Source organism: Bolinopsis microptera, chromosome 3 (assembly GCF_026151205.1).
Source record: "Bolinopsis microptera isolate Bmic1 chromosome 3, MBARI_Bmic_1.0, whole genome shotgun sequence".
Lineage (NCBI taxonomy): Eukaryota > Metazoa > Ctenophora > Tentaculata > Lobata > Bolinopsidae > Bolinopsis > Bolinopsis microptera.
In genome coordinates, this window is record NC_087074.1 from 619,124 (window position 1) to 682,107 (window position 62,984).

The 62,984-nt window shown below is 41.6% G+C and overlaps 5 protein-coding genes and 1 non-coding gene across 6 annotated transcripts; 1 reads left to right on the top strand and 5 right to left on the bottom strand.

Moving 5' to 3' along the window:
* Positions 1-2,760: 2,760 nt before the first annotated feature.
* On the bottom strand, positions 2,761-4,242 carry LOC134813493 (uncharacterized). The gene is made up of 3 exons (XM_063821298.1): positions 4,024-4,242; positions 3,454-3,631; positions 2,761-2,923 (listed from the first exon to the last, which is right to left on the bottom strand). Exons 1-3 carry the CDS (start codon positions 4,157-4,159, stop codon positions 2,824-2,826), a joined length of 414 nt encoding a protein of 137 aa, XP_063677368.1. The 5' UTR covers positions 4,160-4,242; the 3' UTR covers positions 2,761-2,823.
* A 9,731-nt stretch (positions 4,243-13,973) lies between these two features.
* LOC134813053 (DNA ligase 1-like) lies at positions 13,974-27,790 on the bottom strand. Its single transcript, XM_063820730.1, has 8 exons — positions 27,730-27,790; positions 17,366-18,463; positions 16,990-17,109; positions 16,399-16,516; positions 16,152-16,283; positions 15,638-16,014; positions 15,082-15,330; positions 13,974-14,899 (listed from the first exon to the last, which is right to left on the bottom strand). Exons 2-8 carry the CDS (start codon positions 17,858-17,860, stop codon positions 14,057-14,059), a joined length of 2,334 nt encoding a protein of 777 aa, XP_063676800.1. The 5' UTR covers positions 17,861-18,463; positions 27,730-27,790; the 3' UTR covers positions 13,974-14,056.
* Positions 16,784-16,863, bottom strand: Trnal-uag (transfer RNA leucine (anticodon UAG)). The gene has a single exon. It is a non-coding gene; the product is annotated as a tRNA-Leu (tRNA).
* On the bottom strand, positions 20,010-21,251 carry LOC134812411 (uncharacterized). Its single transcript, XM_063819814.1, has one exon. The coding sequence runs from the start codon at positions 21,246-21,248 to the stop codon at positions 20,010-20,012; it is 1,239 nt and encodes a 412-aa protein (XP_063675884.1). The 5' UTR covers positions 21,249-21,251.
* Positions 27,791-28,010: 220 nt separating the features above from the next.
* Positions 28,011-59,644, bottom strand: LOC134813015 (probable serine/threonine-protein kinase mps1). The gene is made up of 10 exons (XM_063820680.1): positions 59,280-59,644; positions 58,615-58,684; positions 58,407-58,489; positions 58,122-58,241; positions 57,860-57,979; positions 57,493-57,684; positions 41,311-41,499; positions 40,325-40,465; positions 28,755-28,886; positions 28,011-28,599 (listed from the first exon to the last, which is right to left on the bottom strand). Exons 1-10 carry the CDS (start codon positions 59,625-59,627, stop codon positions 28,456-28,458), a joined length of 1,539 nt encoding a protein of 512 aa, XP_063676750.1. The 5' UTR covers positions 59,628-59,644; the 3' UTR covers positions 28,011-28,455.
* On the top strand, positions 33,547-34,836 carry LOC134813522 (uncharacterized). Its single transcript, XM_063821339.1, has one exon. It carries the CDS (start codon positions 33,547-33,549, stop codon positions 34,834-34,836), a length of 1,290 nt encoding a protein of 429 aa, XP_063677409.1.
* Positions 59,645-62,984: the final 3,340 nt, after the last annotated feature.

Consider the following 62,984-nt stretch of genomic DNA (forward strand, 5'->3'; position numbering starts at 1 on the left):
TCCACCCCCTCCCCTCAGCAGTTACACCACTGAGTTCCACCCCCTCCCCTCAGCAGGTGAGCCACTGAGTTCCACCCCCTCCCCTCAGCAGGTGAGCCACTGAGTTCCACCCCCTCCCCTCAGCAGTTGCTCCACTGAGTTCCACCCCCTCCCCTCAGCAGGTGAGCCACTGAGTTCCACCCCCTCCCCTCCGCAGTTGCTCCACTGAGTTCCACCCCCTCCCCTCAGCAGTTGCTCCACTGAGTTCCACCCCCTCCCCTCAGCAGTTACTCCACTGAGTTCCACCCCCTCCCCTCAGCAGTTACACCACTGAGTTCCACCCCCTCCCCTCAGCAGTTACACCACTGAGTTCCACCCCCTCCCCTCAGCAGTTACACCACTGAGTTCCACCCCCTCCCCTCAGCAGTTGCTCCACTGAGTTCCACCCCCTCCCCTCAGCAGTTACACCACTGAGTTCCACCCCCTCCCCTCAGCAGGTGAGCCACTGAGTTCCACCCCCTCCCCTCAGCAGGTGAGCCACTGAGTTCCACCCCCTCCCCTCAGCAGTTACGCCACTGAGTTCCACCCCCTCCCCTCAGCAGTTGCTCCACTGAGTTCCACCCCCTCCCCTCAGCAGTTACTCCACTGAGTTCCACCCCCTCCCCTCAGCAGTTACACCACTGAGTTCCACCCCCTCCCCTCAGCAGTTGCTCCACTGAGTTCCACCCCCTCCCCTCAGCAGTTGCTCCACTGAGTTCCACCCCCTCCCCTCAGCAGTTACTCCACTGAGTTCCACCCCCTCCCCTCAGCAGTTACACCACTGAGTTCCACCCCCTCCCCTCAGCAGGTGAGCCACTGAGTTCCACCCCCTCCCCTCAGCAGTTACGCCACTGAGTTCCACCCCCTCCCCTCAGCAGTTACGCCACTGAGTTCCACCCCCTCCCCTCAGCAGTTACACCACTGAGTTCCACCCCCTCCCCTCAGCAGTTACACCACTGAGTTCCACCCCCTCCCCTCAGCAGTTACACCACTGAGTTCCACCCCCTCCCCTCAGCAGTTACGCCACTGAGTTCCACCCCCTCCCCTCAGCAGTTACGCCACTGAGTTCCACCCCCTCCCCTCAGCAGGTGAGCCACTGAGTTCCACCCCCTCCCCTCAGCAGTTGCTCCACTGAGTTCCACCCCCTCCCCTCAGCAGTTACACCACTGAGTTCCACCCCCTCCCCTCAGCAGGTGAGCCACTGAGTTCCACCCCCTCCCCTCAGCAGGTGAGCCACTGAGTTCCACCCCCTCCCCTCAGCAGGTGAGCCACTGAGTTCCACCCCCTCCCCTCAGCAGTTACACCACTGAGTTCCACCCCCTCCCCTCAGCAGTTACGCCACTGAGTTCCACCCCCTCCCCTCAGCAGGTGAGCCACTGAGTTCCACCCCCTCCCCTCAGCAGTTACACCACTGAGTTCCACCCCCTCCCCTCAGCAGTTACGCCACTGAGTTCCACCCCCTCCCCTCAGCAGTTACACCACTGAGTTCCACCCCCTCCCCTCAGCAGGTGAGCCACTGAGTTCCACCCCCTCCCCTCAGCAGGTGAGCCACTGAGTTCCACCCCCTCCCCTCAGCAGTTACTCCACTGAGTTCCACCCCCTCCCCTCAGCAGTTACGCCACTGAGTTCCACCCCCTCCCCTCAGCAGTTACTCCACTGAGTTCCACCCCCTCCCCTCAGCAGTTACGCCACTGAGTTCCACCCCCTCCCCTCAGCAGTTACGCCACTGAGTTCCACCCCCTCCCCTCAGCAGGTGAGCCACTGAGTTCCACCCCCTCCCCTCAGCAGTTACGCCACTGAGTTCCAACCCCTCCCCTCAGCAGTTGCTCCACTGAGTTCCACCCCCTCCCCTCAGCAGGTGAGCCACTGAGTTCCACCCCCTCCCCTCAGCAGTTACACCACTGAGTTCCACCCCCTCCCCTCAGCAGTTACGCCACTGAGTTCCACCCCCTCCCCTCAGCAGGTGAGCCACTGAGTTCCACCCCCTCCCCTCAGCAGTTACGCCACTGAGTTCCACCCCCTCCCCTCAGCAGTTACGCCACTGAGTTCCACCCCCTCCCCTCAGCAGGTGCGCCACTGAGTTCCACCCCCTCCCCTCAGCAGGTGAGCCACTGAGTTCCACCCCCTCCCCTCAGCAGTTACGCCACTGAGTTCCACCCCCTCCCCTCAGCAGTTACACCACTGAGTTCCACCCCCTCCCCTCAGCAGTTACACCACTGAGTTCCACCCCCTCCCCTCAGCAGGTGAGCCACTGAGTTCCACCCCCTCCCCTCAGCAGGTGAGCCACTGAGTTCCACCCCCTCCCCTCAGCAGTTGCTCCACTGAGTTCCACCCCCTCCCCTCAGCAGTTACGCCACTGAGTTCCACCCCCTCCCCTCAGCAGTTACACCACTGAGTTCCACCCCCTCCCCTCAGCAGTTGCTCCACTGAGTTCCACCCCCTCCCCTCAGCAGTTACACCACTGAGTTCCACCCCCTCCCCTCAGCAGGTGAGCCACTGAGTTCCACCCCCTCCCCTCAGCAGTTGCTTTAACGTGGCGGGGAGGAGATTGACGAAGGTATCTGAAATTACCGTTCTTCAAACCAAGAGACCGCATAAACAGTCATCAAATTTAATTAAGGGGTAATAGCCTTTCCATGTTCGTTATGCGAGGGCTGTTTAGTCATTCAAACAAGGATTTGCACGAGACATTATTTCGACACTGATAATGAGCAAATAATACACGTTTTATTGCTTCTTCAAAGTTGTAATTAACTGATATTTGCTAAGTTATGACAATGTTCAATCTGATACATCATGAGGTTGCTAACAAGCGTAACCAATGGCTTGCCAGTCAATTCTCCACTTGTCAGCCTTGTAAAAACTGTGGATGTTGCCGTATTCTGCTCGCATATGAACGTAGTTCCTGTAAAGTTATGGTTCAAGATAGGGAAGATAATATGATGAAAACCTAAACTCCCTAGTTAATTCAACACATTAACACGGCATGTATAGTGTATAGTGTATAGTGTATAGTATATAGTGTATAGTGTATAGTGTATAGTTTATAGTGTATAGTGTATAGTGTATAGTGTATAGTGTATAGTGTATTATAGTGTATAGTGTATAGTGTATAGTGTATAGTGTATAGTGTATAGTATATATAGTGTATAGTGTATAGTATATAGTGTATAGTGTATAGTATATATAGTGTATAGTGTATAGTATATAGTGTATAGTGTATAGTATATAGTGTATAGTTTATCGTGTATAGTGAATAGTGTATAGTGTATAGTATATAGTGTATAGTGTATAGTGTATAGTATATAGTGTATAGTGTATAGTGTATAATAGTGTATAGTGTATAGTGTATAGTGTATAGTGTATAGTGTATAGTTTATCGTGTATAGTGTATTATATACGTAATTACAAATAAATGTAGTAAATTGTACTTACACGAAACTGGATGATGTGAGGGAGTATATTTCTGATCCACCAGTAGTCACCCAAAGGTGACTTTCTCCAGCCAATACAGATGTTACTATTGGAGTCAAACCAGGTTTGAAGTCGCAGTTTGTCATGTCTACTTTAACATAGATTCCATCAGTACTGTAATATTTCCAGGGTGTCGAGCCTGCATTAGATCGAGAATGTTAATTTTACTCTCACATCTAATTCCTACTCAACTAAGGCTAGTTGAAAATTATTACAGTAAAAACTAAAAAACAATGGTCCTATAATTTTTCCTGAAAGAAAGGTGAATCAGGTAAATTAGCCATCATATAATAATAGGGGCTAGTTGGCCTAGTGGTTACAACCACTACAATATATATAAAATATATATACAAGTTATAATAATGGGGGGGGGGGGGGGGGGGGGGTGGTGACATGAAAAAGTTATAATACAATATATATATAATATACAAGTTATAATAATTGGGGGGGGGGGGGGGGGGGGTGATATGACAAAGTTATAATAATGGGGGGGGGGGGGGGGTGATATAGAAAGTTATAATAATATGATACCTTTTCCTGTTGTCCCAGTGCAAAGTCTGAGACAAGGCTCATCTCCACCTTCTTCATAAGGGGCCGCCACTTTGATGTCGATACATTCGAGAAGGCCAAAACTAAGAACAAAAAAGAAGATACTGGCAAAGATCATAGTGTTATCGGAAAAAGGGACCTGCTGATAATGCCCGATTATTCAAGTGTTCCCCATTTATACTATTAAAGCGGCTTTCTTCTCACTTTGAAGATATGAAGGACAAGGTGTTATTAAACCAGAGAATAATACAACAAAGCTCAGAATCCATCTGTTGAGTTCTTCCAGAGCTAGAGGTGTGATAAATTCGAAATAACTGACAAAAACAACACTCTTCTCTCTTTGCTGATATAATAGAAAAATATAGCGAACTATAAAGTCTTAAGAAAATCGATGTTTCAGAAAGATATTAAAGTTTAACAATACTTGTCAAAATATGATAAACAATCGAAAATTCGGCGGAGGAAGAAGAAAGTTCTTTCTTTTGTACGATTAATTCGACCTGAAAATTGTAATTAGTAACACTATTCTCTTTCTTTGCTAGAAAAACAAGTAAACCGTATGATAACGATTCAGTGCATTGTTGTTATTGATAGATACTTCAGCAGAGGGAGAAGCTGGCGCAGAAAGTAGTGAGGCAGGTGAAATTCTTAGCTGTCTGATAGTTACAGAGTCTGCGGCAATAACTTGTTTGTGAGAATCATAGAACTGTATTTCGGCTCATAATAAAGATAATGTCATAATATTGCCACCAATTTTGGCTAACTGAGTTCATTTTAATTTTGCTACGAGTTACTGTAAACCTGCTTACTGGGTAAAAGTGGCCACAAATCATAAAACCACAGATTTACCACGGCTATTTCCTTTCCTCCAAATAGGGCTGAATATACATAGATTGTCACTATGTAACATAGTGACAGTGTAAACACTTAAAACCCTGATTTACTGTGTTACTGTACAACCATGCAGTGGAATGAGTTCCGTCTGAACAGCAGTAATCACATAGTCAAGTACAGACAATTCCAAGGCCATCTGCTGAAGATATTTGACTGTATTATATTATAACTAATAACCATAATATCATAAGTTGGTGACTTAAAAATAGTTCTTACAAATTTGTTGTTAATGATACGCTTTTTAGAATCTCAAAAATAATAAAACTGAACTTCATTGGTAGTTGATTTAACAAATGTAACCAATGGCTTGCCAGTCAATCCTCCGCTTGTCACGTTTATAATAACTTTTGATCCCACTCTGTCCTCAAATTAATGTAGTTCCTGTAAGGTAAGGGCACATTAAAAATACCTTTTACTGCAGCCAAATTATTATTATTTAATATAGGGATAAAGACAGTACACAAACATAGAATCTTATAACATAGCCATGTTTCATATTTGAGACTTGTAACTTTGCATGTTACATACTGTAACTAATGAACTACTGAATGAGAATTCTGCCGTCAACATTTAAATATTCAAATATTTAAAATCACGCTCATTCAATATTGAATTGCTCATACAGATTTAACCACATTACTCTAGTAGCAGAGAGGAGTTGAGTGTGCACTTCAATGTCCACAATTTTTGACCATACAGGGTCTTTCATTAGGTCATTCCAAACCAAAATCATCTAGGTAGCAATTTTGTGTCGCTAGTCCCAGTCCTACAGGGCGAAATTTCTAAATTGCCCTCAGGCGCCAATTTGGGATTTTTGTATCTCTGCTTCTAAAAGACTTAGAGACTTGAATATTGGCTTAAAATAACGGCAATACCCTTATTTATATACAAGTTATGAAGCAATATAAGGTCTCAAGTGCCTAGTTTTAAAGATATTTACGAAAAACTGTTTTTTGGCTCATCGCAGCCGGAATTATCGGATTATTTTTATATCTCGAGCTAGAAAGGTCGTAGAAACTTCTCCGATATTGAAAAATATTTGCAATGAGCACATTTATATAAGACTTATGAATCATTGTATGCTCTAAAATGCTTATTTGTAGAGATATTAGCAAAAATCGGTAATTTTGGCTACACCAATACAAATTTGGTAATTCGTTTTGTCTTTTTTTTGCAAATTTTCACGTTGCAATTTTCAAGATGCGGTTTGTGGCTATCGATAGGGCTTTATATGCTATTGTATGGTTTTGATACAATCCTTCAGCACCTAGGACATAGGCAATAGGGGTCACAAACCCTGAAATGTCAGGAACTGGGCAGTGGCCGAGATAAATATTTGATAATTACTTGGACTCTTGACTCACATTCATCTTTTCAACGGTTAGTTAGACATCTTAAACCAGTATTGAACGTTGAGTAAAACTTCTAATCCATTAGTACTTTGTAGCTCAGGTCATGTGCCCCAGAAAAACACGCCTGAGTGACAGTGGGCCTTATCGATCATGAGCCGCAAATCACAAGGGCATTCGTACTCTTGGCTTAAATTGGCTCTTCGTTAGTATCATCAATTAGGTTTCTAACTTCTATTATATCATCTGCCTGTCCAGTGTCCAATGTCCATCCGTCTCTTTGAGATTCATTATTAATTCAAGTTCAGTCATTTCGTTTCTGTTCAACTGTAGGCGCAATGAGGGACTTCAGTCCAGCAATAAAGTCAATATCTCTAGATTTAGCAATATTTGGTTTCGCTACTTTTAAGGTAATTGTGTTCAGCAAGCAAGGTTGTAAGTTTTCAGCCCTACGCCCCTACTGTAATGCACATGGTATAATGCTGATTTTTTGCTTAACATAGCTCATTTTAAAGTTCCTTTTTCAGCAGTCTTCCCTATCATAATTCATACTGGCATAAAAACAGATTCACCTCCTTTATCTCTAGATATAATCTTGAACCTGGGCTCTACAGGTTATTGAATATCCACCAACCTCTTGCCCCAATTGTCAGCCTAAGGACCGCTGCCACCTGCAACTTTGGGTCCCAGAACTTCGGGCCCAACGATACCTGTCCCTCAGTGACTTTGTGCCCCACATAATTCTAATTTATGACTCAATGTAAATTGTAAATGCTGAGATGGACATTAGATAACCTGTATCTATCGCTAAATTATTTACTATTATTATTGTATTGCTGTGTAAATTTTATTCTAATTCTAATTTTAATTCTGTAGAGCCCAGGTTTAAGATTATATTTAGAGATAAAGGAGGTGAATCTGTTTTTATGACAGTATGATATGGTACACTGCTGAAAAAGGAACTTAAAAATGAGCTATGTTAAGCAAAAAATCAGCATTATACCATGTGCATTACCAGTGCTCCAGTATAACTAGTGCCCCGGGGGTGGGGGGGGGGGCAATATTTTGAGGCAGTAGGGGCGTAGGGCTGAAAACTTACAACCTTGCTTGCTGAACACAATTACCTTAAAAGTAGCGAAACCAAATATTGCTAAATCTAGAGATATTGACTTTATTGCTGGACTGAAGTCCCTCATTGCGCCTACAGTTGAACAGAAACGAAATGACTGAACTTGAATTAATAATGAATCTCAAAGAGACGGATGGACACTGGACAGGCAGATGATATAATAGAAGTTAGAAACCTAATTGATGATACTAACGAAGAGCCAATTTAAGCCAAGAGTACGAATGCCCTTGTGATTTGCGGCTCATGATCGATAAGGCCCACTGTCACTCAGGCGTGTTTTTCTGGGGCACATGACCTGAGCTACAAAGTACTAATGGATTAGAAGTTTTACTCAACGTTCAATACTGGTTTAAGATGTCTAACTAACCGTTGAAAAGATGAATGTGAGTCAAGAGTCCAAGTAATTATCAAATATTTATCTCGGCCACTGCCCAGTTCCTGACATTTCAGGGTTTGTGACCCCTATTGCCTATGTCCTAGGTGCTGAAGGATTGTATCAAAACCATACAATAGCATATAAAGCCCTATCGATAGCCACAAACCGCATCTTGAAAATTGCAACGTGAAAATTTGCAAAAAAAAGACAAAACGAATTACCAAATTTGTATTGGTGTAGCCAAAATTACCGATTTTTGCTAATATCTCTACAAATAAGCATTTTAGAGCATACAATGATTCATAAGTCTTATATAAATGTGCTCATTGCGAATATTTTTCAATATCGGAGAAGTTTCTACGACCTTTCTAGCTCGAGATATAAAAATAATCCGATAATTCCGGCTGCGATGAGCCAAAAAACAGTTTTTCGTAAATATCTTTAAAACTAGGCACTTGAGACCTTATATTGCTTCATAACTTGTATATAAATAAGGGTATTGCCGTTATTTTAAGCCAATATTCAAGTCTCTAAGTCTTTTAGAAGCAGAGATACAAAAATCCCAAATTGGCGCCTGAGGGCAATTTAGAAATTTCGCCCTGTAGGACTGGGACTAGCGATACAAAATTGCTACCTAGATGATTTTGGTTTGGAATGACCTAATGAAAGACCCTGTGTGGTCAAAAATTGTGGACATTGAAGTGCACACTCAACTCCTCTCTGCTACTAGAGTACATAGTTTGGGGGAAGGGAAACATCTGCGGTAAATCGGGATGGCCGCAGTTTTACTGTTCTGCTCTTGAGAACATGCTAGACATTTTGTATTATATTGCAATCGATCATGAACTGTTGCATCTGCTCTAAAAAATGATATTTGAAATGAACAAAAATGTTGTTAAAATTAAGCAGATGTTAATATAAGATACAGCAATCAAAATGTACAGGGCGGGCCAAAAGTCAGTGTGCAAACGTTGGCCTTAATAGCTCAGTCACTGAGCGCCCAACTGAAATAATTCTTTCTGGTATGACTTAATACTTTTAACACTTCTTCTTCGTAGGGGGCTGTGGTCATTATCACTAATGGAAAGATCGTGACCACTGTAAGATAGAGCATTGGAGCCCTGTGCTTACCCTGGTAAAATATTAATTAGTGGAGAAAAAGTTAAACTTTGTTTTCTCCACATTTAGTAAATCATTTTGTTGCTTGTATGAAGCCAATGATCCTTGGTAGTGAGAACTTGTCCACTATGTCTGTCACACTAAGATAGAATGAGTCAAAGTATCCTCCTCATTGGTAAGACCATTTCGGGCACTGACCAATAAAGTGGTCTCCTCTTCCATAAGACAGTGTGGACAAGTTTTGGGGACTGTTGTCGGCTTGAACTTATTAATGTGGTAGTTTAGTTCACAATGTCCAGTAAGGAATTGTGTTGCTGTTCTTGTGCTCTCTTTGCCAAGTTTCGGGATTGATCTGGCAAACTTATGTCTCCATAATCGTTTGAAGTGAGTGTTGGCCAACGTTCTCCATCTTTCCCTCATTTTCGATGATTTCCATAATACTTTTGGTATTGGTAGTAGCACTTAGGCAGAGTCTAAGTTATCAGAGCCTTTTTTGGCAAGAGAGTCTGCCTTTTCGTTACCACCATAGACTTTATGAGCTGGTATCCATCGTAGTAAGTTGCTAGTTGGTTCAGCTCACTTATTGCTGTGCTGATGCTTTTTGATTTGACTTTGATATTGCTCATTGCCATTATTGTTGCCTGGCTATAACAGTTTATGATGATTTTTCTAGTGTTGGTTCCAGATTCCCGTAGTATTTTTGCTGCTGTGCCTACGGCAAAGGTATCGGCCTGGAAGACGGTTTAGTTGGTTCCTAGGTGGTAGGACTCCTCACATGGCCTGGAGGGGTGCAGTGGCGTAACGTTGCCTGTTGGCGCCCCCCCACCCCCCCCCCCCCCCCCCCCCCGCCGAAGAAGCGCCCCCCTGTTGGCGCCCCCTCCCCTTTTGGTTCCCCTCCCTAAAATTGAACAAATTAGATGATTTTAGAGGATACGCCCGTAAATCTCTAAAAAAGTGTGTATCTAGAGCAAAACGTGCAGTTTTGCTAGTACTTTAGTTAAGTTTTCGAAATTGTCCCACATTCAAACGACGATTTGGCGCCCCCCCTAAGACGGCGCCCTCGCTGTGCGGGATCAGCGGGCCCTTCGTTACGCCACTGGAGGGGTGTCGTTATCCACAACGTACACTCCAGCTCCAACTTGTTCATTCATTTTGGAGCCATCTGTGTAGCATTTTTTTTTATTTGAAAATTCAATTAATTATTATATATATACAGGGTGGGCCAAAAGTCAGTACCCATACGTTGGCCTTTATAGCTCAGTCACTGAGTGCCCAATTTAAATACTTCTTTCTGGTATGACTTAGTACCACCACTGGTTCGAGGAATTTGTCAACTCGAAAAATATTCGCGTTCATTTTTTTCAAATGGAGGTTCATTTTCACATTTATTTGATAGTTTGGATAGTCGGATCAAGCTAAATATTATTGAATTGTGTTTGGCCATTCGAATTACGTTTGTCCTGAAAGAATTAGAACTGTAGCTTCTCAGATGACCGAGATATGAAGCATAACGAGTTTATTCATTACGTGTGATCAGGTGATTGGTTTACCTAATCACGTGATAAGGTGCCCCCGTTAACTACCCCTTTAAACATTATGGGAATTGTTAAGGGTGCCCAATTAAGGTGTCGTGTCACGGTGTCACATAATCACCCAGTCAATATTGTTAACGAGATACAGAAAATGCTTGATAACTTCGTCATTTCTAATCCGTTTTGCCTCATGTTTTCAGATCATATGCAACATTTGATAATCTACCGTCTCTGAAAAAATTAGGCGTTCAGCATGTTCAGAAAAAACAATATAGGTGTTTTAATATTGAATGGGCGTGGTCTAAAATATTCGAATTTTCAAATTTTGACGACGGAATCCTCGAACCAGTAAGTACAGTATGCCATCTGCAAAGCAACAGCTCTCAAATATAAAACACGACGGAGCTATTAAGGCCAACGTATGGGTACTGACTTTTGGCCCACCCTGTATAAATCAAGCGTTACATTTCAGCCATGCAAAATTACAATGACATATTTTGATAAACTAATTGATAAATGGTACTGCAATATAAGTTGCTTAATGTTTGGCCGGATGACAACTAACTAAAAGAGAAAAATAAACTTGATTACATAATAATTAATTCGGCTGAACCAACACATAGCAAGAGCCACATTAACGTTGGGGCCGTCATGGGGGCATTGTATGGTGTTGGTATCGTTATCGATTTCCTCATACGTTCAACACTACTATGTAACAAATAGTTTTATGCATGACTACCGATGAGTAATTATACCTTGGAGTAAAGACTGCCGGTGTCCTGGGTGTGATGGATCTGAGTTTGATGGCAGGTTGTGGAGGTGGCAATCGTTTCTTGTACTGCCGGGGCTCCTGCGGTCTGCAGTCTGGTACGAGGTTAGTTTCCATGTTAGAGATCTATTGATGATTCAAATTTATTAACTCCTGTTTAGCTACCCCTCCTTACATTAAGTAGTGCATTCTTTGTTTTGCTTTACAGTTCATTACTGATAGTTGGATAATATCCGGTTAGAAGAGACAAGGACTAATGAAACAGGAAGTTAGGAATGTAGGCAAATTTTTATTAAAATACTTTCAACACCAATATATAAAAAATAATTTGAGCCTGAAGATGTGCCTACATTTGACATTCCTAATTTCCTGTTTCATTTGTCCTTGACCCTTGTCTCTTCCAACTGGATATTATCCAACTATCAGTATTTCAATACTGATAGTTGATGATGACAGGGGTGATGATGAAGATGAGGAAGTTGATGATGAGGTTGATAATGTAGAGGAAGAGGTTGCAGAAGAGTGAGCTGAAAAGAAGACTAGATTCTATTCTAATTTATTGATTATCATATTTATTGAAATAAACATATAATATCCATTACTCCAGGAGTGATGACAGGATATAAGAAAAAATCAGTATTTCAATCATGAGACTAATAAACAGCTAAGCGTACTACTTCATCATTTGACAGTCCATTACCCTTTGTACATTAAAATTTAAGATTTTTCATTCTGAACTATAAATTTTTGGCTTCTTAACTGTTTCAGACCCGAATTGCCGGAATTATATCGATGCCACTAAAACATCCTGCTGTTGATATTTATCTGGGTCTCTCTTTGTTCCAAAAAAAAGGAAAATGCTTTTCCAAAAAAGTTGGATATTTGAAGCAATATCTTATTACCTCTCTCTCTCTCTTGGTAAACTGTACAACTTGGTAAACTGTACAACTTTAATAGTAGATTGTTCTAACCAGAGCACTCTCACTTGCACTAGCGCGGCGCGCGATCACCACCGAAGGCATCACGCAGTACGGTCCTGTCGACGAGGATATCCTAGTTTGGAGCAAATATTTTACGAGTATCACCCCGTCACCCGTTAAGTTAATTGTTTGAAACAGATATTTTACGAGTATTACCCGTTAAATAATTTATTGTTCAATGCAATTGTATAGTTCTTTGGAGGGCTTCTTATTTAATGATGCGCGGCTTTTTGAGCAAAAAAGCAGCTTATTTGAGCATTGATTCACGATGTCAATCGGCCTTCCCAGCTCGGCGAGGCCCAGTGGTGCATCTCGCCAATCTACGGAAGGTTGCGCGGCGCGGCCCAGTAGTGCATTGCGCTATAAATTTGAGCAATAACATAATGTCTGACAATTGGATATGCTCCAACCCTTTCGGAAAGTTTCCTTTTAAATATATTTAAAGGTTTCCGAAAATGTTTGTTAGGATTATATATTACTTGTCATACGTTGTACATTGTATGACCCGCCGCGCACGAGTGCGCGGCTCCCCCTGTATCGTAGAAAATCTACAGGGGTCACCATAGTGGGGGTCACGACATGATACAAAGGATTACTAGACTGATGGAAGTTTATTAAATATTTACTTTTTGCTTGCCGAAATTAGCGCTAAACAACCATCCTACACTTACAGACACAGTCAGTTTGCGCGGCTCATTGTCGATGACATACACTTGGTCCGGCTGCAAATATAATAGCCACACGACTCCTGGAGCTGGACATATACAAGAGAGAAGCGAGTAATATAGGCTAACAAGCTAGGTAAATTGCTCTAACCTGAACCAGAGCCCTCGCGCTTGCAGTAGCCCGCGAAGACCCACGGTTAGTTGAACTAGGTAAAGCAGACCCACAACTGTCTACCGTAATTTTTGTGTTTAGTAATTAAACAGATCAATTTTCGGAAGAAAATGGAAAATTACCACTGCTTTATTGGTTCAGGAAAGATACAAACCAAAAACACGCGACCGCAACCAGCTAAGTTAACTAATAGTAATATTATGGTGCAAGGAAAAAGTCATACGATAGGTTAAATATTAAATATTAAAAATCAAACCGAATTTTAAGCACTCTCACTTTCAATACTCAATACTTGATACCATGTATTATATAGTTGACACATAATTCTGACGCTTTACAACTTCTAGTTCTAGTTCACAGCCAATCTGCAAAAGTATGTTTTCTAATTGCTTAAATGTGTCAAGACGTATGAATTAATAATATCAATAAATAATTCAAATATCACTTCTCGCAGAGACTTCTCACTTCTGGCTATGCCTGATATAACATTAGTATAACAAACCTGATACCATTAGTATTACAAACTATAGAGGACGATTACCATGGAGAGTTGACTGAAACTTCCTATCAAAATTGCAATCTGGGATCCCGCATAGGGAAGCCCACAATGTGGTGCCACATTTTCGCAATTGCCACATTAGTTTAAGTTTTTGAGTTATTTCAGTTTTATGGCGCATCTCCTCATGATGACCGTCATCTTATAATTTAACCAAAAGACCAAATGTTAAATACTGAATACTGATTAACATATTGCTAATCTTAATCTCTGTAATTCAGAATCGTCAATCCTAAAAATGTCAAACATTTAATATCATTGAATTGCCAAATTAATTAAAATGCGTATTAGCACATAAAAAACAAATGATCAACATCAAATTTATTCCCTAACAACAGATGCTATTAAAGATTAATTGTCTTGATTTCTTATCAACACATATTGTGTCCGAACAGCCTGGCAACACGGGGTTCACACGTGCAGCACCAGACACTCGCCCACGTGCTGCAACACGGGGTCCACAACATTTCCAGCTCAATAATCATCCTCCTCATCAACTTGCTTCTTGTGCTCTTGCTTGTTGTCTTGTTTGTTGTACAACTCAGCCACCTGCTCCGCTGAGGTGGCCTCCTCTGCTGTTTTGTCATCTCTGATCCTTATAAAACGGGGGAACCTGAGAGAAATACCCTTATCCGGATCAACCTGCCCGACAGCAGCAGTATAAATAGGAGATATGGTCATGTCAGCACACTTCACCTCCCACACCAGAGCCGGCTCAAACCACACATCAGGAGCACTAGACTCCGGGAAGGAGTAGTAAGGTTTAGCTTGAGTAACTATGTGTTGAGCGAGGGCTGCGTGGTGTCCTGCCAGGTCCTCGTCAGTAAAACCCGTCCCTATCTTACAGATAGCTTGATACTGCTCACTGTCCGGGTCGTAGCAAGCTAACAAGTATCCACCATACGAACCTGATCTCTTACCCTTGCCGTTAAACGCTCCGATAACAACCAAATCTAGAGAATCACCACAGCCCTCCAGGTAGTCCTTCTTCACTTTCAGCCAGTTGTGTGATCGTTTAGCTATCTCATATGTCGCGTCCACGTCCAGTGTCTTGACCATGAGGCCCTCACACTGTCCTTTGATGGATTCTTCCAAAAAAATTTGGATCTCCTCCGTATCATTACAATCTTTGGCTGTAGCGAATATAAATTGTCCGGGTACTTCTTTAAAAGCGGAGTGGAGGAGTTCCCGTCTCTTCCTGAAGGGTTCTCTGATGAGACTTTCTCCGTTCAGATAGAGTAGATCAAACGCAAACAAACATACTATTACTTTGATCTCGTTGACGTCCGCATCTTTTCGTTTCCTTGTGGTCAGAATCTGAAGAAGATGATATAACATATCGTTTTCATTAGTGATATGATCACTTGATATAGCTAAATGGGCTGTTCTAAATAGAAACATAGGCTTAATTGTCGACTGCAAGAAAGCTTAAGTGTTAAATTAAAAGTACAAAACATAATTGAATTAATACGAATATAAACAAGTTGTTTAAAGGTTACCTGAAAAGGCAAGATTTGTTCCCTCTCCACATCCCACGCTACCACCTCACAGTCCAGCATGAAACTGTTGGTTCCCTCTGTCAAACAGCTTCCTATCCTACTGATAATATCCGGATATTTAGATGTGTTGTTCTCCTGGTTCCTGGAGAAGATACTGATCTCTCCGGTCTCACTGCACTGGATCTGGGCTCGCTCCCCGTCGTATTTATACTCGCACGTAAATTTAGATCCTTCAAATCTGGTTAGAACCTGAAATCAGATAGATAATAAAGTAAAGAAATGTCAGCAAGCTCACCGCCCAGAAGCAACATATGAGTGCAGCAAAATTTTGCAATCCTGCACTTGCATAAAATTGCTTTATGTATGGCAAATTTAAAAAATTGAGCGGGCGATTATTTGCAAAATGTGTGGCATGCGTGCGGATTCTACTGCAGTGAGTTTCCACAACCTCTGTAACCGCCTATATTGAGCTGCACTAACTGACGTAATTTATCACTGCATAAAAAACTACAAACATGATTTAACGAAACTACAAACGCCAAAAAAGGATCCTGACCTCTGAAATACCCTTAGTGGGATGGGCTAACATGGGCTTGACGGGAACTCCTGGTGTTAGTTTACAGTACGCAGCACTCTCCAGCACACCGTGTTCCCTGATCATCTCAATAATGTGCTCGAAGTTGGGGAACTCGCAGAACGACGTCTTTACCACCTCAGCAGCGTCCTCCTTGGCTGACACCATGTTTTTGGAGGACACGGCACAGTCCTCACTACCCCCAGGAGGGGTGAGGACAGTGGCGTGGCCTAGAGACACAAGGACCGTCTGGTCTGCTAGACCACACCGCAACTTGCCGAGAAGGGAGCGGGTTATGTAGCGAGCTTCGCTCCCTTGTGCAGACACCAGCATCTTCTTTATCAGTGCTATCTTCTGGGCTGAGGGGAGAAGTCATTTAAACACGTGTTATAAAAACAAGGCAATAAGTTTACTTGCATTGCGATGTTCCGCTTTAATATATAACTTTGAAAAGTTAGCTCATAATTAGCACACATCAAGTTTGTTCACAACTTACATTGTCCTTGATTACCGCTTATGGCAGTTATTTTGAGAAAAGTCTCGAACACCAGCTTTACGGTAAGAGGCTTCGGTTTAAACATCATCTTTTGGTTGGACCGGGAGGATTCTGCTACCAAGCCCAGGTCTCCTGTAAATAATGCTTACAACTATTGGAGTTCATAGTTTCAGCTCTTAAAAAGAAAATCCTACAATCAGGTGATAATGGACTGACTTCAGTTTGAATAGAACTACTACAAACTTACCGAGTTCACTCATTTTAGATTTCTGAGTCTTGATGTTTACCCCACATGCCTCAGCGACTGCCCTCATGACCACCGTCTCCCCCACACCTAGCTCCACTCCTTTATACGCTGGTGCTACCTGGTATGTTAATTAATTACCTGGTATGTTAATTAATTACCTGGTATGTTAATTAATTACCTGGTATGTTAACTAATTACCTGGTATGTACAAATATCCTTTGTAATATAATCCTGTGTATCTGAAGATTCAAGATATTTTGTGCAGTGTTCCACCTTATCTAACCCTTAAGGGATTGGTAGAATTAGCGAGGCTCGACCCTACAACCTATCCATTTTAAATTATCAAAGCTACCACTATACCACCAGCTCTTTAAAAAATTATTTCTGACAGAAGTGGGATTCGAACCCACGCTCTTTCGAACTGGTGCCTAAAACCAGCGCCTTAGACCGCTCGGCCATCCTGCCATGAAACAAATTTCCAAGATGTAGAAGATAACATGTCCACTGCACTGGACATTGTCCAGTAACGTGTTTAATTATGCACACTACAATTATCGTTAAAATAAGTCTTTTATTAAGTAAGAAGCAGACCTGGTTAGTACACAGATAGACACAGAGATGTAGATCATCAGGTGTCAAAATACACACGGACCGTAAGAAGTTACTCAGCAACATTGTCTTTTCTAGTCGCTTTGTCGTTCCTTCTATAACCTGTAATTTGAAAATTACGTGTTTTAATTTAACGTTTTCTTAATAATGGCAGCAATTTAAAAAATAAAGCGGGCTGGTTTATGAACCATTGTTCGATGTAAAAAATGGCGAATTTTCTTACGAAATACCAGTTTGGTTTGTGTTTTAAGTCAATCGAAATAGAGGATCAGATTTATCATATAATTTATCAATTTGCTGGCAGTATCGCACGATATAAAATGATTATAAAATGTTCTACAAAAGAATATAGATTAACAAACCTTAAGGTATCAGAAAGAGCTTTGTACGGTACATCCTGACCAGATTTCCAGATAGCATCCTTACTTGGAACGTAGCCAGATTTACCCGGATTATAACCACCTGTAGAGTTAGCTGACACAAGGGATACTCCTTTCGAACCCACACCAGGAGTTTCTATCTCTTTTTTCACAGGTTTAGATTCCGGAGTTTTTGTTTTGGACAATCGAGGCTTAGACTCCGGGGTTTTCGTTTTTGAGGCTGTGGGAGATTTTGTTTCTTTTTTTAGGACAGGAGACTTGCCTTTGCTTTTCGTGACAGAGGCCTCCTCGGAAGATTCGGGACATAAAGTTTCTTTAAGATTAACCTTCAGACTATTATCCTTAGTACTGTTGTCTGATTTATCAGCACAATTTTCAGAGCTCACTGCTCGTTTCTTGTAAGAGAAACTAGAGAGTTTAGAGGATACAGGAGATGGTCGGATGGCGGAGGATGGTGGAGGTGATGTTTCCATCTCCTCTGGAGATGAGATATCCTCAGGTATCTGCACTTTTAGTTTGTTAACATGGGGGGTCTGGACCCTGTTCTTAAGTTTAGATCTGAATTCTTTAGACAGTTTGGCAGTTTTACGTTTAGGTATAGAGGAAGGGGCGGCAGGGCTCGGTGTGCAAGGAGATGCTGGTTTAGTGGTTATTAAGGTGTTTTCAGTATCTGACCCACTTTCGTCGGACTCTAGTATTTGAACCCTTCTTCGTTTTCCTGATTTTATGGGAGAAGAGGTGGGTGAAGATTGCGGGTCCTCCCTCGGTTCCTCATCTGCTATTCTTACTTTTTTAACTTCCGTCACAGCTGCTTCAACCTCATCCCTTTTAACTCCTTTTGGCGAATTCTTTGATTTCCCGTTGTTTTTGCTTTTGAATTTTTAGTCTGGGGCTTTTCTTTCAAAACATTTGGAGATTTTGAAGATTTTGAAGAGGCGGAATTTGAAGAAGTGGTGGAATTTGACGGTGGAGATTTTAGTTGACTGAAAGGGCTTGAGGAAGAGGCCTTATTGGAGAAGAAGGAAGTGATGGACTTTTGATTCTCCGACATCTTGTAGACAGTCCCACGTCCTTTCCTAAAATAGATCCAATTTATAATAAGATTGAATTTCATGTTCTTTGTCTGAAGGTTTAAGCTGAGTGCGAGAAACAAGATATGGTAGATATTTCATATGTATTTTGAAAGTTCAGAAAAATTGTCAGCAGAAGATTCGACAACTTGAGACTTCTACTTTAGTGCTTTTGAATACAAGTTTACAGAACATTTTAGCTCTGAATGGTGAATGAGTCCACTTTTAACAATTTTCATAAACAAAACAAAAGTGACACGGTTGTTGGTGCAGAAAATATCCCGAATTTTTACAACAAAAATACTATGATACATCAATACTCAAACATGAACAGGTAAACACAATTATTCCATATAAACAATATTAAAATGAATCGATATGATTGATGCTTACAAATGTCACAAGTGTTCAAAAAAGATTAATACACAAACTGTACACAGCCCAGTCTATTTTGTTATCATGATGGTGCAACAGTAAGATATGTACGGCCCGGAAGTAGTTGATGCAGAGTACAAACCTTATAAGACATAACTGTCATGAAGATGTAACTAGGTGAGACCGAGCTAATAGGTGAGACCGAGCTAATAGGTGAGACCGAGCTAATAGGTGAGACCGAGCTAATAGGTGAGACCGAGCTAATAGGTGAGACCGAGCTAATAGGTGAGACCGAGCTAATAGGTGAGACCGAGCTAATAGGTGAGACCGAGCTAATAGGTGAGACCGAGCTAATAGGTGATACCGAGCTAATAGTGATACCGAGCTAATAGGTGAGACCGAGCTAATAGGTGAGACCGAGCTTATAGGTGAGACCGGGCTAATAGGTGAGACCGAGCTAATAGGTGAGACCGAGCTAATAGGTGATACCGAGCTAATAGGTGAGACCGAGCTAATAGGTGATACCGAGCTAATAGGTGATACCGAGCTAATAGGTGAGACCGAGCTAATAGTCGTTACCAGTGCGTGGCTTTACTTGAACAGTAATAGTTCATTATATATTGTTGCCTAAATCTTGCTAATATCTTAATTACAAGTATTCTTAACTGCGAGTGTATCTCAACTAAAAAATATATAATACAAACATTTATAAACTATTCACTATTCTAGTATTCTATACACAACCCCTTATATGTCAACCGTGGGCCCTCCACCCTAGTTGGGAGGCCGCGTCGTTGCCATTTTCACAATGAGATAGGTCAGATAAATTAAGTTGGGGGTAACTCCTTGCAAGTCCGTTAATAATGATGCGCGTTTAAAAGAGGTCTGGCTGTGTTGATAAAAATAATAAATCATGAAATATAACAATGAAAAATTTAAGGCACCTACTTCTTATCAACAAGTTTCCAAAGTAATAATAAAATATGTGTGTTTTTAAGATTCTCCGCAGAATTCTACTCATTTGTGTGAGCTCAAAAGGGGGGGAGGGGGGGGGGGGGCGCTCAAAATATACTTAAAACTTCACGTTTACTAGTCAGTTCGCTACATGAAAAAAAACAGTAGTTTTTATGCATCTTAACTTTTTAAGACGATTCCTTTTCAACGATGCCAAGTTTGTTTATTTCGTCCTGCAAAGTCTCTCGGGCGTTCCGATGATATTGAGCGCTTTTACAGCAGCAGAGCGAACATCGCTGATCATGTCATTCCTCCAGGTGTCCAGCAACGCGGTCACAGAACCAGGACTCTGAAACTTACCTAGAGCCACACACGCGCTCTCACGCACCAACCTGTCTACATCTTTCAGCAGCTTGCTAACTTTATCAATAGTAGCAGGGCTGGAGTTACCGGTGTACGAGAGGGAAATACAGGCTACCGCACGTATGTTAGGGTCGTGGTCTCTCAGCAACTTACACAAGGCAGTCACAACCCGCTTGTTTTTAATTTGCCTTAAATTCTGAATACTATCATATCTCACTGAACTCTGAGCATTGAACACCTCCTGCATGCTCAGTCGGACACTGAACCCGTCCTTACAGCGAACCCAAAAGCTATCTGGCATCTCCCTCTGTTCCTCAGATTTCCCATTAGGGAAGACAAACTGGTCATACTGTTCACGGGTTATTGAAGTGGCACTGCGCTCCAAATCAAAACACCAGAATGTCAGAGCTTTTAGAGCCCATGCCTCTTCAAATTGCAACCGACTGTAGTCGTAAGTGTAGTCAGCTTCGATACGTGCTAACACTTTCTTTAATTCAACTCTCTTTTCACTGTCGCCGAAGTTACGGGTCCAAAATCCAACTAGGTGTAGGGAATTGGTTCGACGCAGAAACTTAGATTTAGACCTGGGAAAGGAAACAGATTCCTCCTCCGAGAAGAAAATGTCGTAGTTGGCTAATCTGGAGTCGTCAGATAGGTCCGATTGTAGGGTTTCATTCAAACTCTGGACTATTTGTCGATCATTTTCTTCATCGTCTAGTTTAGGATCAAGGCATATCCATTGCACACAACTCAAAATCAAGCGGAGACCCGCATCCATTTCAGGAGCAACGTCCTTGGGATCACAATAGGTGACAGGAAGTATTTTCTTGTTAGAAATCCGAGCTAACGACACCTCATCTTGGCAAAACTTGGAGGCTACAGAGTGCTCAGTCAAAATGTAAAAGAAAATGTCACATCCAATAACAGCACTACCAATATTCTTGAAGAAGTTACTGCCACCCTTTAATTTCGTGTCCACCCAGACGTCAAAACCGTTAGCTGTTAGAAGATCTCTGATTCTCAACATTAGTTCGGAATCTTGGTGGGAGTAGCTGATCATGACATTGAACTTTGTTGAGTCTGTGAACGGAACAGTCATCTTGGAGCTATTGGAAAAATAATTGTTATGTGGATTTTGAAGGCAATGTTCTCTATTACGTAATAATTGTTCTAAAGAAGATTCTAAACATTTTCACAACAGTCTGTATACTCTGTAAAGACCTATATTCAATTCAAATAAACGTTTGGTGAAGGAAATGACAACGTTAGCCACGAAAATAGGAACAACAGTCAACAGATGCGACGAGAACTCAAATAAAACATACCTATAAATGTAAACAGTAGGATTTCAAATAACAATGAGTTTACGGTCACTTTTTGTTTTGATAGATCATAGAAGTTACATTAGCAGTAAGAGTTGAAATAATATCCCGAGTACTTAAGTCTTAATTATGTTGAGCTGCACTTGTCCGCAATTGATGGACCATATTACGGTGGTCACGTGCTATTTTGGTCCGGTATTGGCTGATCCAGAGTTTCATGTTTCGCTGTATCAATTATGAGAGTGAAAATTGGAAATGTGTACTCGGAAATTATCTCGTAAACCTGTCAAAATCAAATCAAATAAAACTTGAATTGGCGCGATTTGAATAAATGCGCGCGAATTCGATAAATGAGCCAAAGCATATTGCTAGCAATAAGTAAAATGTAGACCCTCTCGATATTCTGGCCATACTCGGATCTGTGGTAGTGTGGCAGAAACTATAAATAGTGGCAAGAAGTTAAGTTGTTCAGTCACGTATCGTTGACAAACAACAGTTTAACATCAACCACCGAGACCTAACAGTTAAAATATTCACAAAGACTCTCGTTAATCATTTTTTTCGTCCTAAGATCAGAGATGTATTACTGGTCATTGGATTGGCCACGCTCAATTTAACATCTATATAAAAAGCCTTGCTGTTGATATGAGATAGTTTAAGCGGTTTCAACTTGTAAATTGTAAGTATTCCGATCCAGAAACCTGTGTGATTACTAGAGAGTAGGGGGGGATGGAACCATATTAAAGTACAGTAGACGACTAACAACTTTATTCGCAGTTGTTTTCCAAACTTAGCGAATACAAAGCAAAAAAACAATGGCATGTAAAGAAACACAAAGTTAGAGAACTAGCGAATAAAAAGTATGTAGTAGGTAATAACATATTGAATACCACTGCTAGGAAACACAAATAAATTACATCAAACCTACAAACGATTAACCATGTAATATGTCATTACGAACCAACATTGGTTTCCAGAATAATCGAGCCAACATAATAGGAAGCACAGTATATACATATAACATATATAGGATATCCAGGATATACTGTATATCCTGGATAGCAGATCATGCGACCACTTATCACGCTGAATGGCTGTTAAAATGAAACAATAATATTGGCTGAACAAAAACTAAAAACTGTGAGTGTTCGGTTTCAAATTCCATCAAAATTAGAGCAACCTCTAGACTGCAAACAGAGCAAACAGAGCAAACAGAGTGCCACAAACAAACCAACACACTGTGGTATGTGTCGAATATTGTGATGATACAGCGATAACACGATCTCAAATTAATTTGACTGTCATTCAAACGAGACCGTAATCAATGTCTAGCAGTAGTACAGCACATGCCGGATACTTGGAATATTTGCTGTCAGACGTACGGGAACATGGCCGAACTTGTTAAGCAGTATACTTATAACTTAATCACGTGAAATAGCAATCATATTGTATGCTAATAAGCAGTGGAGAGCACAAAGTCTGGCCAAAACTGCTTAAATATTCTTCACAAGTTAGTTCAGGACTAAGGTATTATAGTAGAAAACTGGACAGAAGCTAATTTACCAGTGTTCAAATCTGTCAGCAGAATGGCTGCGGTTCTCAGAGTCCCCCACAATTTCCATCCCCACAATATCATGATCCCTCAATCTCATTTGTAACTACCAAAAAGACTAAACAGGGACAACCTCGAACAATTCAATGTTGACAGATTGGACACACCGCAATGCATAATGCACAGTGCACAGTTCATAGTGCACAGAGCACCCACACCTTCAACAAGAGATCTCCAGGCAACACCTGGCAACAGACCTGACACATGAGGCTGCAACATGAAGCTGCCCCCCCCCCACTCCACTCCACACAGCTTCAGAGTACTGTACCCGTGAATAGCTGCTTAACTTTCAAACTTGTGCATTTATATACTATTTACGGTTATACTATTTTCTTTTAAAAAAAACCTTTTGCCGATTTGCGTTATTATGGATGTGAGCCTTTCGGCAGGTTCAACACAATGGGGGGGGGGGGGGGGGGGGGGGGGGGGGTTGGGATCATGAGTATTTTTGATCTCAGAATTTGACCATTTTCGCCGGGAATACTTAAGAATGTCTCTAAAATTATTTTTGAATCTGAGAAATTTTCTCCCTCTCCTGAAAACGTTTCTCAAAAATACTCAAAAACAACTTTTGAGAATGAGAATTTGGCCATTTTAGTCGGGACTCTCAAAAAAACTCATGATCCGCCTTCCCACAATAGCATCAAATCTGTGGCTTGCTACTAGCCTGCCCAGTCCTTATCTTAACCGAATGCAATACTGAGTCTGACTAATGGTATAGAAAACCACAGGCTATAAGTTAGATGTATAACTTATACTATAAGTTAACGCGTGGACTATTCTCAGATATTGAACCCTCGATGCTCAGAGCATACACATCCTGAGGAGTGAGCTACCGTTGCCATGGTTATGGACCTATGGTTACACCGGTTTCTTGGTTATATCTTTAGTCTCCAAGCATGAGAGCAATAAAATTGTAACACCGGGGCAAAGCTTATCTGGTGCTCTTATTCTTCTTGTTTAAAGCTTCAATTCATTTTGCTCATTTTGCTACAGCGGGCCCGCTAGTAAAAGGACTATTACAATGCATAACAGTTGGCACGTGTACCATATTTATTTATTCCCAGGCAATGAGGCAATAGTATTAGTAATACAAATAATGTATCAGCTCACCTCCGGCTCTTAGCCCCTATATCACGCATGGCTGGCGCATGATTGGCTCATATTGAACACGTGACATATTTACAAAATTCGTGGCGACTTAAAGTCGGAGTCTCTAATCTCTATTAGTATTAATAACTGTTTACCATTTCTATAATTGCTCACTGTTTCAGTGATAAACCGTGAAATTTTATGTCGTAGATGCTTACAGTTTACAAACTTGCCGAGTCATGCGGCAACTCGGCAAGTGGGGGGGGGGGGGGGGGGGGAAGTATTTTGATCGTTTACATGCAACAATGAGCTGAATAGTTGTTTGATAGCGGCCGGTTTTTCGTGGGTTACTCTATCATATCTGTCTATTTGTGTTCTATAGTTTTGCCCTCTTCTTCATCTTAAACTATTTAAATAAGCAACATGATTTTCTCGCAAATTTGAAACTTTAGTCTGAAATCTTTTACTTTAATTAAAAGATAGCACTCGGGCCCTACTCCGGGCTATACGAAGATATGTCGTCCTTGGGCTAGTATAGCGCCCTCGAGGACATATATCTATATTATATGTCACACGCGCGGGCGCGTGCGATATATTGTTCCGCCTGCTGCGTTGATATATATTTATATAATAGTTATCATAGAACCGCTAAGTTTATATTTCACATTATTCATTCAGATATGACAGGCAATAAACTTGGTGTATTTCTACTATTAATGTACATAAGAATAACATCAGCTGACTCCCTCGGTAAGTTCACTTAGTTGTAAAACTTTAAATACATAGTAAACAAAAAAGCAATCTGATCATGCCATCATAGAAGCTCACTAAATTTCCTGTTTAGATGTGGTGTATTTTGTTGTTCCTCAAGTTCTTTGATCATAGGATTTCATTATTTCTAATTAAAACAGTAAAATGGCGACTAATCCTCCAACCATCCTATCTTCAGCTCCATCGTACAGCGAGTGGATACAAGTTCCCTGCGCTAAACGCACGAGACGAGTGGGTAAACGAAATTATAGAGGGCAAGAAGTTCCAGATTAGACCGACAAGAAGATAGATAACGTTAACTTTATCTCATGGACGATACAATTTAAAGGAGGATCTAAAACAGCATTCTGGTTTAAAAGAGCGAGTATAAGTGCTGACACTTGTGACGGAGGTTATAAATTCTCTGACGAAAATAAAGATTTCTTCAAACAAGGTGGAGTTCTGACATTCTTTAAGACGTCCACTCAGCTCCAAGTCTGGTTTAACGATGTTGTGGAGGTTACCTGGGTCTACGAGGATGATGAAGACACTGCTGACAGATGTGGCATGAGAGGGGAAATGTCAGGATTAAAGTTCAAGACCAACTATAGGAAAGACAAGGTGTCAGCGGAGTATAGATATGAAATTGGTAAGACAAGTTGTATGATTTTTAAAACTCGTTTTTGATCTTGATACATAATCAAGATTGGTGTTAATTGAACAAGTAGTTGTAACAAAGTGAAACTAAGATACAAAGAAACATGCGAATGACTGAAATTATCCCAGATCAATGCAGCATCAGCGGTTACCCAAACCACGTGTTCAAGACAGCAAGCACAACAATAACAGGTCCCGTGGGTGAGGGTAACAGAGTCTGGATCAGCTGCCTCTGTAACCCTCACAGAGTCAGCTGTCTCGATGATGGAAACCCAGGGACAGAGTTTACATGTACGGGTGGTTCATTCAGAGACATTAAAAAGAGCGCTGAGTTGCTCGATATCCTAACTTGCCCTTCAACAGGTAACACTTATTAACACTACTAACACTTATAACACGTACTAACCATTTAGTATAAATTATGCTGATCCAGCTTAACTTGGATATTTCCCCTCAAATACGGACTCATGCACACGTGACTAGCTGACCGCACCCTTTTCATCTGTCCTGTGAAACATATCATAGCTCAAGAAATAGGATGAAACCAGAATTATATCCCGATATTCCTTTACCTATCCTGCTCTACAACTTCGTAAACAGGTAATGGTAGATAAAACCTATGGAGAGAGAAATTCAGTGCGTCAGCTAAGTTAAATAGGGAATGTGTGTCTCTTTCATTTGAGGGTGGAATCCAATTCTTTAATTAGTTAATCTTTACTGAAAATAATTGCGGAAATATTTTAAGAATTCCAGTTATATTTCCCTAACAAGCTACCACAGCTACAGGCAGTGTAAATAAGCAAACAGCGCCGGCCGGCTTTTAACCAGCTATTAACCGGCTATTAGCCTGTGTTTTGTTATGGTTATTAACCGGCTATTAACCGGCTATTAACCGGCTATTAGCCTCTGTTTCGTTATGGTTATTAACCGGCTGTTGCCGTGTGAATATTACAATTCTCACTGTTTGTGGTAGTGGCGTCAGGTTCCTTTAAAGTGCTACTAAGCGAGTGCTTTGCATCTGAAACTACATCTGGGGCCGGGAAAACCAAGAGCTGGAGACAGAATGGATTGATCACTGGTGGTGCTGTGAAGTACTAGGATAATGCAGGCAATCCAGAAGATGAAAATCTCCGCTTCATGGCGACTAACAGGGCCATGTTAGTGACTGACTAAGATATAGGTAATTACTTTTACTAATTATAGCCTTATACGTAATTACTGTTACTAATTTGAGACTTGAACTATTTTTTTATTAAATTATAAGTCATTACAAAATTGATATTTCAGGAACTCGGCGGACGTGAAATTAGACGGAATCTGGTAAAAGAAGAAGAAGATGAAAGGGATGAATTTTCGGCTTAAATTGAATATAATCGCACGTTTTTAATGCTAATACAAAGCAGAATCTGTGCAGCGCTTTAGTGTTATGACTTTATTTGTTGTCTTCACAGCACCACCAGTATATATCTTCAACAACTTGTGCTCTAATATACAAAAACAATAACTTGCCAAAGTGGACGGTATTACGCTGAAGACGAGCATATTTAATTTGATTCTGTTTTTATTCTTAATAACTAAATAACTGAGCTGTTCGCGGGAAAATTATATTCTTTTAATTCTTGTACGCATTTAAAACAAATTGCAGGAACTTGATATTGCAAAAGAGTTTATTCAGTTTTTCATGTTCATATAGTTGTATCTTATATATTATATATATTAGCAAACTTTCAATTCTCTTAACTTAAAATGAACTGTTAACAGACTAAAGATCACACTCGTATCAGGATTGTCAGAAGTAGCAAGTATTTAGATCATTTGCCCTCACGGAATACAGGCACGTAGCCAGGGGGGGGGGATAAACCCACAGTAAAGTGAGAAATAGGGAGTGTTATGCTGCTGTGAGATACTAGGACGGGGACCACCATTATAATTATATGTAATCTGACAGAGGAGAACTTTCAATTTAATGTTGTCTGTTGCCTAAAACAAGGCAGAGAATTTCTAGAATCAGGATGGTGGATGTGAATGATAAATAGGCAACGACAAGCGGCTTCGTAAAGCAAACAAACAACATTCCTAGTTTAATACTCACACAGAATGAAAAATAAGCAATTATCATTGAATATTGAAAACAAACCAACACTTACCTTTGTATAATGGGTGTAAAGACTCGAACTATCCGCACTATTCTATGCATACATCACACCTAGTAAACAATGTAAATGTAAATATGTAAATTGTAAATGTAGAGATCACTTTATAAATAATGTAGATTGTAGTACATGTATGTATGTGTAGATTCATCACTTTATTTTAATTCCACATCATCCAAGACATTGCTAACATGCAAAGTGTGACGTCACACCACGTGATGTGACGTCACAAAGTGCCATGTACGGAGTTCCGAGAATTCAGTAATACCCAATGATTGACGTAATTACAAAAATAGTAGAAAATAATTGCCATGCTATGATACACAAGTCAATGTAACAACAGTAAACAGTTAAAATATCATTTACCGATCAAAAGTAAACTGATTAATTAAATTTCAATTCAATTTAAACAAAAAGCAAGACAATGTAATATTAACTCAAAAGGAGGGGATCATGATCTCTCCAGCGTTTCATAAAAGTTTTGTTCACATTTTATAATTGTGTTGCTCTTGCTGTAAATAAATTAACTTGGTCACATATTTTGGATCTTTCAAGCCCCCCCCCCCCCCACTCACAGGTTCAGAAGATGGCTTGTTCTCAGGGACTTCAAACCGCAAAACTGAACTCTTGAATCTCACTTAGATCTCGCAGAAGATGACTTGAATCTCACTTACATTACCCCCCCCCCCCCCCCCCCCCGGCCCCCACTCGCAGATTTCACTACATTTTAAGTAGCTGCGCAACTGTGGCTCGCTTCGTCCTGTCTTTCTTCAGACATACTTCCAGAATCTGTCTGATATCTTGATACTGTAACTTTTCCGGAATGTTTATAGGTTCAGTTGATGTTATCGCTAAATACTTCATCTATGGGGGTTGATTTTTGCGGTGAGGTTTTATAACATTGCTAGTTTGCTTAGGTAATACTCAGAATTTTATTTATAATTATTACTTATTCAGATAAATTCCAAGTATAGTTAGCTTACGAAGGAAATGTTAAAAATGAGAGAAATAATAAAAACCTGCATTTTCTCTATGTGTTGATAAGGAGTCACGCCAAAACACATTTTAAATAGAATACACCCCAGAGAATACACGTCACTCCTGTATCCCAACACGTTCGCTTCTGCATCTCCAAACGTTCCTGATAACATCTGAGGTAGGTAGCGTTTAGTATAAACAACTAGTTACCATAGTTACACTACTAGTTACCATAGTTACACTACTAGTTACCATAGTAACACTACTAGTTACCATAGCTTAGTAACACTACTAGTTACCATAGTAACACTACTAGTTACTACAACATCTGAGGTAGGTAGCGTTTAGTATAAACAACTAGTTACCATAGTTACACTACTAGTTACCATAGTAACACTACTAGTTACCATAGTAACACTACTAGTTACCATAGCTTAGTAACACTACTAGTTACCATAGTAACACTACTAGTTACCATAGTTACACTACTAGTTACCATAGTAACACTACTAGTTACCATAGTAACACTACTAGTTACCATAGTTACACTACTAGTTACCATAGTAACACTACTAGTTACCATAGCTTAGTAACACTACTAGTTACCATAGCTTAGTAACACTACTAGTTACTACAACATCTGAGGTAGGTAGCGTTTAGTATAAACAACTAGTTACCATAGTTACACTACTAGTTACCATAGTTACACTACTAGTTACCATAGTAACACTACTAGTTACTACAACATCTGAGGTAGGTAGCGTTTAGTATAAACAACTAGTTACCATAGTTACACTACTAGTTACCATAGTAACACTACTAGTTACCATAGTTATACTTCTAGTTACCATAGTAACACTACTAGTTACCATAGTTACACTACTAGTTACCATAGTAACACTACTAGTTACCATAGTAACACTACTACTCTACTAGTTACCATAGTTACACTACTAGTTACCATAGTTACACTACTAGTTACCATAGTTATACTTCTAGTTACCATAGTAACACTACTAGTTACCATAGTAACACTACTACTCTACTAGTTACCATAGTTACACTACTAGTTACCATAGTAACACTACTAGTTACTACAACATCTGAGGTAGGTAGCGTTTAGTATAAACAACTAGTTACCATAGTTACACTACTAGTTACATAGTTACACTACTAGTTACCATAGTAACACTACTAGTTACCATAGCTTAGTAACACTACTAGTTACCATAGTTACACTACTAGTTACCATAGTAACACTACTAGTTACCATAGTAACACTACTAGTTACCATAGTTACACTACTAGTTACCATAGTAACACTACTAGTTACCATAGCTTAGTAACACTACTAGTTACCATAGCTTAGTAACACTACTAGTTACTACAACATCTGAGGTAGGTAGCGTTTAGTATAAACAACTAGTTACCATAGTTACACTACTAGTTACCATAGTTACACTACTAGTTACCATAGTAACACTACTAGTTACCATAGTAACACTACTAGTTACTACAACATCTGAGGTAGGTAGCGTTTAGTATAAACAACTAGTTACCATAGTTACACTACTAGTTACCATAGTAACACTACTAGTTACCATAGTTATACTTCTAGTTACCATAGTAACACTACTAGTTACCATAGTTACACTACTATTTACCATAGTAACACTACTAGTTACCATAGTAACACTACTACTCTACTAGTTACCATAGTTACACTACTAGTTACCATAGTTACACTACTAGTTACCATAGTTATACTTCTAGTTACCATAGTAACACTACTAGTTACCATAGTAACACTACTACTCTACTAGTTACCATAGTTACACTACTAGTTACCATAGTTACACTACTAGTTACCATAGTTACACTACTAGTTACCATAGTAACACTACTAGTTACCATAGTAACACTACTAGTTACCATAGTTACACTACTAGTTACCATAGTAACACTACTAGTTACCATAGCTTAGTAACACTACTAGTTACCATAGTTACACTACTAGTTACCATAGCTTAGTAACACTACTAGTTACCATAGTTACACTACTAGTTACCATAGTTACACTACTAGTTACCATAGTAACCTACTAGTTACCATAGTAACCATACTAGTTACCATAGTTACACTACTAGTTACCATAGTAAACACTACTAGTTAACCATAGTAACACTACTAGTTACCATAGTTACACTACTAGTTACCATAGTAACACTACTAGTTACCATAGTTACACTACTAGTTACATAGCTTAGTAACACTACTAGTTACCATAGTAACACTACTAGTTACTACAACTTCTGAGGTAGGTAGCGTTTAGTATAAACAACTAGTTACCATAGTTACACTACTAGTTACCATAGTTACACTACTAGTTACCATAGTAACACTACTAGTTACCATAGTAACACTACTAGTTACTACAACATCTGAGGTAGGTAGCGTTTAGTATAAACAACTAGTTACCATAGTTACACTACTAGTTACCATAGTTACACTACTAGTTACCATAGTAACACTACTAGTTACCATAGCTTAGTAACACTACTAGTTACCATAGTTACACTACTAGTTACCATAGTTACACTACTAGTTACCATAGTAACACTACTAGTTACCATAGTTACACTACTAGTTACCATAGTTACACTACTAGTTACCATAGTAAGTAGTAACACTACTAGTTACCATAGTTACACTACTAGTTACCATAGTTACACTACTAGTTACCATAGTAAGTAGTAACACTACTAGTTACCATAGTTACACTACTAGTTACCATAGTTACACTTCTAGTTACTATAACATCTGAGGTAGGTAGCGTTTAGTATAAACAACTAGTTACCATAGTTACACTACTAGTTACCATAGTAACACTACTAGTTACCATAGTTACACTACTAGTTACCATAGTAAGTAGTAACACTACTAGTTACCATAGTTACACTACTAGTTACCATAGTTACACTTCTAGTTACTATAACATCTGAGGTAGGTAGCGTTTAGTATAAACAACTAGTTACCATAGTTACACTACTAGTTACCATAGTAACACTACTAGTTACCATAGTTACACTACTAGTTACCATAGTAACACTACTAGTTACCATAGTTACACTACTAGTTACCATAGTAACACTACTAGTTACCATAGTTACACTACTAGTTACCATAGTAAGTAGTAACACTACTAGTTACCATAGTTACACTACTAGTTACCATAGTTACACTTCTAGTTACTATAACATCTGAGGTAGGTAGCGTTTAGTATAAACAACTAGTTACCATAGTTACACTACTAGTTACCATAGTAACACTACTAGTTACCATAGTTACACTACTAGTTACCATAGTAACACTACTAGTTACCATAGTTACACTACTAGTTACCATAGTTACACTACTAGTTACCATAGTAACACTACTAGTTACCATAGTAACACTACTAGTTACCATAGTTACACTACTAGTTACCATAGTAACACTACTAGTTACCATAGTTACACTACTAGTTACCATGGTTACACTACTAGTTACCATGGTTACACTACTAGTTACCATAGTTACACTACTAGTTACCATAGTAACACTACTAGTTACCATAGTTACACTACTAGTTACCATAGTTACACTACTAGTTACCATAGTAACACTACTAGTTACCATAGTAACACTACTAGTTACCATAGTTACACTACTAGTTACCATAGTTACACTACTAGTTACCATAGTTACACTACTAGTTACCATGGTTACACTACTAGTTACCATGGTTACACTACTAGTTACCATAGTTACACTACTAGTTACCATAGTAACACTACTAGTTACCATAGTTACACTACTAGTTACCATAGTTACACTACTAGTTACCATGGTTACACTACTAGTTACCATGGTTACACTACTAGTTACCATAGTTACACTACTAGTTACCATAGTAACACTACTAGTTACCATAGTTACACTACTAGTTACCATAGTTACACTACTAGTTACCATGGTTACACTACTAGTTACCATGGTTACACTACTAGTTACCATGGTTACACTACTAGTTACCATAGTAACACTACTAGTTACCATAGTTACACTACTAGTTACCATAGTAACACTACTAGTTACCATAGTTACACTACTAGTTACCATGGTTACACTACTAGTTACCATGGTTACACTACTAGTTACCATAGTTACACTACTAGTTACCATAGTAACACTACTAGTTACCATAGTTACACTACTAGTTACTACTTTACTACAACATCTGAGGTAGGTAGAGTTAAATAATTTATATAATATATTTTTTATCAAGTCCTTTTTTTGGTTTAATAAGGTTAAAACGAAGGTGCATACTGCATACTCGAGTATACTGAGTATACTCATTGAGTAGTTTCCCATTATTATAGAGTATAACTCAACTACAGTAAGCTTCTAAAGTAACAAGATAAGGGTACAGATATAATGGCTCCTGGGGTACCTCATGAAACAATAATTCGAGCATTCCTGCTTCACCATGTACGTGTGCTTCACGGTTATGACGTTGCCAGGCTTATAATTTGAAAATATCATCCCTATTGTTTTTCGATTAATCGAAGCTATCTCTGAAGAATACAATTTCGGGCTATAAATAATGCAGCTACTTTGCCTGTTCCTCTGTTCACGCTCATATTGTCCGAGCACATTGTTCTCGGCTGGTCTTAATTCGACCGTTTGTACTTCATATCTAGCTGTCCTGACTGTCGTTTTCTGTTTGAATTTGTAAACAATTGTGAGTCGTGATTTTTTATACCACTGTGAATTTATTTCCGGACCTGCAAGATGGATGAAACATACGTAGACTCTAGCAAATTAAACGTAATGATCAGTTACTCCCACCAAAACACTGAGCTGATGTTGAGAATCAGGGACCTGCTATCTTCTAGCAACTACGAGGTATGGGTGGACACTAACCTTAAGGCAGGGTGTCAGTTTTTCAAGAATATTGGCAGTGCTGTTATTGGATGTGATGTCTTCTTGTTCATTTTGACTGAGCACTCTGTTGCTTCCAAGTTTTGCGAAGATGAGGTGTCTTTGGCTCGGATCTCCAACAAGAAAATATTGCCTGTCACTTTTTGCAATCCCATGGATATTTCGTCGGAAATGAACCCTGGTCTTCGTCTAATTTTGAGTTGCACTCAATGGGTATGCCTTGATCCAAAAGTTGATGACGATCAAAACGATCGTCAAATTGTCCAAAATCTTAACCAAGCCTTACAATTAGAACATACTGAAAATTCGAGGTTGGATATCTATGATATCGCTTTCTCTGAAGAAGAATCTGCCGCTTCCGTAGGACAAAATAATAAAACCCTTCATCGAACTGATTGTAATCTATTTTTAGAACCATTTTGGAAGAGACATTTTGGAGAAACAAAGAAGAAAGTAGAGGTCAAGAAAGTGCTAGCGCATATAAAGGAAGACTACAAGTTTGATTATGAGAAATTAGGTTTTGATGACACGCAAACGGCCAAAGCTTTGGCTCTGTGGTGCTTTGACTTACAACATCATGATACAGTCGTTACAAGAGCTCAATATGACATGCTGGTGTACGCCAATGGATACTTGAAAGGGAAAGAAGAAGGGCCTGATACATTTTGGATACGATGTAAGGATGGATTTAGCATGGAGCTCACTATGGGGCAAGTTTTCAATGCAGAGAGTTCGGTGCGATACGATTGCATCGAGAATCTTGGCGAGATTAAGAACAAAAGATTTACCACCATGCTGTACAAATTGCTAAAAGACAGTGATCCAAATATTCGTGCAGTGGCCTGTATTGCTCTTCCCCGCACGGTAAACATGCAGACTATGAACACAACAATTGAACGTGTTCTAAAGCTTCTCAAAGACCCAGACAGGTTAGTCCGTCAAAGTGCGTGTGTTGCTCTAGGTATCTTCAGAAAACCTGCCTCAGTTCCAGCCTTGCTCATCACCTGGAGAAACGATATGATAAGTGATGTGCGCAGTTCAGCACTGAAGTCGCTGGAGACTATAGGGACATCTGAGGCTCTTGAGGGCATCAAGGTTGTGAAGACACTGCAAGATGAAATTAAAAAACTTGGCATGTAAAAATATCGTTAGATAAGACTTACCGGATTTGTTTTAGCTAGAAACCTTTTGTATAGATAGGGCCCCCTCTCTTGTGTAAAAGCGACATGAACCCTAAAAGGTAGCCAGAAGCGACCCAAAAGCGACCGGAAGCGACCTAAAGGGCCCCCTTTCTTGTGTAAAAGCGACATGAACCCTAAAAGGTGACCAGAAGCGACCCAAAAGCGACCGGAAGCGACCAAAAAGCGACCAAAAGCGACCAAAAAGCGACTAGAAGCGACTAGAAGCGACCAGAAGCGACCAAAAAGCGACTAGAAGCGACCAAAAGCGACTAAAAGCGACCAAAATTTAAAAAGCGACCAGAAGCGACCAAAAAGCGGCCTCAACGTGAAAAAAGCGACCAAAAGTCGACGTTGTTAAAAAAAAAGTGACCCAAAAGGGCCACTTTTCGTCATCAAAAGCGACGGTCGCTTTTACACAAGAGAGGGGGCCCTAGATATTTTTATTTGTCTGATGTTACAATAGTGCATATATTTTACAAAAGTACATATTATGTATTTTATAATGCATTTAACCATACATTTTGCTATATTTGTATTTTATTGCTGATATTAATAAATCTGTATTGTGAAATTGGGAATGTTATGTGTACAGGAATACAGTTGTGGTGTTCTCGAGAGCACGGTACATGGTGAGCATGGTGAGCATGGTACATGGTGAGCATGGTGATATCAGACACCTGACGACGCAATATAAAATAATTTTCGTCTACAGCGATCTGAAACTACTAGTGACCATAGTAAGTAGTAACACTACTAGTTGCTATAGTAACACTACTAGTTACTATAGTAACACTACTAGTTACCATAGTAACACTCCTTCATAAACCTAACGATCTAAAACAACTGCTTTTGCCACCACAACAAATAGTCGCACCACTGATTTTACTGCTGAAATTATAATCTTCTAATTTTGTAGATAATACCCCAGCGCAGTTAAGTACTATACGCTTGAGCGATTCGTGAATAACTATACTAAGTAGTGCGAAGTTGAACTGATAATTTTACTTGAGTAACTTGTATATCTATTGAGTTTCTTTGGAAATCCATTATTGATAAAATCTACATTCCCATTAAGACAGGAATTCCGATAGCGGTATCCTAATAGTAGTCCCGTGCTTTGTACCCTATAAAACTCAAGTTCGGAAGGAATAAGCTTTAACTTAAAGCCACAGGTATTTTGAAACTTTCGGATATAATATGCTTTGAAGAAGATAAATCTGAAACTTACAGATTGCGGGATTGCCGCTAAGTTGTATTATATAGACACACGTGTCACCCCCCGGCCCCCCCCCCCTGTATAAAACCCTCACAATTATTGAGAAGGTTGTTTAGATGATCCTCTAGTAAATGTTGGGAAGACAGATACTATCTGACTAGTGACAAACATGAATAAATAGAGAAGCACGTGACGCTGTCACGTGACGTCACGGTCTACTAACCGGTCAGGCTTGACGCTGATTAACGTGACTAAATGTCCCTAAATGTGTTATCGAGCTGACTGATCGATTAGACTTTGCCCAGGTGGCATTATTGACATACAAAATATCCCATGCGGGAAGAAAACTCAACTTTTTCAAGCTACATCGGGCAGTTTACGTTGTAAAGTTGAGTGACGTTTTTATCTTTGGTTACCATCCGGCAAAATCATTATTTCAGAGATATCCACGTGATATTTTGTGGCTCTAGTAACTCGTAATGACAGATTCTCAATTAATATTAGAATAATTTTGCTCTTACAACCTGATCAAGATAAAATGCAGCCTTCAAGGAAATGCAATACTGAACTTGTGGTAGAATTCTTATTTTCAAGACGAACGTCGTTGTTGAAAACCTTAAATTATCTAATAACTTTGATTTTTAATTAAGTTTGCCAACAGCTGAAAAAAAGTCCTCTCTTATGCGTATTTGAATTAAGCCAACAGTAACAGCTGCTGCACAGTTAGCTTTGAATTAGTCTTGAGGGTTCTGTATCAATAAATCAGGCACGGGTCTGGGTGGTAGTTGGTGAAGTTAACGGAAACATAGTGCTGCATAGTCTGCAGTCGAAGTCATGGATCCACAATAACTGTTATTGTGGATCTTCGACTGCACGTGATCGTTTCGTTATATTTGTTCCAACTGTTGCACGTCTAGCTCCCAAGCGTTATTTATATGTTCCTGCCCGGCAGTTAAAGAACTAATATCTTTCTGATATTGATAAGATTTGAGTCCGTTCATTTTCATAGTACAGTAGTAGTAGTATTATAGTACAGTAGTAGTACAGTAGTAGTACAGTAGTAGTAGTATTATAGTACAGTAGTAGTACAGTAGTAGTAGTATTATAGTACAGTAGTAGTACAGTAGTGGTAGTATTATAGTACAGTAGTAGTACAGTAGTAGTAGTATTATAGTACAGTAGTAGTACAGTAGTGGTAGTATTATAGTACAGTAGTAGTACAGTAGTAGTACAGTAGTAGTAGTATTATAGTACAGTAGTAGTACAGGGAGTAGTAGTATTTAGTACAGTAGGTATACAGGTAGTAGTAGTATTATAGTACAGTAGTAGTACAGTAGTGGTAGTATTATAGTACAGTAGTAGTACAGTAGTAGTAGTATTATAGTACAGTAGTAGTACAGTAGTAGTACAGTAGTAGTAGTATTATAGTACAGTAGTAGTACAGTAGTAGTAGTATTATAGTACAGTAGTAGTACAGTAGTAGTAGTATTATAGTACAGTAGTAGTACAGTAGTAGTAGTATTAAAGTACAGTAGTAGTACAGTAGTAGTAGTATTCATATTAATGAATTTAAAAGGTAGTCTGTTAAAGCAACGTAAAAATTCTGCAAATGAGCACATCTACAAAACAGTTCCATGTTCCATGTTAGTTCCACACGTTAAAGACCATGTATTGTTTTTTTGTATATTAGAGCTTCAGCCACAGGTAGGTTGGTCTGCACGGAGCCCCACAGTTTCAATTCCTTGTTTAACTAGCCGTACAGCAAGGATATCCACTGTGCTCACCATAATCAAAGACGATGATGTTATGAAGCAAACAATCCTAGTATTTGGCTTGGTTCTGCTGTGCAGGTTATCTGACCAAGGTAAAGATTGTCATGTTAATTGTAGTAGCTTTAATTTTAGACAGTTCTTGAATTTATTATTATTATCTGCTACACTGCTACAGTCTAAAGCAAGCGAAAGTGTTTTCAATATACTATTTTTATGTGCAATCAATTTTAAACGTCATTTACTTCAGGACTACTGTGGCCTTCAGTGAGGATAACGCCGGTAGCAGCACAACAATCTAGCATATTACCAGGTCACGAGGCAGGATATGCTATAGATAACGACTTAAAGACCTACGCAGAAGTAACAAAAGATGGTTCACAGTGGTTGAGGGTGGACCTGGGAGGTATCTACTGCATCGACCAGGTTAGAATGAGTCACGTGACCAGGTTAGAATGGATCACGTGACCAGGTTAGAACGAGTCACGTGGAATAAACCAAGGAGGCCTTTAAAACAATATGTGCAAAAATTGTGATAGAAATAATATATATCGGGTAAAGAATATAATTAGTTAACAATCCGTATCCCCTCCAGGTTGTCTGGTACCGTGGTAACAAAACAGAGAGTAACCTAGAGCCCCGGATATACTCCTGCTCAAAGGAGGATTGTACTTGTGAAGGGAGTCACTGTAATGTCTTCCCACTGTCTGTCTACTTATTCAATATTAAGTTTTACCAGCACAGCCCAAACAGAAGAGGAGGAACTCTGGAGTGTAAGATCGGAGACTCGGTTAAAGTTATGGTTAACTCTACCAAAACTGTTGTCTTGCGGGTGTATGAGATGGTGGTTACTGCTATACAAGGTTCGTTAACACTACAAGTGTCACCCCCCCCCACAACAAGTGTCACCCCCCCACTACAAGTGTCACCCCCCCCCCACTACAAGTGTCACCCCCCCCACTACAAGTGTCACCCCCACACTACTACAAGTGTCACCCCCCCCCCCCCACTTCAAGTGTCACCCCCCCCCCCCACTACAAGTGTCACCCCCCCCACTACAAGTGTAACCCCCCCCATGCCACTACAAGTGTCACACCCCCCCCCCACTACAAGTGTCACCCCCCCACTACAAGTGTAACCCCCCCAACTACAAGTGTCACCCCCCCCCACTACAAGTGTAACCCCCCCCCCACTACAAGTGTTACCCCCCCCCAACTACAAGTGGCACCCCCCACTACAAGTGTCACCCCCCCCCACTACAAGTGTCACCCCCCCCCCCACTACAAGTGTCACCCCCCCACTACTACAAGTGTCACCCCCCCCCACTTCAAGTGTCACCCCCCCACTACAAGTGTCACCCCCCCCCACTACAAGTGTCACCCCCCACTACAAGTGTAACCCCCCCACTACAAGTATAACCCCCCCCCCCCACAACAAGTGTCACCCCACCCCCCCCGCCCCCCCCCCCCACTACAAGTGTCACCCCCCCCCACTACAAGTGTCACCCCCCCACTACAAGTGTCACCCCACCCCCCCCCCCCCCGCCCCCCCCCACTACAAGTGTCACCCCCCCCCACTACAAGTGTCACCCCCCCCCCCACTACAAGTGTCACCCCCCCCCCACTACAAGTGTCACCCCCCCACTACTACAAGTGTCACCCCCCCCCCACTTCAAGTGTCACCCCCCCCACTACAAGTGTCACCCCCCCCCACTACAAGTGTAACCCCCCCAACTACAAGTGTCACCCCCCCCCCCCCCACTACAAGTGTCACCCCCCCACTACAAGTGTCACCCCCCCACTACAAGTGTAACCCCCCCCCCCCACTACAAGTGTCACCCCCCCCCCCCCCCCACTACAAGTGTCACCCCCCCCCCCACTACAAGTGTCACCCCCCCCCCCACTACAAGTGTCACCCCCCCCCCCCACTACAAGTGTAACCCCCCCACTACAAGTGTAACCCCCCCACTACAAGTGTCACCCCCCCCCACTACAAGTGTCATCACCCCCCCCCCCCCCCCCCAACTAAAAATAAACCCATCTACCCAACAGTGGCGGCGTGCACCACTGCTACCCAAACACTCACAGATCTAAAAACAAAACCATTTTTGAAAGATTTAAAAAAACACCACCATTGAAAAATCATAAATGCAATCGCATATTCCGAACGTTCAATATTGTACAGTAAAAGAGTTAAGGAACATCAGCTTTATTTTTAACTCAGATATCAATACCGTAATTTTGAGGGGAACAATTAATTTTACAAGTCATGTGACCAGGTTACAAAATAGACATTTGTGGACGGTCCAAGACAAAATCTAGTGAGTGTAAGCTTTAATTAGATTGAGTGTCAGACGAGTCGATTATGAGTATTTTTATCGCGAAATCTTTGCATGCAACAATCAACCACAGATGATCTAATCTATGAATATTTAAATTGGCAGTGTAATTAAAGGTACATACCTCTGGTGCAATGTAATTGGGCGTGCCCTCAGGTTGCTTGATTATCATACTGGTAACCTCGTCTTGTATCATTTGACTGATACCAAAGTCAATCAGCTTCAATTTCCCTTTCACTAACATAAAGTTCTGAGGTTTCAAATCCTGCAAGAATACATAATATTTTAGAGCCGAGCGTGCTTAAAATCAGATGTTGTAAATTTAACAAATGTTTTGACAATCTTAAACCTACACAATATAATGACAGCACAAACCTTGTGGACTATGCTATAACAAACCTTGTGGACTATGCTATAACAAACCTTGTGGACTATGCTATAACAAACCTTGTGGACTATGCTATAACAAACCTTGTGGACTATGCTATAACAAACCTTGTGGACTATCCTATAACAAACCTTGTGGACTATGCTATAACAAACCTTGTGAACTATGCTATAACATACCTTGTGGACTATGCTATAACAAACCTTGTGGACTATGCTATAACAAACCTTGTGGACTATGCTATAACAAACCTTGTGGACTATGCTATAACAAACCTTGTGGACTATGCTATAACAAACCTTGTGGACTATGCTATAACAAACCTTGTGGACTATGCTATAACAAACCTTGTGGACTATGCTATAACAAACCTTGTGGACTATGCTATAACAAACCTTGTGGACTATGCTATAACAAACCTTGTGAGTTGTGAACTATGCTATAACAAACCTTGTGGACTATGCTATAACAAACCTTGTGGACTATGCTATAACAAACCTTGTGGACTATGCTATAACAAACCTTGTGGACTATGCTATAACAAACCTTGTGGACTATGCTATAACAAACCTTGTGGACTAAGCTATAACAAACCTTGTGGACTATGCTATAACAAACCTTGTGGACTATGCTATAACAAACCTTGTGGACTATGCTATAACAAACCTTGTGGACTATGCTATAACTCTATAACAAACCTTGTGGACTATGCTATAACAAACCTTGTGGACTATGCTATGGGAGTGTATACAGTGGACTGCTCGCAACATCTGCTGCCACAACAAGCACACCTCGTAATAGGACTGCTTGCAGGGCGACTTTACAAGCCAAGGCGTCTGCTGCATGTAGGTGTGCAGATCTGTCTCTCCAAACTCCAGTACCATACTCAGACGACAGCGCTCTACTCTAAACTGGGATACAGATATTGTTAGCTTGTACCATACTCAGACGACAGCGCTCTACTCTAAACTGGGATACAGAGATTGTTAGCTTGTACCATACTCAGACGACAGCGCTCTACTCTAAACTGGGATACAGATATTGTTAGCTTGTACCATACTCAGACGACAGCGCTCTACTCTAAACTGGGATACAGATATTGTTAGCTTGTACCATACTCAGACGACAGTGTTCTACTCTAAACTGGGATATAGATATTGTTAGCTTGTACCATACTCAGACGACAGCGCTCTACTCTAAACTGGGATACAGATATTGTTAGCTTGTACCATACTCAGACGACAGCGCTCTACTCTAAACTGGGATATAGATATTGTTAGCTTGTACCATACTCAGACGACAGCGCTCTACTCTAAACTGGGATACAGATATTGTTAGCTTGTACCATACTCAGACGACAGTGCTCTTCTCTAAACTGGGATACAGATATTGTTAGCGTGTACCATACTCAGACGACAGCGCTCTACTCTAAACTGGGATCTACAGATATTGTTAGCTTGTACCATACTCAGACGACAGCGCTCTACTCTAAACTGGGATACAGATATTGTTAGCTTGTACCATACTCAGACGACAGCGCTCTACTCTAAACTGGGATACAGATATTGTCAGGATGTACCATACTCAGACGACAGCGCTCTACTCTAAACTGGGATACAGATATTGTTCGCTTGTACCATACTCAGACGACAGCGCTCTACTCTAAACTGGGATACAGATATTGTTAGCTTGTACCATACTCAGACGGACAGCGCTCTACTCTAAACTGGGATACAGATATATTGTTAGCTTGTACCATACTCAGACGACAGCGCTCTACTCTAAACTGGGATACAGATATATTGTTAGCTTGTACCATACTCAGTACGACAGCGCTCTACTCTAAACTCTGGGATACAGATATTGTTAGCTTGTACCATACTCAGACGACAGTGCTCTACTCTAAACTGGGGATACAGATATTGTTAGCTTGTACCATACTCAGACGACAGTGTTCTACTCTAAACTGGGATACAGATATTGTTAGCTTGTACCATACTCAGACGACAGCGCTCTACTGTAAACTGGGATACAGATATTGTTAGCTTGTACCATACTCAGACGACAGCGCTCTACTCTAAACTAGGATACAGATATTGTTTAGCTTGTACCATACTCAGACGACAGCGCTCTACTCTAAACTGGATACAGATATTGTTAGCTTGTACCATACTCAGACGACAGCGCTCTACTGTAAACTGGATACAGATATTGTTAGCTTGTACCATACTCAGACGACAGCGCTCTACTCTAGACTGGGATACAGATATTGTTAGCTTGTACCATACTCAGACGACAGTGCTCTACTCTAAACCTGGGATACAGGTATTGTTAGCTTGTACCATACTCAGACGACAGCGCTCTACTCTAAACTGGGATACAGATATTGTTAGCTTGTACCATACTCAGACGACAGTGCTCTACTCTAAACTGGGATACAGATTTTGTTAGCTTGTACCATACTCAGACGACAGTGCTCTACTCTAAACTGGGATACAGATATTGTTAGCTTGTACCATACTCAGACGACAGTGCTCTACTCTAAACTGGGATACAGATATTGTTAGCTTGTACCATACTCAGACGACAGTGTTCTACTCTAAACTGGGATACAGATATTGTTAGCTTGTACCATACTCAGACGACAGCGCTCTACTCTAGACTGGGATTACAGATATTGTTAGCTTGTACCATACTCAGACGACAGTGCTCTACTCTAAACTGGGATACAGATATTGTTAGCTTGTACCATACTCAGACGACAGCGCTCTACTCTAAACTGGGATACAGATATTGTTAGCTTGTACCATACTCAGACGACAGGCGCTCTACTCTAAACTGGGATACAGATATTGTTAGCTTGTGCCATACTCAGACGACAGCGCTCTACTCTAAACTGGGATACAGATATTGTTAGCTTGTACCATACTCAGACGACAGCGCTCTACTGTAAACTGGGATACAGATATTGTTAGCTTGTACCATACTCAGACGACAGCGCTCTACTCTAAACTGGGATACAGATATTGTTAGCTTGTACCATACTCAGACGACAGCGCTCTACTCTAAACTGGGATACTGATATTGTTAGCTTGTACCATACTCAGACGACAGCGCTCTACTCTAAACTGGGATACAGATATTGTTAGCTTGTACCATACTCAGACGACAGTGCTCTACTCTAAACTGGGATACAGTAAGGTTTTTTTTTTACAAATGTCTCAGACCCATAGCTAGATCTGTGAATTTTAGGCAGACCCACTCGACAGCGGCCAAATTTTGCGCATTATGAGCCCCAAGCCCGATACCCACTTTGCCTCCCAATTATATTATCATCTCGTAACTTCATAATGAAGGTTCCGTTATTCATTTAAAGATTAAGTTTTTTCGATTCTCGGCACGTAGCCCGACACGACACGTAGCCGGGGCGAAGCTTCTTTGGTTGGCTAGGGAGGGGGGAAGGCGCAGCCCCCCCAGAAAATTTTTGAGAAATTATGTGTTTTAGACGACATTTGGCTTTAAAGAAATTTTTAGGACAGTAATAATCAGACATCACAATAATACAAAGTTGGGGGGCTAGGGGGGCGCAGCCCTGGCCTTCGGAAAATTTTTGAGAAATAGGGTGTTCCAGACGACATTTGTAGGACAGCAATAATCAGACATTACAATAATACAAGGTTGGTGGGCTGGGGGGGGGGGGGGGGGCGCAACCCCCGGAAAATTTTTGAGAAATAGGGTGATTCAGACGACATTTGGCATTAAAGAAATTTGTAGGAGAGCAATAATCATACATCAGAATAATATAAAGTTGGTGGGCTAGGGGAGCGAACCCCCAGGAAAATTTTTGAGAAATAGGGTGATTAAAACGGCATTTGGCATTAAAGAAATTTGGGGATAGTAATAATCAGACATCACAATAATATAAAGTTGGGGGGCCGGGGGGGGGGGGGGGGGGGCGCAGCCCCCCAGAAAATTTTTGAGAAATAATGTGTTTTAGACGACATTTGGCATTAAAGAAATTTGTAGGACAGTAATAATCAGACATCACAATAATCTAATAATACAAAGTTGGGAGGCTAGGGGGGCGCACCCCCCGGAAAATTTTTGAGAAATAGGGTGATTCAGACGACATTAGGCATTAAAGAAATTAGTAGGGCAGTAATAATCCTGAGACATCACAATAATATAAAGTTGGTTGGCTAGGGAGGGGGGGGGGGGGGCGCAGCCAATCAGAAAATTTTTGAGAAATTATGTGTTTTAGACGACATTTGACATTAAAGAAATTTGTAGGACAGTAATTATAATCAGACATCACAATAATAAGTTGGAGGGCTAGGCAGGCGCAGCCCTGGCCTTCGGAAACTTTTTGAGAAATAGGGTGTTCCAGACGACATTTGTGGGACAGCAATAATCAGACATTACAATAATACAAGGTTGGTGGGCTGGGGGGGTGGGCGCAGTAATAATCAGACATCACAATAATATAAAGTTGGGGGACTGGGGGGGGGGGGGGGCGCAGCCCCCAAGAAAATTTTTAGAAATTATTTGTTTTAGACGACATTAGGCATTAAAGAAATTTGTAGGACGGCGATAATACAAAGTTGGGGGTGCAGCCCCCGGAAAATTTTTGAGAAATAGGGTGTTCCAGACGACATTTGTGAGACAGCAATAATCAGACATTACAATAATACAAGATTGGTGGGCTGGGGGGGGGGCGCAGTAATAATCAGACATCACAATAATATAAAGTTGGGGGACTGGGGGGGGGGGGGGGGCGCAGCCCCCAAGAAAATTTTTAGAAATTATTTGTTTTAGACGACATTAGGCATTAAAGAAATTTGTAGGACGGCGATAATACAAAGTTGGGGGTGCAGCCCCCGGAAAATTTTTGAGAAATAGGGTGTTTCAGACGACATTTGGCATTAGAAATTTGTAATTTCAGACATCACAATAATACAAAGTTGGGGGCTAGGGGGGAACTCAGTACTTGTCACATTGAATAAGTACATATTGTATAGTGGGATTTGGGAATAATTTACGAAATGCTAAAGTCGATTGCCTGTCGTGTCGTTTAATCAAACAGTCATAAACACAGCCCACTTACCAGGCGACCATTGCATGGGGACTAGGGGGCTTATTTTTTTTGGGGTTCAATTTTTTTCCGGGGGTCTTCCCCTTGGCTACGTGTCTGCATTCTAGTTGCCAGACCCACTCTATTAGAGTGCAGACTCAACATTTTGGTTGCCAGACCCACTATTCTAGAGTCCAGACCCACAATTCTGGTTGTCATATCTCCTATATTCTAGTTCATAGACCCCCAATTCTGGTTGACAGAGTGAAGAATTACCATTCTGGTTGCCAGATTCACTCTTCTAGAGAGGAGACCCACTCTTCTAGTAGGTACAGAGTCAAGACCCACTATTCTAAAATGCAGACCCACCATTCTGGTTGCCAGACCCACTCTTCTGAGGCGAAGACCTACCATTCTGGTTGCCAGCCCCACTCTTCTAGAGTGTAGACGCACCATTCCGATTGCCAGACCCACTATTCTTGAGTGAACACCCACCTTTCGGGTTGCCGGACCCACTATTCTAGACTCTAGACTCCAGACGCACAATTCTGGTTGCCATATATCCTATATTCTAGTTTAGACCCCCAATTCTGGTTGACACTTGACAGAGTGTAGACTTACCATTCTGGTTGCCAGACCCACTCTTCTAGAGTGAAGACCCACTATTCTAGAATTCTTACCCACCATTCTTGTTGCCAGACCCACTCTTAGCTAGAGTGAAGACCCACTATTCAAGAATTCTGACCCACCATTCTTGTTTCCAGACCCACTACCCTAAGGTGCAGACCCACCATTCTGATTGCCAGACTCACTCATCTTGATTCCCTTGATTGCCGACCCACTATTCTGGTTGCCAGACCCACTCTTATAGATTGCAGACACACCAATCTAGTTGCCAGACCCACTCTTCTAAAGTGTAGACCCACCTATTATTCTAGAGTGAAGACCCACCATTCGGGTTGTCAGACTCACTCTTCAAGGGTGTACGTACACCCACCATTCTGGTTGCCAGACCAACTTCTAGATTGCAGACCCACCATTCCAGCTGCCAGACCCTCTCTTCTCAAGTCCAGACCCACTACTCTGGTTGTCAGACCCATTCTTCAAGGGTGTACGTACACCCACCATTCTGGTTGCCAGACCAACTTCTAGATTGCAGACCCACCATTCCAGCTGCCAGACCCACCACTCGGGTTGTCAGACCCACTCTTCAAGGGTGTACGTACACCCACCATTCTGGTTGCCAGACCAACTTCTAGATTGCAGACCCACCATTCCAGCTGCCAGACCCACTCATCTCAAGTGCATATCTACCACTCTGGTTGTCAGACCCACTCTTTAAGGGTGCAGACTGCAGACCGACCGTTCTGGTTGCCAGACCCACTTATAGATTGCAGACCCAACATTCTAGCTGCCAGACCCACTCTTCTCAAGTGCAGACCCACCACTCTGGTTGTCAGACCCACTCTTGATCTTGAAGCCTGAAGGGTGCAGACCCACCATTCTGGTTGTTAGACCAACTTCTAGATTGCAGACCCACCATTCCAGCTGCCAGACCCACACTTCTCAAGTGCAGATCTACCACTCTGGTTGTCAGACCCACTCTTTAAGCCTGAAGGGTGCAGACCCACCATTCATGTTGCCAGACCCACGTCTAGATTGCAGACCCACCATTCTAACTGCCAGACCCACTTCTAGATTGCAGACCCAACATTCTAGCTGCCAGACCCACTCTTCTCAAGTGCAGACCCACCACACTGGTTGTCAGACCCACTCTTCAAGGGTGCAGACCCACCACTCTGGTTGTCAGACCCACTCTTCAAGGGTGTACGTACACCCACCATTCTGGTTGCCGGACCCACTTCTAGATTGCAGACCCACCATTCCAGCTGCCAGACCCACTCTTCTCAAGTTCAGACCCACCACTCGGGTTGTCAGACCCACTCTTCAAGGGTGTACGTACACCCACTATTCTGGTTGCCAGACCAACTTATAGATTGCAGTCCCACCATTCCAGCTGCCAGTTGAGTGCCAGACCCACTCTTCTCAAGTCCATACCCACCATTCTGGTTGTCAGACCCACTCTTAAAGGGTGCAGACTCACCATTTAGCGGCCAGACCCACGCTTCTCAAGTGCAGACCCACCACTCTGGTTGCCGGACCCACTCTTCTAGAGTGAAGACTCATTATTCTCGAATGCAGATCCACAATTCTGTTGCTAGACCAACTTCTAGATTGCAGACCCACCATTCCAGCCGCCAGACCCACTCTTCTCAAGTGCAGACCCACCATTCTGGTTGTCAGACCCACTCTTCTAGAGTGAAGACTCATTATTCTCGAATGCAGATCCACAATTCTGGTTGCTAGACCAACTTCTAGATTGCAGACCCACCATTCCAGCCGCAAGAACCACTCTTCTCAAGTGCAGACCCACCATTCTGGTTGTCAGACCCACTCTTCAAGGGTGTAGACCCACAATTCTGGTTAACAGACCCACTTCTAGATTGCATACCCACCATTCTAGCTGCCAGACCCACTATTCTCAAGTGCACACCCACCACTCTGGTTGTCAGACCACTCTTTAAGGGTACAGACCCATCATTCTGGTTGCCAGACCCACTTCTAGATTGCAGACCCACCATTCTAGCGGCCAGACCCACTCTTCTCAAGTGCAGACCCACCACTCTAGGCAACAGGGGTGAATAATATCAACAAATGGGTCACGAAATCCTCTCCGAACCTCCACGTGGTGTGGCCTGGTTGGCACTAACGGGTGGTGTGCTCTCTTGTTGAGTACAAAGGTTGGGCCTTGCCAACTCAAAGTTCCCATAGGAACCAGGAAGTCAACACTAACAGCTACCAAGCACCAGGAAATTTCTCTTTCAGATATCAGGTTACAAGATAGTACACACACAAATGACGATACATTGGACATTCCTGGTGATTTAGTAGCTCTAAGAGCTACTAAATCACCAGGAAATTCTCTTTCAGCTTTCAGGTCCCATCGAAGTCACCCACCACAGAGCTAGGGATTCCAATTCGCTCATCCTGACTACAAGGACACACTGATATTGAGTAGTCCTGGCACTTCTCCCTCCAGTAACCACTTTTCAGGTCTTTTCAGTTAAAACAGCTAATGCGTAAGGGCTGACACACGCTAGACACAGGCTCGTGATAAGACAGAATTAGGGATTTAAACTCTGACTACGAGGACACACTGATAGCGAGAATTCCTGACACTTCTTCCTCCAGTAACCACTTTTCAGGGGACCGGGTTAGCTTTGCCACACTCTTCATTGAAGTGTGACTGGACGCTCTACAATCATCTAGTAGCAGCAGAGTTTGACTGACACCCTTACTGGTTCTATTCAGTTTCTACAGCGGAAGATCTCAACACTCGAAAACAGTTCATCTCGGACATCCTGCAGAGCTGCTTTTTCACAGCCTGCCCCATTACACGGGGAACCCTTAGATCTACAGTACCCTGGTGGCGAGCATAGCTCACTAAAGCATAGTGGACCTCTTTAGTTCTGAGACGCAAAGCTAACCGGATCAGGAATAAACATCAATGCAATGCTTAGGGGATGCAAATAGAACATACAATGTTTATCGAATGCATTACTCAATCTTTTGATTCATTTTTTTAGCTCGACGTTACATGGTAACATTTCAGGACTGACATTCCTCCTTCAGGTTAATTGAGGAAATCATACCCGCTATTTGCGTTATACATGGCAAGTATCTGGACTTATGATAACTTAGGATCTCCATCAATCATAAATTCCTCTCAGATTCCCAGGCTGCATTTAAAGCGCTTAACAGCACCAGTTTTAACTCCAGGTTCGTTCTGAACATCTCAGACCAACTCACTAGGTATTCACATCGAGTAGGACTTCGTTCCAGGACATTAAGGAGTATACGGTAAAGAACTAGCGGAAGAATTCGCAAGGGACGATCAATCCAACAACATCCCCATAGGACCAGAACCCTTCCTCCCAAATAGGCCACACTCAGTGACAAAGGAACATTCCACTTGTGATGTTCCTCCACAAATTAAATACAGGAACTTTTATTTTTCTGGAACTCACATCAGATGGCTAACATGGTCGCTTTCAGAATAGGTCACAGCCCACTAGTTTATTTTCAGAACGTGGCAAACAACGTCAACTTCAAGACGCAAGATTGCGAACACTTTTCAGGAGAAGCAGCAACATCCCAGCACCTCCTCTACAAGTGCATCCAGATCATGACGTTCAGAATGAGAATAATTGGTAAACTCTACCTTAACACCAGTAAACTACATCATATCTTCAAATTTGTGGAACAGTCGACAAGACTGGATAGGGAAAACTCTTTTGGGTAACCTCCTTGGATTCTTCACCAGGAACTTTCGCTAAACCCCATACTAGGAACTCAACCTAGGCCCATCTCCGCATAGAGACATATCTCCCAGGCTTTGACCTTGCTCGGAAGTCCCTTGTCTACCCGCAGAAGTACTACAACGGAAGTGGGTTTGCTCTGAGACAGGTAGTGACAGCTTCAAGACTCCAGGGGTCTGTTGCATTGATATTTATTATTTTATGATTTCGTATATACTTTGGGAGTCCTGGCGTGCAGCTAGCAGGAGTTGCATTCTGTGGGCACGGTGAGAAGGCCTCCATCTTAACGTAAGAGGCCAGAAACCGTTGACCAGAACAGAGAGAGAGAGAATATCAACAAATAAAGATTGTTTAATTTTTGCAAAAAATTTCTCGTCATGTGACAACCCTTCCCAACCCCCCTCAACCCCCTACCCCTCCCCCCCTAAAAAACTCATCGGATTTTTGCTTCCCGCGAACATGATTTTTTCTGAAAATTTTTGTCAAGCCAGATCTGTAAATCTATCAAATATGTAAAAAAAAAACCTTAGGATACAGATATTGTTAGCTTGTACCATACTCAGACGACAGCGCTCTACTCTAAACTGGGATACAGATATTGTTAGCTTGTACCATACTCAGACAACAGCGCTCTACTCTAAACTGGGATACAGATATTGTTAGCTTGTACCATACTCAGACGACAGTGCTCTTCTCTAAACTGGGATACAGATATTGTTAGCTTGTACCATACTCAGACGACAGCGCTCTACTCTAAACTGGGATCTACAGATATTGTTAGCTTGTACCATACTCAGACGACAGCGCTCTACTCTAAACTGGGATACAGATATTGTTAGCTTGTACCATACTCAGACGACAGCGCTCTACTCTAAACTAGGATACAGATATTGTTAGCTTGTACCATACTCAGACGACAGCGCTCTACTCTAAACTGGGATACAGATATTGTTAGCTTGTACCATACTCAGACGACAGCGCTCTACTCTAAACTGGGATACAGATATTGTTAGCTTGTACCATACTCAGACGACAGCGCTCTACTGTAAACTGGGATACAGATATTGTTAGCTTGTACCATACTCAGACGACAGCGCTCTACTCTAAACTGGGATACAGATATTGTTAGCTTGTACCATACTCAGACGACAGTGCTCTACTCTAAACTGGGATACAGATATTGTTAGCTTGTACCATACTCAGACGACAGCGCTCTACTCTAAACTGGGATACAGATATTGTTAGCTTGTACCATACTCAGACGACAGCGCTCTACTCTAAACTGGGATACAGATAATGTTAGCTTGTACCATACTCAGACGACAGCGCTCTACTCTAAACTGGGATACAGATATTGTTAGCTTGTGCCATACTCAGACGACAGTGCTCTTCTCTAAACTGGGATACAGATATTGTTAGCTTGTACCATACTCAGACGACAGCGCTCTACTGTAAACTGGGATACAGATATTGTTAGCTTGTACCATACTCAGACGACAGCGCTCTACTCTAAACTGGGATACACATATTGTTAGCTTGTACCATACTCAGACGACAGCGCTCTACTCTAAACTGGGATACACATATTGTTAGCTTGTACCATACTCAGACGACAGCGCTCTACTCTAAACTGGGATACACATATTGTTAGCTTGTACCATACTCAGACGACAGTGCTCTACTCTAAACTGGGATACAGATATTGTTAGCTTGTACCATACTCAGACGACAGCGCTCTACTCTAAACTGGGATACACATATTGTTAGCTTGTACCATACTCAGACGACAGTGCTCTACTCTAAACTGGGATACAGATATTGTTAGCTTGTACCATACTCAGACGACAGCGCTCTACTGTAAACTGGGATACAGATATTGTTAGCTTGTACCATACTCAGACGACAGCGCTCTACTCTAAACTAGGATACAGATATTGTTAGCTTGTACCATACTCAGACGACAGCGCTCTACTCTAAACTGGGATACAGATATTGTTAGCTTGTACCATACTCAGACGACAGCGCTCTACTGTAAACTGGGATACAGATATTGTTAGCTTGTACCATACTCAGACGACAGCGCTCTACTCTAGACTGGGATACAGATATTGTTAGCTTGTACCATACTCAGACGACAGTGCTCTACTCTAAACTGGGATACAGATATTGTTAGCTTGTACCATACTCAGACGACAGCGCTCTACTCTAAACTGGGATACAGATATTGTTAGCTTGTACCATACTCAGACGACAGTGCTCTACTCTAAACTGGGATACAGATTTTGTTAGCTTGTACCATACTCAGACGACAGCGCTCTACTCTAAACTGGGATACAGATATTGTTAGCTTGTGCCATACTCAGACGACAGCGGTCTACTCTAAACTGGGATACAGATATATTGTTAGCTTGTACCATACTCAGACGACAGCGCTCTACTCTAAACTGGGATACAGATATTGTTAGCTTGTACCATACTCAGACGACAGCGCTCTACTCTAAACTGGGATACAGATATTGTTAGCTTGTACCATACTCAGACGACAGCGCTCTACTCTAAACTGGGATACAGATATTGTTAGCTTGTACCATACTCAGACGACAGCGCTCTACTCTAAACTGGGATACAGATATTGTTAGCTTGTACCATACTCAGACGACAGTGTTCTACTCTAAACTGGGATACAGATATTGTTAGCTTGTACCATACTCAGACGACAGCGCTCTACTCTAAACTGGGATACAGATATTGTTAGCTTGTACCATACTCAGACGACAGCGCTCTACTCTAAACTGGGATACAGATATTGTTAGCTTGTACCATACTCAGACGACAGCGCTCTACTCTAAACTGGGATACAGATATTGTTAGCTTGTACCATACTCAGACGACAGTGCTCTACTCTAAACTGGGATACAGATATTGTTAGCTTGTACCATACTCAGACGACAGCGCTCTACTCTAAACTGGGATACAGATATTGTTAGCTTGTACCATACTCAGACGACAGCGCTCTACTCTAAACTGGGATACAGATATTGTTAGCTTGTACCATACTCAGACGACAGCGCTCTACTCTAAACTGGGATACAGATATTGTTAGCTTGTACCATACTCAGACGACAGCGCTCTACTCTAAACTGGGATACAGATATTGTTAGCTTGTACCATACTCAGACGACAGCGCTCTACTCTAAACTGGGATACAGATATTGTTAGCTTGTACCATACTCAGACGACAGCGCTCTACTCTAAACTGGGATACAGATATTGTTAGCTTGTACCATACTCAGACGACAGCGCTCTACTCTAAACTGGGATACAGATATTGTTAGCTTGTACCATACTCAGACGACAGCGCTCTACTCTAAACTGGGATACAGATATTGTTAGCTTGTACCATACTCAGACGACAGCGCTCTACTCTAAACTGGGATACAGATATTGTTAGCTTGTACCATACTCAGACGACAGCGCTCTACTCTAAACTGGGATACAGATATTGTTAGCTTGTACCATACTCAGACGACAGCGCTCTACTCTAAACTGGGATACAGATATTGTTAGCTTGTACCATACTCAGACGACAGCGCTCTACTCTAAACTGGGATACAGATATTGTTAGCTTGTACCATACTCAGACGACAGCGCTCTACTCTAAACTGGGATACAGATATTGTTAGCTTGTACCATACTCAGACGACAGCGCTCTACTCTAAACTGGGATACAGATATTGTTAGCTTGTACCATACTCAGACGACAGCGCTCTACTCTAAACTGGGATACAGATATTGTTAGCTTGTACCATACTCAGACGACAGCGGCTCTACTCTAAACTGGGATACAGATATTGTTAGCTTGTACCATACTCAGACGACAGCGCTCTACTCTAAACTGGGATACAGATATTGTTAGCTTGTACCATACTCAGACGACAGCGCTCTACTCTAAACTAGGATACAGATATTGTTAGCTTGTACCATACTCAGACGACAGCGCTCTACTCTAAACTGGGATACAGATATTGTTAGCTTGTACCATACTCAGACGACAGCGCTCTACTCTAAACTGGGATACAGATATTGTTAGCTTGTACCATACTCAGACGACAGTGTTCTACTCTAAACTGGGATACAGATATTGTTAGCTTGTACCATACTCAGACGACAGCGCTCTACTCTAAACTGGGATACAGATATTGTTAGCTTGTACCATACTCAGACGACAGCGCTCTACTCTAAACTGGGATACAGATATTGTTAGCTTGTACCATACTCAGACGACAGCGCTCTACTCTAAACTGGGATACAGATATTGTTAGCTTGTACCATACTCAGACGACAGCGCTCTACTCTAAACTGGGATACAGATATTGTTAGCTTGTACCATACTCAGACGACAGCGCTCTACTCTAAACTGGGATACAGATATTGTTAGCTTGTACCATACTCAGACGACAGTGCTCTACTCTAAACTAGGATACAGATATTGTTAGCTTGTACCATACTCAGACGACAGCGCTCTACTCTAAACTGGGATACAGATATTGTTAGCTTGTACCATACTCAGACGACAGCGCTCTACTCTAAACTGGGATACAGATATTGTTAGCTTGTACCATACTCAGACGACAGCGCTCTACTCTAAACTGGGATACAGATATTGTTAGCTTGTACCATACTCAGACGACAGTGCTCTACTCTAAACTGGGATCTACAGATATTGTTAGCTTGTACAATGTACCATACTCAGACGACAGCGCTCTACTCTAAACTGGGATACAGATATTGTTAGCTTGTACCATACTCAGACGACAGTGTTCTACTCTAAACTGGGATACAGATATTGTTAGCTTGTACCATACTCAGACGACAGCGCTCTACTCTAAACTGGGATACAGATATTGTTAGCTTGTACCATACTCAGACGACAGTGCTCTTCTCTAAACTGGGATACAGATATTGTTAGCTTGTACCATACTCAGACGACAGCGCTCTACTCTAAACTGGGATACAGATATTGTTAGCTTGTACCATACTCAGACGACAGCGCTCTACTCTAAACTGGGATACAGATATTGTTAGCTTGTACCATACTCAGACGACAGTGCTCTACTCTAAACTGGGATACAGATATTGTTAGCTTGTACCATACTCAGACGACAGCGCTCTACTCTAAACTGGGATACAGATATTGTTAGCTTGTACCATACTCAGACGACAGTGTTCTACTCTAAACTGGGATACAGATATTGTTAGCTTGTACCATACTCAGACGACAGCGCTCTACTCTAAACTGGGATACAGATATTGTTAGCTTGTACCATAGTCAGACGACAGTGCTCTTCTCTAAACTGGGATACAGATATTGTTAGCTTGTACCATACTCAGACGACAGCGCTCTACTCTAAACTGGGATACAGATATTGTTAGCTTGTACCATACTCAGACGACAGCGCTCTACTCTAAACTGGGATACAGATATTGTTAGCTTGTACCATACTCAGACGACAGTGCTCTACTCTAAACTAGGATACAGATATTGTTAGCTTGTACCATACTCAGACGACAGCGCTCTACTCTAAACTGGGATACAGATATTGTTAGCTTGTACCATACTCAGACGACAGCGCTCTACTCTAAACTGGGATACAGATATTGTTAGCTTGTACCATACTCAGACGACAGCGCTCTACTCTAAACTGGGATACAGATATTGTTAGCTTGTACCATACTCAGACGACAGTGCTCTACTCTAAACTGGGATCTACAGATATTGTTAGCTTGTACAATGTACCATACTCAGACGACAGCGCTCTACTCTAAACTGGGATACAGATTATATTGTTAGCTTGTACCATACTCAGACGACAGTGTTCTACTCTAAACTGGGATACAGATATTGTTAGCTTGTACCATACTCAGACGACAGCGCTCTACTCTAAACTGGGATACAGATATTGTTAGCTTGTACCATACTCAGACGACAGCGCTCTACTCTAAACTGGGATACAGATATTGTTAGCTTGTACCATACTCAGACGACAGCGCTCTACTCTAAACTGGGATACAGATATTGTTAGCTTGTACCATACTCAGACGACAGTGCTCTACTCTAAACTGGGATCTACAGATATTGTTAGCTTGTACAATGTACCATACTCAGACGACAGCGCTCTACTCTAAACTGGGATACAGATATTGTTAGCTTGTACCATACTCAGACGACAGTGTTCTACTCTAAACTGGGATACAGATATTGTTAGCTTGTACCATACTCAGACGACAGCGCTCTACTCTAAACTGGGATACAGATATTGTTAGCTTGTACCATACTCAGACGACAGTGCTCTTCTCTAAACTGGGATACAGATATTGTTAGCTTGTACCATACTCAGACGACAGCGCTCTACTCTAAACTGGGATACAGATATTGTTAGCTTGTACCATACTCAGACGACAGCGCTCTACTCTAAACTGGGATACAGATATTGTTAGCTTGTACCATACTCAGACGACAGTGCTCTACTCTAAACTAGGATACAGATATTGTTAGCTTGTACCATACTCAGACGACAGCGCTCTACTCTAAACTGGGATACAGATATTGTTAGCTTGTACCATACTCAGACGACAGTGCTCTACTCTAAACTGGGATCTACAGATATTGTTAGCTTGTACAATGTACCATACTCAGACGACAGCGTTCTACTCTAAACTGGGATACAGATATTGTTAGCTTGTACCATACTCAGACGACAGCGCTCTACTCTAAACTGGGATACAGATATTGTTAGCTTGTACCATACTCAGACGACAGTGCTCTACTCTAAACTAGGATACAGATATTGTTAGCTTGTACCATACTCAGACGACAGCGCTCTACTCTAAACTGGGATACAGATATTGTTAGCTTGTACCATACTCAGACGACAGCGCTCTACTCTAAACTGGGATACAGATATTGTTAGCTTGTACTTTATTATGCCTCAAATAAGAATTACTAAGAATGATATGCTTCATCGACACGATGATAAAATCTAAGGAAACTCACCGTGTGTAAAAATATAATACCGATATTTAATTCTGTTAAATTATAAAATTTTGCAACACGAATAAATATTCAATGAAATATTCAATGAAATGGTGCTTCTCATATGTTGCAGAATGCTCCTGTAAAGCTATAATAAGAATCCTGTTCTTTTCGTGGGGCAGCTAATTCAGTACCGTAGCACCATACTTGTAGTACATACAGTACAAATGTATATATTATACATGTAGTACATACAGTACTAATGTATACATTATACAAAGTAATAAAATATTCATTATAAAATAGAATTCTTCACCTCGTGATAAAAGAGATTAATAATACAGTCCTCACCTCGTGATAAAAGAGATTAATAATACAGTCCTCACCTCGTGATAAAAGAGATTAATAATACAGTCCTCACCTCGTGATAAAAGAGATTAATAATACAGTCCTCGTTTTTCAGGTTTTGTAAAAGTTCGATCTCCCGCCTCATCTCGTCATTACTCTGAGGATTGAGCTTTTGCAGGCTCACCACTTTAATTGCCACCATGACGTCACGTGATCTATCTACACCTTTGTAAACCATACAGGAGGCTCCTTTTCCTATCTCCTTCTAAAAATAATTTGTCTCTAATAAAATGTAGATTACAAATGTAATATTGTGTTACGTATATATTATGAATAATATTCTGTCTTCAAAAATAGCAACTAATAAATTTCCAGACTACAGATCTACAGGTACACACTTTAATTCCATCATATTTACTGAAATCTAAGAAGTTAGCTACCTTCCACACATCGAACTCGTTGCCAGCAATAGTGACTGGTGCCATAGCTCCGCTATAGTGCTCCTTTGCAGGGAATACAGACTTCAAACTGGCCGCTTCTTGCATCTTCTTAACTTGATTCTGGGATAATATTAAGATAATTAATCGTGCATCACTACGAATAAAAGATTTTCATCTTTTACCTTGGCTAAATCTAAAACATCGCCAAGTTAACTATCAGCAAACAAAACCACAACTTTTCAGATATTTATCCTAAACTTACCGCAAGATATTTGTTCTCTTTTTCGAGCTCATGTATTTTATTTTTCAAATCGTTTAGTTGTCCATCGGGAGAGAATGCTGCTTTCAAGCTTGCTTGTTCTTGCATCTTTTTAACTTGTGCCTGTAGGTAAGTTATCAAAATTAATCAACTTAACTAGGATGTAACATATCCATTCTTACTTTATATAATTATAGGAGTATCTACACTCATCAGTCGCTTCTTCAATAAAAGTAAATATCAGTTCTCAACTTAACAAAAGCAAATTAAACAAGTTTCATTACAAACCACCAAATATTCGTTTTCTTTCTTTAATCGTGCTTCCATTTCTTGAGCCTGTTTCTTCAGTGCATTGTAAGCAGCTTGATTACCTAAAGTGAAACAAGATAATCATCAAGAATATTTCAAGAAGATTTTCAAGGATGGCCATCTTCTCAATTTTTTCAGGATGTCGATTTTTTTAAAGAGGTCGGTGAAACAAAAACTAATACTTTACTTGGTGGAGTATTTTCATCATTTTCTCCTTTCATCAGATTAGCCTGCACACCTTTTTCGAAAAACTTGATCTGAAATTCAACAATCTGTGATACATAGTATAGACATTTTTATACTCAGAAATTGTCATAACACTTATAATAATACTACTACTGAATTTGGTTAATAAGATTATACAGGTGCAGGGTGGCCCAGAAGTAACTGCCCACACGCAACCCTTTAATAACTCACGTAATTCTTCTTAGAATTGCACAGAAATTTCAGAGATTATACCCACTGTCATATTTAATTAATTACAGTGGGTGTGGCACGCCACTCCCTCTTTTTCACTATTTTCACCATAAAGTGAGAACGATTTCAGCAGAGGAACTTCAAAGTTTCTACTAGACACATTTGGTTTGATAATTGAAGTGCTTTCCCAAAATTTCAAGTTGGTTGTTCACAATTTAACCGAGTTATGACCCTTTTTAGATCTTGCAGATACGTGATCCAGCACTTAATCAGTGATATCAGTGAAAAAGAGGGATTGGCGTGCCACACCAACTGTAGTAAAACAATTTTTTTTGCAATTTTAAGAGGAATTATGTGAGTTATTGAAGGGTTGCGTGTGGGCAGTTACTTCTGGGCCACCCTGTATTACATGGGTATTGTTCCAAATCAACAAACCTTTGTAACAGAATTGATCTTTCTAGGTCGCGGAGTTATACGAGCACTATAAGACAAAGGAGGTCTAGTTCTGACAGACGCAACATTTGGAGCAGGCGTAAAAGATGCAGGTAACACGGAACTATTAGATGATGTAGAACAGACCGAATTAAGTGAGATCGATAGACTTGGCACTGGGTCTGACTGTTGGCGTTCTCTAGTCATTTGAAAGGGAAGTTTCATTGATACACAGCTATCTTCAGCCTTTGTTTTCCTACCATCTGATCCATATTTATTCAACAACTCTTGAATTCTAGTAGTGCTAACTTCTCCATGTTTGGAACTGCTCACATCACTTATCTCCGACATTTTAACATCAGCATCTTCCATCTGTAATTTTCATAATAAGAACATGAATAAAATTGTAATAATGAACAAGTTTTCAATTCTATACTTTATTGACAGTTTATTTAAAAATAAGATCCTTTATATTGTATTATGTACTAACTTATTAACTTCAGGGGTTCAGCTTTGAGCTAAATGACTAGTTTCTCTGAGTACTATAGAAGACACTTTATTGGCGACGAGGAGAAAAGATGGCACACGTGGGTATGAGAGTATTTGCTGAGGGACAGAATTATGAGGAATGGGTCGAGGATCTCGAGTTCTTCATTATGGGGATGGGACTGGGAAGTGGGAGAGACAGATGATACTAGGAAGTTGGGGCTATTTATCACTTGCGGGGGAGCCAAGGTGAAGGAAGTCTACATGCTAAATAAGAGTGAGACAAAAGCTAAAAAGGAGGATGAAACAACTGATGTTTCAGAATACCAACATGCAAGAAACGTGGTAGACAAAAAGATGAAGGTGAGCAAGAATGCAACTTATGAAGCATTCCGGTACAGAAACCTAAGTCAACGAGAAGGTGAAAGCTTCGCTCATTTTGTGCACAGATGTGAGGTTGGTGTAAGCAGTTGTGGTTTCAATGCTGGAGACAAGAACAGACACATCCAGGATCAAGTAGTGTTTGGGACGACTAACACGGCGATAAGAGAGAAGGCCCTGTCAGAGAATTTAGAGTTGAATGAGCTTACTCAGAAAGGCTTGGGAATTGAGTCTTCTACCAAGCTTGGATCGTCTATGAGGATAAAAGAAGAGCCAGCGTTTGCGGTGTTTGGAGGTAATTCTGATAGAGGAGGTAATTCTGATAGAGGAGCTAGAAGAGGGTCGTCTCATGGTTGTTATAGAAACTTGGAGTATTACAAATGTGGCGGAGTGTATCCACATGAAGGGAGTTGCCCGGCTAGAGATTGAAATAAATTTTCGTGCACATACAGAATGAATGGTTAATAATTTAATATATATGTAGACCAAGCTCTGTGCACGGGATGCTTCCTGGAAGAATCCAGTTCTTTTAGCGGGGCACCCTACCTAAAGCCAAATTGAGATCATCAGTGCCCAAGTTGTAAGCGTTATGGACACTTCAAAGAATTTTGCAACGGAAACCCAGGGTTTGGTAGAGGTCAAAGGGGTGGCTGGAGAGGTTCCCGAGGTTATGGTTCCCGAGGCTATAATGGACAACGAGGTAATCAAAGTAGGGGTTACAATGGGCAGCGTGGTGGTTGGTCAGGAGCTAACAATGTGACGTATGAGGGTGAAGGCCAGGAGTATGAACAGACAGAACAACAAGTTGAGGTGGCACAGTCGTTACAGGCTGCTACAGTCGTTACAGGCTGCTACGGAGAGCGATATGTGGGTCTTCGCTGCTTCTGATGCCAGTAAGTTGAAGGGGAGGGTGAACATTCTTTTTGACAATAAGGTCCCCGTGCAGTTTCTGCCAGACACCGGGGCCTCTGTAAATATAATAGATAGGTCAACTTATGATATTTTGTGTCAATCAGGGTCCTACCCTTTATTTGAAACTAATACCCGAATTTTTGCGTATGGGAGTGATGAACCATTGAAACTTAGAGGGTACTTTAGTGCTAAATTTTTTATCTTGTTTTTATGGATGTATTTAATTATTTGACAAAGTGACATGTTTTATCTCAAATGTTAACATTTTGGGGGGGGTGTCATGTCCGTCTATGTCCGCCTATGTCCTGTCCTTTTTGGATTCTATGAGACAACGGACGTGTTTTTTGGGACATTGGCGGACACGGACGGACATTGGCGGACTCGGACGGACATTGGCGGACTCGGACGGAAATTGGCGGACTCGGACGGACATTGGCGGACCCGGACGGACATTGGCGGACTTGGATGGACATTAGCGGACATTGGTGGACATTAGCGGACAAACATTTTGAGGACTGAAGAGTACTGAAGAGTACTGAAGAGTACTGAGGAGGATGGCTGAGAAGGATGGCTGAGAAGGATGGCTGAGGAGGATGGCTGAGGAAAATGACTGAGGAGGATGACTGAGGAGGATGACTGAGAGGGAGGAGAAGGATCAGGAAGACCCAGGAGGAGGAGGAGGAGGAGGAGGACCCAGAAGGAGGACCTACGAGGAGGAGGAGGAGAACTGAGGAGGATGACTGAGGAGGAGGAGGACTGAGGAGGAGGACTGAGGAGGACTGAGAAGGAGGAGGACTGAGGAGGATGGCTGAGAAGGATGACTGAGAGGGAGGAGGAGGAGGAAGAGGACTGAGGAGGAGAAGGAGGACCCAGGAAGAGGAGGACCCAGGAGGAGGAGGATCCAGGAGGAGGACCAAGCAAAAGACCCCAGGAGGAGGAGGAGGACTGGGAGGAGGAGAACTGTTGAGGACTGATGAGGAGGACTGAGGACGAGGAGGAAGAGTAGGAGGAGGACTGAGAAGGGGAGGAGGAAGAGGACTGGGGAGGATCAGGAAGACCCAGGAGGACCCAGGAGGAGGAGGAGGAGGACCCAGGAGGAGGAGGAGGACTGAGAAGGAGGACTGACGATGACTGAGAAGGAGGAGGACTGAGGAGTACTGAGGAGGATGGCTGAGGAGGATGGCTGGGGAGGATGGCTGAGGAGGATGACTGAGGAGGATGACTGAGAGGGAGGAGGAGGACTCAGGAGGAGGACTCAGAAGGAAGAGAAGGAGGACTGAGGAGACCTGAGGAGGAGGAGGAGGAGGAGGACTGAATAGGAGGAGGAGAAAGAGGGGGACTGGGAGAGGACTGGGGAGGAGGAGGACTGATGAGAAGGATGAGGAGGAGGACCCAGGAGGAGGAGGACTGAGGACCGAGGAGGAAGAGGAGGAGGATGAAGAGGAGGAGGATGAAGAGGAGGAGGAGGACCCAGGAGGAGGACTGAGGAGGAGGACTGAGGAGGACTGAGGAGGACTGAGGAGGATGGCTGAGGAGGATGACTGAGAGGGAAGAGGAGGAGGAGGAGGAGGAGGACTGAGGAGGACTGAGAAGGAGGAGGAGGAGGAGGAGGACTGAATAGGAGGAGGAGGAGGGGGACTGGGGGAGGACTGAGGAGGAGGATGGAGGACTGAGGAGAATGATGAGGAGGACTGAGGACTGAAGAGGAAGAGGAGGACGATGAAGAGGAGGAGAAGGACCCAGGAGGACTCAGGAGGAGGAGGAGGACTGGGGAGGAGGAGGACTGTTGAGGACTGATGAGGAGGACTGAGGACGAGGAGGAGGAGTAGGAGGAGGACTGAGGAGGGGAGGAGGAAGAGGACTGAGGAATATCAGGAAGACCCAGGGGGAGGAGGAGGAAGAGTAGGAGGAGGAAGCATCTAAATGTTA

Excerpts from the sequence above, each read along its gene's own strand:
- LOC134813493 (XM_063821298.1), bottom strand. The coding sequence starts at position 4,159 with ATGATCTTTGCCAGTATCTTCTTTTTTGTTCTTAGTTTTGGCCTTCTC. Across the intron at positions 3,632-4,023 it reads CACTGGGACAACAGGAAAAG|GCTCGACACCCTGGAAATAT; the intron begins GTATCATATTAT and ends GATCTAATGCAG. Across the intron at positions 2,924-3,453 it reads CTCACATCATCCAGTTTCGT|GAACTACGTTCATATGCGAG; the intron begins GTAAGTACAATT and ends ATAACTTTACAG.
- LOC134813053 (XM_063820730.1), bottom strand. The coding sequence starts at position 17,860 with ATGGAAACATCACCTCCACCATCCTCCGCCATCCGACCATCTCCTGTA. Across the intron at positions 16,284-16,398 it reads ATCTAAAATGAGTGAACTCG|GAGACCTGGGCTTGGTAGCA; the intron begins GTAAGTTTGTAG and ends CATTATTTACAG. Across the intron at positions 16,015-16,151 it reads AAGCGGTAATCAAGGACAAT|CCCAGAAGATAGCACTGATA; the intron begins GTAAGTTGTGAA and ends TTCTCCCCTCAG.
- LOC134812411 (XM_063819814.1), bottom strand. The coding sequence starts at position 21,248 with ATGACTGTTCCGTTCACAGACTCAACAAAGTTCAATGTCATGATCAGC.
- LOC134813522 (XM_063821339.1), top strand. The coding sequence starts at position 33,547 with ATGGATGAAACATACGTAGACTCTAGCAAATTAAACGTAATGATCAGT.
- LOC134813015 (XM_063820680.1), bottom strand. The coding sequence starts at position 59,627 with ATGTCGGAGATAAGTGATGTGAGCAGTTCCAAACATGGAGAAGTTAGC. Across the intron at positions 58,242-58,406 it reads AAGAAAACGAATATTTGGTG|GCACAAGTTAAAAAGATGCA; the intron begins GTTTGTAATGAA and ends ACTTACCTACAG. Across the intron at positions 28,600-28,754 it reads AACACATAGAGAAAATGCAG|ATGAAGTATTTAGCGATAAC; the intron begins GTTTTTATTATT and ends CAACCCCCATAG.